The 72089-nt window shown below is 38.2% G+C and overlaps 4 protein-coding genes across 11 annotated transcripts in view; 2 read left to right on the top strand and 2 right to left on the bottom strand.

Moving 5' to 3' along the window:
* Positions 1–1433, top strand: part of prelid3b (PRELI domain containing 3) — a 6871-nt gene extending 5438 nt beyond the window's left edge. Inside the window, exon 6 of the mRNA XM_079377416.1 lies at positions 1–1433. This exon is cut by the window's left edge and continues 143 nt beyond it. The gene's annotated coding sequence lies outside the window, so the exon portion shown is untranslated.
* Positions 1434–1785: 352 nt separating this feature from the next.
* On the top strand, positions 1786–8931 carry aurka (aurora kinase A). 3 transcript variants are annotated; one of them, XR_013781920.1, is made up of 10 exons: positions 1800–1991; positions 2303–2368; positions 3094–3379; positions 3465–3498; positions 4475–4666; positions 5427–5565; positions 5650–5798; positions 7477–7651; positions 8288–8494; positions 8628–8881. XR_013781920.1 is itself a non-coding variant. In XM_079376623.1 (9 exons), exons 2-9 carry the CDS (start codon positions 2303–2305, stop codon positions 8441–8443), a joined length of 1197 nt encoding a protein of 398 aa, XP_079232749.1. In that variant the 5' UTR covers positions 1786–1991; the 3' UTR covers positions 8444–8923. The 3 variants fall into 3 exon arrangements, 1 of the variants encoding a protein (XP_079232749.1); XR_013781919.1 differs by having other exon boundaries at positions 1821–1991; positions 8583–8931; XM_079376623.1 differs by having other exon boundaries at positions 1786–1991; positions 8288–8923.
* A 1503-nt stretch (positions 8932–10434) lies between these two features.
* LOC306845035 (vesicular inhibitory amino acid transporter) lies at positions 10435–14937 on the bottom strand. Its single transcript, XM_079377550.1, has 2 exons — positions 14038–14937; positions 10435–13001 (listed from the first exon to the last, which is right to left on the bottom strand). Exons 1-2 carry the CDS (start codon positions 14443–14445, stop codon positions 11814–11816), a joined length of 1596 nt encoding a protein of 531 aa, XP_079233676.1. The 5' UTR covers positions 14446–14937; the 3' UTR covers positions 10435–11813.
* A 22399-nt stretch (positions 14938–37336) lies between these two features.
* LOC306845033 (rho GTPase-activating protein 40-like) lies at positions 37337–63519 on the bottom strand. Of its 6 annotated transcripts, none has more exons than XM_079377547.1 (15): positions 63357–63519; positions 53313–53482; positions 51596–51816; positions 49677–49755; positions 48839–48990; positions 47297–47462; positions 47120–47211; positions 46237–46314; positions 45688–45847; positions 44842–44924; positions 41897–42106; positions 41040–41183; positions 39489–39634; positions 39356–39411; positions 37337–38726 (listed from the first exon to the last, which is right to left on the bottom strand). In XM_079377547.1, the coding sequence occupies exons 2-15, from the start codon at positions 53461–53463 to the stop codon at positions 38623–38625; spliced, it is 1842 nt and encodes a 613-aa protein (XP_079233673.1). In that variant the 5' UTR covers positions 53464–53482; positions 63357–63519; the 3' UTR covers positions 37337–38622. The 6 variants fall into 6 exon arrangements, with proteins under 6 accessions (XP_079233673.1, XP_079233674.1, XP_079233669.1 ...); XM_079377548.1 differs by having other exon boundaries at positions 39489–39631; positions 63357–63486; XM_079377543.1 differs by lacking the exon at positions 63357–63519 and adding an exon at positions 60317–60481 and having other exon boundaries at positions 39489–39631.
* Positions 63520–72089: the final 8570 nt, after the last annotated feature.

Here is a 72089-nt window from a genome sequence, read left to right as displayed (position 1 = left end):
TCTGTCGCCGCTCTTCTCTACGCACCTTTCTCCAACGGTGGAAGTTCATTCTCAGCGTCCCGCGGATTCAAGCGTCTACATTAGAGGCTGACGGGGACGTCCGGCGGCGGAGAGACGGTCGTGGAGCGCTGATGACGCACAACAAACACTCAAACCTAGTTTTAATAAATCAGTATAATGATGCAATGATGGAAGAGGAACGTATGCCAAACCATTCAGCTCTGTTACACACGACTCTTACGGTCAGAGAGCGCAGATGTTGGACGCTTCACCAGCACTTATACACTTGAAAACTGTTAGGAATATTATAACTTTTTTTGTTATTACTACTATTATACTAGTAACACTTAAATCCAAGCATCAAGGAAGGGAACAAACTAATCCAGGCTAGATTTAGAGGACCATCGCAGATGTTAACTGGATTCTTCAGAAAACCAATCAGACGCTGAGCACTGAAGAGATGATGGTGTTTGAAACGACAGAAGGAATCATCATCATCATCGAGAATGTTCTATATAATGTTAATATCTCCTTCCCTTAGTAGTGACCATGCGTGCACTTGCTGTGACTGTACGTGGGGTGTTGGATCCAGACGTGAAATGTGTGTGATGATGGGAAACATCAGAAGAGGGTGAAATACATTCTATTTATTTATTTATGTTTTGTAGGTTTGTTATTTCATGCTTCCATAAATCACACATTAATTATTTTCATCGTCAGCGATGGGGGGAAACGGTACCATGAATGAATATCAATCGGATGTATTTATTGAATGTGACGGTGGTGCTTCTGTTCTGTTTGTGGATGTGTTATTGCTTCAGCTCAGAAACCAGAAATGCTTGTTTTTCCTTCTCCGTTGAAATGGCATTGAAGGCTGTATGTATGTTTGGTTTACTTCACTTTAAATATGACCAACTAAAATAAAGCGACTGCATTAGAACTACTTATTTATACTGAATATAAATGTTTGTTACTGGCATATTTAGTATTAAGTGAAATAAAGCAACTTTGTGCGAAGGTTGAAATAATTTAGGACTGAATTAAATGTCTAGTGTTTTAGGTTTGCTTGGCACTGACGTAACCAGACCGACATCTCCTCTTCATTTGTTCTTCGAACGCAGCCAAAGCCGGTTACAAATAAACTAACATTCATACTAAACAATGGCTCGTGTTGCTTGGGTTATAATGGTCATAGTTTCTTATTTTAAAGATGGTTTACCAAGATTGAGATGAAGTATGAGATGTGTGAGAAGCTGAGAGCAAATATTAGTTATGAATAGACTTTTATTATGTATTGCTTCTGGTTAAACTAATTTAGTCATGTTTTATTTACTATTTAGGAGGACTAGATAGCAGAAAAAAACAGGTGGAGTTGAGAGAGATTTGTGGGTGTAGAATTGATTTAATAAATAAAATCATATCCTTGATGACACAATAAAACATGCCGTTTCTTTCTGCCGAGACGATCTAAATCTAATAAAAATCTTATTTTTTAATTTATAATTTTGTTTGAAAAATTTTTAGATTTATTTTTTAATTATTTTTTATTTGTTTTGCTCTCAGTCTAGTTTGACTCTTTATTCAGGCATTTCTGATCTGATGGTCGCTTAATAAAGACTTTTATGTGTGTGATGATCTTTCGCGCCACCTGCTGGTCACTTCCGCTCTACAACGACGCGTTTTCCCGGCTTCCCTTGCGGAGCACTCGCGTCACATGACGAATTCTCCAACAACCAATAGGATTCCAGTTAAGTTCTCCATCTGACCAATCAAACATCAGGTAACATTTAAAGGTATTTAAGAGTGGGATATTTGAAATTAAACCGCCAGAGTGTGAGCGGCTGAGGAGAGCAACAGAAGATATTTTAATGATTTTCTCCTAATTAAGTCCCGCACACGGCTGGTTTATCGAGTGGTAGCGGGTTATTAACACGGCGAGGGGGAATCATCGCGTTTCTGGAGGATTTGAGGAGGGTTTTTCGCTGAAGGAGGTAACGTTACGACGACAAAACGCTTCTGAATGTGTTTATTATTGACGGATTCTTTTCTTCAAAGGTTTTAATCTGAGAAAGTTGGTTGTTTTACATGATTTAAGTGATGAAGGTGTTTGATGGGAATGTTAGTTTGTAGTTCATCTGAACGGGTGCCGCCGTGTTAGGCCTCGATCTCCCCGTGCTTTAGTATCGCTATATCTTTCTTCAATCTTACTGTAATAATATAATAACTTCATCTCATTATGTGACTGAGGTAGTTTTGTGATGCATGTGTTGTATTTAATGAATAATGTCGTTGTTTAAATCAGATGGAAACCGCTTCAAGAGCCAAATCCAGCAGAGATCCGAGTATTCATCGACCTGAGAATGAGAAGGTGTTTCAGATTAACTTCTGTTTATTCTCTGCAAGGCTGCATACTGTCTTTATATCCTCTATCCACCAAAAATCATTTGACATATGATTTCCTGTCGCTTCAGAATTACAGTAGTTTTCTTCTGTTCTCTATATGCAGTTATTATTCAGATCTGTGCTTATTATACAGTAAAGACTGAGCTGTTATTTAGCAGATAGATTCATTTCAAGAGTTTATTTGCAAAAACAAAATTCCATCTTTTTACATTTTAAAAAATTGTTAGTTGGCTGTATTTAGTTTAAATTAATCAAAATAACCCAACTACAGTTTGATTGATAATTAGATTAATTGGAATGCACAATGAAGAAACGTGATTCTTTGAAAATGGTTAAAAACTGAGTTATCCATTTTTGCAAATGAACTCTTTATTTATTTACAAGGTAGTTTGAAAATGACAGAAAAGATGCAGATAAAACCGTGGAAATGGTTACATTTTTGATTCAGTGAAACTGTTTATGCAACGAATATGGTTTATATATATATATATATTTTTTTTTTTTTGCAATCAAAATCATTATTTGAATGTTTTTCCCTTTAATCAGTTGCTTTTTAGCTCAATTTTGTGTTCTCAAGAGTGGTCTTGTCCAGAGTTATTTATAGTATAATTATTACAATGACTAATTGTTCAGAAGCACTCGTGCATGAATCTGTTTTTGACTCCCGTGTGATGTGTTCATGTTGTGCAGGTTTCTGCCGGCGGACCCAAGAGGGTTCCGGTGACCCAGAGCGGTCAGAAGCCCGTGTCGACGCGTGTTCTCGGCACGACCCCGGGGCCACAGCGCATTCCACGCCCTGCAAATCAGCAGAAGCCCCTCGGACCCCCAGTTTCTGTCAAAACCATGTGTCCAGGAGATCAGAACATCAATCCAGATCAACTCAAAACAGCAACGCAGACCAAACCGCAGCCAAAGTCGCTTCCTGTAGCTGAGCCTACAAAAAGTGCTGAACCCAGCAAACAGGACAAACCTCCGCGTAAGCATGACTTCTGTGGATACATCTGATCTTATAACATTACGTCACATTGAAAACATTATAATCATTTTCTGTTGCTTTCCAGAAACTCCTTCCTCTGGAACATGCAATACTGCCAAGTAAGTCATTTACAGTTTGTTTTATTTTGTGACTACATTAAGTTTTTACACTTAAGTGCAGCTCAGCGGGAGAAAAATATGTCTCTACAGGCAAAAATGTTTTCTCATGTACTGATCAAGTTTGTGACTTTTGGTTTATTTTGCTTCCATAACATGCTGTTTTTCAGACTAGTGTAAAGAAAACACCAAAATACACCTAGGTGTGGTGTTATTTTGTTTTTAACAAAACTACCAATTTGCGTTCGTTGCAATTATGGTGCATATGTTTAAAGAGTTTTATTTGTTTTATTCCTCTCTATATTCTGAAGGTTTGTTTATATATCATTTACACTGATTTATACAACACTTTATTCCTAACATGAAGATGTTTTCTGTCTGTATGACGCAATCAAACTCTAATATGACGCAATCAAACCAGAATTATGAACCTGATTTATCCAATGTTCAGATCTATGTTCTGGAAATGTATGCAATGTATGCAAAAAAGTGCATATTTAATTAGATAAGGCCTCAGTTGCATATTTAAACATCTCAGAAAATGCAAACAAAAAATGCTATTTTTGTAATCAACTAGGTAAGCAGGATATCAACTAGTTAAAAAAAAGACAATTAAGAGTTTATTTGCAAAAACAGAACTCAATTTCTTATCAAATCTTTTTTTTTTTTTATTGTTTTTTATTATTAGTTGGCTGCTTTTTTTTTTTTTTTTTTCTCTCGGACCAAATCAAAGTAACCCAACTGCAGTTTGAGAGTAATTGGAGTGCACAATGAATGCTTGATTTCTGAGAATTGTTCAAAACGGGGTTATCTGTTTTTGCAAATGAACTCTTATGTTCCTGAGTGTTTTTCAAATGGCTCATGAACATAGTCTGTCTAATGATCTTTTGGAAAGACTTGTATTTTCTGTCCTTGTGTTTAATGCTGCAGTGCTCTCAAAATCAGTCAACGGTCATGACGGTCTGTGTCTGTTCTCTAGGAAAGCATGGAGTTTGGAGAATTTCGACATCGGCCGAGCTCTGGGCAAAGGCAAGTTTGGAAGTGTGTATCTGGCCAGGGAACGTCAGACCAAGTTCATCCTGGCGCTCAAAGTTCTGTTCAAAAAGCAGCTGGAGAAAGCTGGAGTGGAGCACCAGCTGCGGAGGGAGGTGGAGATACAGTCACATCTCAGGTAGAAGTTCTCACCGTCTGCCTGCTTTTATCACTCCGGAGTCGTTTCTCTGGGAGCATTTGCAGACTTCAGCGCTGAGTAGAGTTAGGTCTCGAGAACTGGTTCAAATGCACACACAATCGTCAAAATATCCTCGTAAACGGTCAGTTTTGTCTTAAGTGAATGTAAAGATTTAAGAAAGAAAACTCTCTTGTAACACTATTGTATCTGTGCATTCAGTATAATATTATATGACCGTAGCCTTATAAACCTGTTCCTGTTTGTGTCATTAAAGTTAGTCGAAGGTCTGAATTCATAACTTACTTTTAAAATGACTAATTAATAAATAAAACGGAGTAATTTGTGACTCCAAGGATTAATTTATTTTATAAAGAGAACTATGCAGTCTTTTACGTTTGATTAGATTTAAATTTCTATACCTGAAGTGTTTGGTTGTATTTTAATTCATTTTTGTTCTTATTTTATTACCAAATGTTTATTGTTTTTTTTTTTTATTATTTGAAGTCATTTATTTTTTACAAATATCAAAGCAAAAGTAACAGTTTTTTTAGGCGGTTGATTTGTTTATGGTATTCAGCTGCAACAATGTTTTACAAATGATAGAATAAATATTTCATGTCTAAATGTTTTATTTATTTTCTTCTACTTTATTGAAATCAAAAGAATCAGAATTGCTCAAACTGAAATGATCCACACCGTAGCACTGCAACCCATGCATTTGGAAATGAAGATGTTTTGTGAACTTACTGTCTCCTTTCAGACATCCCAATATCCTGCGTCTTTATGGTTATTTCCACGACACGGCGCGTGTTTATCTCATCCTGGAGTTCGCTCCTAAAGGAGAGCTGTATGGAGAGCTCCAGCGCTGTGGGACCTTTGATGACCAGAGAAGTGCCACGGTGAGAAACCACATCATGGCTCATGACTGATGTATGAAAGCTGATAACATCTCATAATAATGTGCATATATGGTCTGCTTGCAGTATATAATGGAGCTCGCAGACGCTCTGAGCTACTGTCACTCCAAGAACGTGATTCATAGAGACATTAAACCTGAAAATCTGCTTCTGGGGTCCAATGGTGAACTGAAGATCGCAGACTTTGGATGGTCTGTCCACACGCCCTCCTCCAGGTCAGCCTTCTGCTTGCATAAGCAGGTGTAATAACTTTGGTTTTGTGCATGTCGTCATGTTTCATTAATGTTTCATTAACTGTTAAAGTGCCATAGTGTTTGGCGATTATGCTTAATTTGCTAAATCCTAGCGTCAGCCTGTGAGAGCTGTGCTGGCAAAATGAGTGTGAATGTGCACGGACTAATTTTGAGCTACAGACAAAAGTGAAATGGCAATTTTGGTCATTTCAGGTTTTCACAAAAAGGAGTTCATTAAGCCCTCGTCTAGTGAGCCCAATACTGCAAATAGTAATTAAATGATTAACTTTTTTTTTTTTTTTTTTTTGAGAAATGCTATTCTCTGCTCTCTTGCGCTGCCGCTGACTGATAATGAATCGCACACACAGCGGTGCTTCCGACGGTGCACGATCCTGATAAATTAACAAATACTGTATACACAGAATTACAGTATTTAAGTAATGTTGTGAACATTTGGGGAAAACATCTGATGTGTTGCATTATATTAGATCCGTGCAGTACAGCAGGTCTTACCATATAGGCCGTCTAATCTAACAATAAGAGAAGATTGCTGCTCTTGATTGAACTGCTTTTGTATTTTTAATAATCAATTTATCTATCTGTAATGAAGTGATTTTGATTTTCTTTCTTGAATGCTTTTAGATGTAAAATGAAAAAAGAAATGCACTAGAACTATTTCTCATTCTGTTTTGTGCATCGGTTATTTTTAATAACAAAAGTCTATATTGTAATTAATATCAAGACAGGAAGTGGAGGAAACAATGCAGCGTTGCTCAGTGATTTTACTGTGGAACCTTCAGGAAACTATAGCTTGGTTTTTCTCAGAACTGAGTTTGCAGACTTCGACTTCAAACGGGTGTAGCTCAGTCTCCTTTTCTCTTTTTGATCTTTTCTTTTTGTCTGATTCCAACAACTCTTTATATCATTTTGAAGGACTTTTAATGGCGTGTGAAAATAAAGAACTCCTTTTTGAACATTTGCTCATTGTGACTCATTTTGCCAGCACAGGTCTCACATTATCGTGCTAATTTAATTATTTACTTGGTTTCATTGCTGGAAAGTGAACAAACTCCCACATAAGGCTAAAAGCAGCCTAATGTTTTTAACATGACTGAATTTGCATTTAATCATTTAATAGAAAAATTGTAAATTACTAAAGGCTTGCATTTCCTTGGTTATTCAAAAACGAGCAAAGAGCATTTACATTACCAAAGAACATCATTACTAATTTCAGTCTAGCGCCAGTTTAATCGGTGTATGATGAATGAATCTCTTATACTTGTATTGCAAGTACGTCTGCACTGTTGTTTGAGAGAATGAGTCAGAATTCACTGAACAAAACTCCTCTGAGTGCTTCTGATTGGCTATTGCTTTCATAAAGCTCAGCATAATCGTGTGTGATTGGTTATAACGCATAACACTGTGAAAACTTGGAAAAAGAAATATAATGCAACATAAGCCCTAACATTAATTGGATGGCAAGACCATTGATCTTATTAGGCTAGTAATACTATTGTCTCAGGCATCAGCCGCAGGTGATATCTCTATCACGATACTATCGTCTGTCAGCACAACCCTAAAGTGCAGCTCATGGTGGTCTTGATCTTCTGTGTTGGTTTAGTGTTATTGTGTTTATCGTGCGTCTGTTGCTGTCTGTCAGGAGGTCGACGCTGTGCGGTACGCTGGACTACCTTCCTCCAGAGATGATTGAGGGCAAGACGCACGATGAGAAGGTGGATCTGTGGAGTCTCGGAGTGCTCTGCTATGAGTTTCTGGTTGGCCGTCCACCGTTTGAAACAAAGAGCCATGAGGAAACGTACCGCAAGATTTCTAGAGTAAGTGAAATATTCAGAAACTCCTAGTGATCAGCAATGAAAAGAGAGAATCTTTCTCCTCTTGTTGCACATACTGCTAATTTCTGTTTAAGACACTGAAAATGGTAATCTGTTAATTTATTGGTTTTGGGTGCTCTTCAGGTTAGAATTGAACATTGAACGTATTATAAAAAAAACATACATGGTAACAATTAAATTGTTAAAGTTAACATTAATCTAGGTTAGTAAATGCTCAAATTAATCGTGATAAATGGAACCTTACTGTAAACTATAAAAAATGATGAAACCTAGCAGTGTTACTATGTAGAAATGAACATTAAACTAGGTTAGTATATTAAAGTATTAACTCATGCCTAATGTGATAAATTAAAGCGTTACTAATGTAATTTAATACCGTCACTGATGAACAGGGCTGAGTGAGCAGAGGCTCTTGTTGATTGATTTCATAAACTCATAATTCTCCTGTGTTCTTTATTAATATGAATGTTCTGCTTTTGTGCTGTTTAGATCAGCTGACTCTTTAGACTGAGATACCTGCAAGTGTCTTGCAAAATCACTTTGAACCTCTGTTTTATGTAGATCTTATTTGTATATTATGTCTTCTATATTTTACCATCTCTCTCTGGTTCTCTCCAGGTTGAGTTTACATATCCTGCTCATGTGAGCGAGGGCAGCAGAGACCTGATAAACCGATTGCTCAAACACAACCCCATGCACCGTCTCCCTATCCAGGGTGTCATGCTGCACCAGTGGGTGCTGGAGAACTCCTCCAAGAACACAACCAACAGCTAGAACCCAGTGCTGGAGAACTCCTCCAAGAACACAACCAACAGCTAGAACCCAGTGCTGGAGGACTCCAAGAACACAACCAACAGCTAGAACCCAGTGCTGGAGAACTCCTCTAAGAACACAACCAACAACTAGAACCCAGTGCTGGAGAACTCCTCTAAGAACACAACCAACAGCTAGAACCCAGTCCATTCTTCAGACCTCAACTTGCAGAACAAAACAGACCGTGTCAGTAATTCATCTTACTGATCTCTTGTTGTTTTTACGTGTTGTGGTGTTCATATGCTACAATTTACATGCATTTGTAAATATGTAATTAAGCCACATTGTAAAGTTTTAACAATTGATTAAAACAATAAATACTCTTTTAATATTACTTAAGGAGCTCAATAGGACTTTTAATGTATTTGTTTGTGTGTGGGAATAAATTCCTTAAAGATGAAACCATGTTGAATGACTTTTATATTAAAATGCTTGTGTTTGAAGATCTGTTTGCTGTTATCAGGTTCTCTCCTGGTGTTGCTAAATTGGTTTTATCTCAGTGTTACTGCAAGGCCCCGTCTATATCTGACCCATGAACTGGTTTGAAACCGAACCACTAGTTAATAATGAAGTAAGCGGGTGTTTAATTGTTTATTTCGATCACATCTCGTTGGCGCTTTCGCATATTCAAATTTGGCGCCTCTCGCAGTGACGGTTGGTGTTCGTTAATGAGATGTATTAGAGTCTCTGTGAATAACTCGCAATTTGCTTTATTTTATAGTTATTTTTAATGTTTGATGGGTTTTGTTCAGTGGAAACCGCATTCAGGAGATTCTGCTGCTAATATCTGGCGACTGTGTGATTTGAGAACAGTTTTACGGGTTTAGAGCGACAAGAGGGTGAGTAAATACACTTCTGTCTTTGAAAACGGGTTTTAACTAAATATTATTCTAATCTCTGGCGAATTTAGCCTCCGTTTACAAACCATCACCACAGTTCATATACAAAAAGCGCTCCTGTGACAGTCTGAATGTTATGTGCAGCCAGCAGTGTTTAGCGTTTCTCTTTGTGAGCTCTGTTCAAGCAGACATCTTCAGTGTGGAGCCTGCTTCAGCTGCTGTGATGTGCTTTTATAATCCTGTCAAATGTGTTTATGTACAGCACAGTGTTTCATGAAGCCGCCAGACGGCGCTACAGTCTCGGGTTCTCGAGCTCGTGGTGCAGTAATGAGAAAATGGCTCCTCTGGTTGAACTCGATTTCCCACAATCCAACGCGACCGAGCTCTGACACAGTTCTTCACTGGCGTTTATTTAATATAGAAGCGCTCTCAAATCTCTTCTTTCAGCTGCTGTGACGCTGCAGGAGTGTAAAGCTAAACTACATTTTTTTAGTGAATCTTTTGAAATGTCTTATGTAGGTTTTTTTTTTACTATGTGTTCCTGTAGAATTTAAGTGTAGAACCATTTTGATGTTTTTATTTATTTTGGTCTTTTCGAATGCTGTGTTGAGGCGCGTGCAGCCATGCGCGATCTGTGTGTGTATTCTTGCTCATCTGATCGTCAGTAAGTGGGAAACAGTGCAGATGTGTGGCATGTGTTACCTGCGGAATCAGAGCCCAGAGAGAAAATCTGTCGCTTTTTCTGCACGACTTCACTTCATTCTGTTGCGCTTTATGAAGCAGTTGCGTTTATCATTTGCATTGCGATTTATGTAAACGCTCAGTCCATTTGACGACTGAAATAATTCATATAAATCCATAGGATAATATGTAATGCATTTATCAGCTGCGGTCATTATTTCTCACATTGCAAAACTAAATTAAAGCTGGCTGTTTTTGCAATTGTGATGAGCAATATGTGCAATAATGCATCAAATAAGGCTTTTATTTCTCTGTTCCGTGAATTCAGGACTGATCAGAAAACGCGTTTGCTGTGCTGTATGTGAAGCCATCAGATGCAGATGTGCAGTCTTTACATGCAGCTGGGAATAAATCTCTGAGAGGGACTCCACTGATTTATTTCGTAGATTTATTCTGTTTTGAAGGGAAAAGATGCACGTGTTTCATTTTTCCATATCACACAAAACCAAAAAACAGTTGTACAATATAATTTCACGCGTTTCTTTATTCTTCAGTATATTCATTTTCACGATATATGATAACGATTTAGTGATATACATTCCATCTTTTAAACCACAAGAACACAACACATACGGTTTTATAACATTTCCACAGCACCCATTGGATTGCACAAAATGAATAAATGTCTTATGCAAGTCCCTTGATTTCGATCCATCGACTCTATAATAAATCTCACCGAGGGGAACACGAACATTATTAATTGTTTTAAATTACGACATTTGATATCCGATAAACAACGCAATGCTCCAAATCTAAATTTAGCGATTTGATTTGATGGGATGTTTTAATATCTGTGTGATATTCGTTTTCCTCTTCATTATCTTCATCTTCAGCGACTCTTTCTTGTTCGTTATTCGATGTTTTGTAAAAATACGAGTCTCTTTGTATGATTTCTGTCAGAGAGTGTGAATAAAACCCTCGTTTCTTCTGAATATCTCTAATACTGCATGGACATCATACGATCAAAATGCATAGTTAAAGTACTTCTATTCACCGTCCAGTATGCTGTCTTTATTATTATTTTCTATCTTGTCCTCTCAGATTTGGTTCAGTAAATGCAAACGATAATAATTAAGACTTAGGCTATACGTGTCCTCAGATCGAATTGAGGAGAATCCAATCAATTTATTTTAAACATACTCTGTGTTTATTGCAGTCCCTTGTTATTAATTGGTTAGTTTTTTGTTCTCAGTCGTGTATATTGCAGGAGATTTGCCCTCTCACAGCATTGCTTTGCTCAGCTGAATGTCTTGCACTCAAATGAAATGATTCCCGTGGAGCCGGGCCAAATCAAAGCTGAAATAAATTCCCTTTAAACTACTTTCTCGCTTAACAACAAAAATATAGGTTTGCTCTGGTATCTATTTGTGTAGCGCGCGGCTGTCCAAGGCATTTCTCATGTGGATGCGTAAAGAATCGCGGATTTATTGTGTGTTCAGGTCAGATTTGAATGAATCTGCACTCTTAAAAATAAAAGTTCTTTATTGGCATCGATGGTTCTATGAAGAACCTTGAACATCCATGGAACCAGGTTCTTTATAGCTGGAAAAAAATGGTTCTTTTTGGAACTGTTCACTGAAAGCTTCTTTTGGGAACCAAAAACAGTTCTTCTGCAAAAACACCCTTTTGGAACCTTTATTTTTAAGAGCGGCATGGGTTAAAAGCTTTTTATTTATTTATTTTTGTGGGGGAAACTTATGTGGGATGTGTAACACTTATCACCAAACTACCACCGCTCATCGTTTTCCAGACTAATCGGACAGGTTGTATTTGTACGCCTCGATGAGGCCCTCGACGGAATGGATGAAGCCAGAAATACTGCATATACCCCCGATCACGAATATGGCGACGTCGAAGAAGACCTGATGCCACAAGAGCTTTCTCCACAACAACTTGAGATGAAATAAGCTGGGGAGGAGAAAGCACAAACCCGCGCCCGTCAAGCTTCCCGTTAGGCCCATGAGGAGCGCAAAGTGCGGCACGTAAATAGCCATAAGCATAGTGAACACAACTAGTGCGCAGCGGAGCGAAAGACCCCACGATTTGAGACGCCCGTCGCCCCCGTAGCAATCCGGAAAAAACGCACGCCCTCCTTCTTGGAAGAAAGACTTTTCCAGGACATCCACGGCGGCGAAGAACGGCAGCGGGTATGAAAGCAGCGCCTTGGCCACCAAGAAGAGGTTAACGACGGCTCTGATGCTAGACGGCAGGTTGTCGGTGATCACCTCCTTGGTTTCGTCGGCCCACGTCAAATAAGCCACCAAGGCAAACAGGCCTTTGAGGATGCAGGCAGCGATGTGAGTCCAGTTCATCATGCAGTGGAACTCGCTGGGCTTCTGCATGTTCCCCTCCAGCGAAGGCAGGAAGATCTGCGAGGTGTAGCTGAAGACGATGATGCCGATGGAGATGGGGAACTTCTTGACGTCGATGTAGAACTTCACCTTGTCCCAGGCCCAGTCTCGCGCCCTGGAAAGACAGTATGCGATCACTAGGATGTTGATGATGAAGTGCGCGATAGTGCAGAGCAAGCTGAACTTGGACACGGCTTTGAGGTTCTTGAGGAAGGCGCAAGGCAGAAGAGCGACGGTGGCGATGATGGACCAAGACCTCTGGGACACGGGGAGGGTGGGGAAGCTGTTGTACATCAGGTTTCCGCTCACCACCACGTATAAAATGCAGGTCATCACTAGCTCGATGATTTGGGCTACGTTGACGACGTGGCCTCCCAGCGTGGGGAAGCGCGGCACGCAGCATGCATTGGCAATATCCACATACGAGTCTCTCACTCGTACCAGCTGGCCATCTTCGTTTTCTTCGTAGAGGCAACAGATGAGGATTTTCCCGGTGTAGCAGCACACGACTGCAGCGAATATAATGAGGAACAGTCCGAGATATCCGCCGTGGAGAATGGCGTAGGGTAACCCGAGAACAAACATGCCCTGGGGAGATAAGCAGAGGATGGCTTTACACAACAGAACGCTGCTTGTTTTTTTATGTTCACATTATAATTCGCTATGAAGTGCCCCATGCATTCTGTTCTATTCCATTGTATTTCTGAGCACAGTGCAGTTATACCCACACTCTTAAAAATAAAAGGTCGCTTCACAGAGATGCCATAAAAGAACCATTTTTGGTTCCACAAAGAACCATCTCTTTATAATATTCTTTCACCACAAAGAACTTTTTGCAAAACAGAATGGTTATGGAACCATTTAGACAAAAAAAGGTTCTTCTATGGCATCGTGAAGCACCTTTATTTTTAAGAGTGCGCTTTGGTCTTGGTGTCACGTTTTTGTTTTTTCATGGATTTGGCAAGTTCTGCGCCATCATCAGCTTCTACATTCACTGCAGGTGTTGTGATGGAGCATTAGGAATGCAGCTAAATTCAGTCCGACATTTCATTTGCTGTGAGCAAAGTCACGCTCACCTCATTGTGTCGTCATCATCAGGATGAATCGAATAGACAGGGAGTCACGTCACGGACGTCACTTTTGATATTAAGAGCTTGAACTGCGCACGATTAATTTTCATCGTCTGAATATGCATTTTTTGGCATTATCCAAAACTTATTTTTAAGTTTTTTTGTTTAAAAAAAAAAATGCATACATCTCGGAACGGATATTTTTAATCGTAACATGTAAAAGGCACATTGTGCTCTCCAGTTTTACGCACGTCGAAATAAGACGGAATTGCTCATGCAAACCCCACAAAATGCCAGTATAGAAATGCATTATGAATGGACTGCTTGAATACTGTTTTATAAAGCTCAACTCGTTGATGAACGTCCCCTAATATCAATCGGACCCCCCGTGACACGACATCAGCACAAGAAAAATTTATGAAACGTTTTGCTTCACAGAGGATATATATATATTGCAAACAGTTTTCACGAAATATTTCCATATTGATCAATGCTAAAAACTTTAGAATGTTATTTTTTGATATGCATCGCCATGACGCGTAATGCCTCCTCACCTGGATCGCATTGGTCACGTTCCATCCTGCCTCCCAAGCAGTAATTCTTGGCTTGTCCGCGCTGGCGATCTCGGAGCAAAATCCGCCGTCTTTGGACGCTGAGGGCGGCGGACCCGTTCCATCCCTCTGGTAATGGCTGTCCCCTTCGACGGTCCCCTCTCCCCCCGTTTCCCCGCCGCCCTCTCCACCACCCATTTCCTCGTTTTTAAGGATGTCCATTTGAAGCCCCTGCCTGTGGTCATAGTCCAGATCATCGCAGGCGGCGAAGCCCAAACCCTCTTCATCGGTGGCGGCCTGGAAGCCCAGTTTGGCGAACATCCCACTCACCTTCGCCTGCGACTTATTGGTGACCGTGGTGGCCGCGTTGGACAGCTTGTTAGAGATCTTGCTTCTAATTAACGTGGCCATGATTGCTCTCCTAAATGAGACTGGTGTTAAAATTCCTCTTCAGATGTTTTTCTAGCTATATCGAATTTATTGTGCGACCGGAGCTCTTTGTCTGCGCATCGACGGAGCGAGAAGATCGTGGTGACGCGTGTTGGTTATCTCCAGCTCTGCCTGGTGTTTTTGCTAATTCCGTGGTTCATGTCACTCTCAGACGTAGATGATGCCTGGCACCTGCATCCTGTTCGCCCGCTCCTCTCTCTTTTTTTCTAGCCGGACTCTGATGCGCGCTTTTGTCCGGTGCGTAAAGGAGAACGCTCGCGGTTTTGCGCGGCTTTTCCGTTCTCTGTATTTGTGGCACAGCGTCGACTCCTGCGTTTCGGTGGCCGTCGCTGATGCCAATGCGGTACACGGGAGCTCGGGGGTGTTGAGAGAGAGGCACGTGTCACCGTCAGCCTGCCAATGCTAAGAGTCTCGCGCGTCTCCGGTTCCCAGTGCGCGCGCTACTCCGCACTCACAAAAAAAAAAACGAGGTAAAGATTTGCTGCATTTCTAGGGGAGGTGCTTGCAGGACCCCGTCCTCCTCGCCACTCTCATTATGCCCAATATGCTTGGTCACAACACCCAATGGCATCCGGGGTCTCATAGTGTTGCATAACTTTACGTATATATATAAACGTCTCCACGCATCGTACTAGGTCTTACATGGACACTAAAAGTGTTCTTGAAGTATTCTTCTTGTCGCATTTTGAACTCTACAGTTTTGCATTGCTTCAGATGAAGGTTTAGAACTCATTTTCAACAAGAGGAACCGTGCCACCCTCGAGTTGGTGTTGGAATACTCTTCTGAACGGATTTAAAACCTGCTTCAGTTCCACAAGGGAAGAAATACGGCGCTGATTTGAATTAGATTTCACTGATTTAGGTTTTCGGTCGACTTTACAGCTATTAAGTTATCTTAAATTTTGCGTTTCGATTTGTAAGAAAAAAATTACAAGGATGTTTCTCATGGATTATTTGTCACGGTGCAGAAATTTTGCGCATTGGGCTGTTAATCTGCATCATGTTCTCAGACTCTTTTTAAAGTGAATGAAGATGATTTTGAAAAGTTAGGCCTATGAAACGATAGAAAAAAATATATTTTTTCTCTGATGGAATTTCCCTTTCATCTGCTGTCGCATGTATTCATATTCATGTGTACTTTATGAAAGCGCAGTTCTGATCGATCTGTGTGGATTCCTATAAACAAGCGGACGCTTTATTAAATCATTTAGGCCTATGAGCACATTACAGTCGTGTTGGATCGAATTATTATGTGTGGATCGAATTATTCATTATAAAATATTGTGACATATCATAAAATCCTCGGTTCTTTAAAATATGCGCTGTATTAACGTTTCGTGTTTTCATTCTTGAAAGAAATTAATTCTAAATCAGTATCAAGACAATGATACTCGTGAGTTAAAGAAACAAACCAGTTATTATTATTTTTTAAATTAAAGTTGGTCTGATTACATAGGCCTATATATATTAGATGTCATGTCATGCTAAAATGTAAACGAATAATTAAAACTTTATTATATTTTCTTCAAAAAATAATATTTCCGTTGAAATAAATAAATTCTACAAAACGATTTTATAGAATATTATGAAACTTTATCCGGTTAACAGTTATGTTAAAATTATGTAAATGTGTAATTATTTAGAACGTTGGCTGTGAAAAAGAAACACTTTGACAAATTCGGAAAACGGACAGTTTTACTAAATCTAAATGTTTTATTAATAGGATATTACTGTAGGTAAAATATAATTTAATTCCGTGAATGTGATGCTAATTTTGGTCAGGGGTTTCCAATGAACGTCGTTTCACTATAAAAGTATTTATTTTATGCTTCATGTAGGCTACATACTATATATAGAATTGGCGTTGCCCTGTATTCGCCGTATCTAATCTCTCCTATCAGTGATTGTCTTTCCCCCGGAGATGTTCTTCATCCCGCAGGCTGTGCTCGGCCTCGGTTTCCCGGTGGGAGCGGAAGGGTTAATCGGAGCGGCGTTATCAGGCGATTCACAGCTGCGACAATACAATCAGGACAAGAACAGACGCACACGGGCTATATTCAGCGCGTTTGAGATCAATTCCGCTGAAAAAATAAAATATATATAGGCTATATATGAAGAGTTCAGATGCAAAAGCCTCTAAGTGCCATCTCAAATGTTCTTCTGAAATGAGCATTTTTCTTAGGCTCTCATCATGTGTAGGTTCAGTAATTAAATTTGAATGGCGATGAATGTATTCAGTGAAATAACTGAACATAAATATAGGAGCTTGACAAAAATGCTCATTTAAAAAGAAAATTCCAGATGGCACTTAGAGGCTTTTGCATCTGAACTCTTCATATAAAAAAAATATAAAAATAAATTATAGGGAGAAACAAACAATAAGAGTGACGATGAGACTTTGTAGCAACATGGTGATGACTTAATCTGGTCAAATGTATATTTTGCAATAAAAATGGTAATATAATGAAATATAATATATACCTTCATTCACATGTAACTGGACATCTCTTTTTGGCTTTCTGAGCATTATGAAGAAATCTAAGGCTAGATTTACTAATCTAGGGTGCGTTTTCCAAAAGCAACTATGGTCGCAAGTTCCATCGTTACCAGTGGAGTTTAATGGAGCTAATGACTATAGTTAGCCAACGATGGTTTTGTAAAACGCACCCCTGAGTAATTATGTTGTCAACATTCTTTGCAAGGAGCCCGTGTGTTGTAGAGCTTCTCAGGATCTGTTAAGTCACTGTTCTCCAGTGTGAAAAGCATCAGATTGATTTTCCTCACCTCTACAGCCACTATTATCTGGTGCCATGTTTCCCATCATTCCCATTCTGCTCTGCTCTTGCTTTCACTGTGGCTCATTTATGTGTGTTAAAATTCAAAGACAAGGCATGTGATTCTCAGGAGCTAATTTCATCTGTATTTTGGCATAGTGAATATGATGGCACGTCATTTTGATGTCCTCTCCACTTCTCATGCAGTTTATTACCCTTCAGAAAAATCATAGAGGGCAATAAGAGGTCAGGGTGCTTCTCCCAGGAGTCTCTCCTCACATAATCCTCAATCTGTCCCCCGGGACACTGATCCAGGATCAGTCAGGTGTGTCGCACTGCTGTCTTTGTCAATGATTCAATGCTATCTCCCTCCGCAAGGTGATCTCAAGCTATTGTTGAAGAGCAGCAGTGTCATGATTCTGTCTGTCTTTTTGTGTTGTTACGGTGCATCCCGGAGTCTGAAACAAAAGGATTTGGCCAGACAAATGATCAGTCCGGTCCTTTGTCCCTGTGGCTGCTTCATTCGGGTCTGTCCTTTTTCTCATTACACACTTCACTGAGCTGAGCTAGTGTAGCGGAGCAATTCCCTCTTCTTCTGCTGCTATATAGAGACAGATCATTAATTATCCTCACACTGAAGACTATAGGATGCAGAGTAATGGGGCTTATCGTTCACTGCAGACAAACTCACATCTGCAAGCATGAGCTCAAGCAATGTCATATGAAAAAGTCTATATCTGATGATTTTCCAAAAGGTTTAAGAATGCGTACTTCAAGCCAAGGGCTGCATTTGGATCCAAAACACACATTCTGCATTATAGTGTTGTTTAGTATTGTTGCCCACAGCACTAAACAACATATTTGGTTCCTTGAAATACCTTTCAGTGTTTAGTTCTTTAAAAATTTTTTTTAGAAAATTTTCATTATCTATGGGAACTTTTCTACCTTTCTACTTTTGTGCAATGGAAAGATTCCATGGATCTTAAAGGTTCTTCATGGAACCGTCAATTCCAGTAACGAACCTTTAATTTTAAGTGTGTATGGTTTTCTGTTTTTAGGTTTCTTCTTCACTGCATCTTAAAGGACCAGCACTCTTAAAAATAAATGTTCCAAAAGGGCGTTTTACTGTGAAAGGTTCTTTACTGCCATTGATGGTTCCATGAAGAACCTTTAACATCCATGGATCCTTTCCATTGCTCAAAATCGTTTTTATAGTCAAAAAGGTTCTTTAGATTTTTAAAATGGCCCTTACACTAAGAAAAAATTGTTCGAGCGGATCACTGAAAGGTTCTTTGAGGAACCAAAAATGGTTCTTCTGTGGCATCACTGCAAAAAACCTCTTTCGGAAATTTTATTTTTAAGAGTGCATAGAAGAATCATCTTTGGTTCCTCAAAGAACCTTTCAGTGAACAGTTCTTAAAAGAACCATTTTTTCCTAGTGTGAAGAACATTTTAAAAATCTTAAGAACCTCTTCCACTATAAATAACCTTTTGTCCAATAGAAAGGTTCCATTGATGTTAAAGGTTCTTCATGGAACCATAGATGCCAATAAATAACCTTTATTTTTAAGAGTGAGTGTATGCTTTGCATTGCATTTCAGCTGAGAGCAAAAGCTATTTTATCATTATGCTTCAGACACGGTATGAAACCGTCAGCCGACCCCACTGGCAGCCTCTTCCGCGGCTCAGCGAGGCAGAAAATAACACATAACACACTTCAATTAGAGAGCCAAACTGAAAAGACACGTGTGTCTCTGGGGGCCGCGGCGCAGCGAAATTAGCCAATCGCGTGCATTGGCCCCTCTCCGAATCCATTACTATTAGCATCACAATCCCAAGTACATTATTGTGCTGATTAGCCGCTATCAGAACAGATATGTGCTGCTTTTATAAGTGGAGTGACTAGTAGAGTGGAGTGCTGCGTTCCCAAAAACACTTTCAGCAGTGGTTCATATGCCATTGTCACGTCTGTGACGGCCCCTTGATTTTTTGTTTATATTAGATTTTCAAATTAACATTTAGAACAAAAATTTGCCATAGTTCACCCACACAGGTTTACCTAAACATATTTTAGACTCTGATTGCTTTTAAATAAAGCTAATTATAATACCCCAGCTAACAAAATTAAGGTCTACGAATGTTTTGCTGACAGTAGGTTTATGAAATGTTATTTCTGAATGTTCAAAACATCCAGTTTTTTAATTTGAATGCAAACATTAAGGAAACATTTCATTTGATAATTTTCCAAATATGGAAAGTAAACGTTACTTTTGAATGTTCTATGAACATTCTGAAACAAGTTGTAACATTTAAAAAATGTTGGATGAAGATCCAGCTAAAATATTTCAGAAATAAAACATTCCATGAATGATATAAATAAGGTTTTTGTGAATATTATTGAGAATATTATTAAGGACCAGATAATAACTCAGAACAAATGACTAGAAAATGTTTTTTCATTTGTTTATTCATTTAAAAAAACAAAACATTTAGTTAAATTCATTATTTATTATCTGTTTATCTATCTGTGTAAATAAATATATATTGGTCAAAATGTGCATTTCTATGTGTATATACATTATATCTATATCTATCTCTCTCTCTCTCTCTCTCTCTCTCTCTCTCTATATATATATATATATATATATATATATATATGTGATATTTGTGCCATCTAACAATCTGAAATAAACATGCAGATGATGGTATTAATTCACTGAGGCAGAGACATGTTGAGAGTCTAAGAACAAAAACAGAAAAATCACATCCCATAACTCTAATAAATTCCCTTTTAGCCATAAACACACACATATGAGAGTGAAATCCAGGTGGTCTTGTGGTAACCACTTAAAAGCCTTTTCATTTATCCTAATGCGCCTGTTTAATGGCCTATTATGAGATCCCAGGAGAGATGTGGGTTATATTAACCCTGCTAGAGCAGAGAATGAACACAGCTCTCTCTCTCTCTCTCGCACACACACACACACACACGTCAATCTCTCTCTCTTTACATGTCAGATACGAGAGCAGCCTATCTTTTCTCAAGTGACCTGCATATATTCATACGTGTGTCTTTCCTTGTTGATTGCTGCCGTTGTGTTTTCCTCTGGCGGTCCAGACGGCAGTATTTCTAGCGGTCCTGACTCACTCCATCACCTTGTGGATTTTCTCTCCTTGTTCCCCCCCGCCAGGACACATTAACATTGTAATTGCCTTTTAGCCCTCTCCTTTGAACACCCTGTAAACTGCAGTGCTCCTCTGGGATGGAGAGCCTGAGGCCTACACAATCAACACAGCAATCTGTTTCCATTATATGCTTCTTACAGCCACGGCTACCAGCCATTATGGACTGATACATAGACTGCGTGTGTGTGTGTGTGTGTGCTCATGGTAAATACAATGATTTCAATATATATTGAAGTAGATTATATTGCGATAAGGTTTTGTGCATAAAAATGAGCTGAAATATGAGTTTTAGTTTAGACTGCAGATCATGGCTTTATAGTAACGCTAATGTCATGGGTTCCATTCCTGGGGAATGCATGTATAAAAGCATTGATTAAAAGCATCTGCCAAATGCATAACTGTAAATATAAATGAAATGTAATTCATAAGAGCGAAAGAATAAAATGTCACGAGTGTAACAGAATAAAGAGCATTGAACGCTTCAGTCTCTGGATTCATGAATAAATGAAGAGAAACAACTCTGTTTTCCACTTGGGACAGTTTTGTCCTGTTAAACAAAACAACACACCTGTACAAATCAATGCTACAGCAGTTCTGAAGCTGTCGACTTCATCTGAGCAAATGGAATTGAGATCAAATCGACTATTTAAACAGGAACGACCGGTTTTGTCTTATTTTTCTTTTTGGACTAAAACCCAAACTGTCCGTGAGGGAAGGTCCTATTGAAACAGCAATAATTACAGTCATTACAGCACAAATGCAAGCACTCGTTGAGATGCAGACCACCTGCTTTTAATAACAGTCCGCTCATTCAAATGAGATGTAAATGTGTTTTCTTCCATAACTACTGAGCTGCGATGGTCCCAACTTTGAAATGGTTGCATTAATAAAATCTCACGAAATATGAAAGATATGAGCAACGATCGCTGAGAGCCTCATGAATATTCAGAGCTCGACAGCGCGTCGTGACGTCACTGGACACGCTTTCTTTGATTTTAATTGGACCAAGCAGGAGTAAAAAGAGCTCCGTTGATTGCCAATTTATAGAAGCGGGCAGACACACGGGAAACCCTCGAGCACTTGAATAGAGTCTGTGTTCATTAATGCAGTCTCAACTCATGATTCAACATCACCGCTATTGATCTATACAGAAATAAAAGGCATGCTTTCTCCAGACCTTCTGTGTGAATGAAAAAAAACATTATTTAAACATTTATTTAAGTGAAAACCCTTAAACACTTGCAGAAATGCAAGAAATTATTAAACAACAAAGACAAAAAATGTTAATGTTAATTATTTTTACTTAAAATATAGGCTAAATGTAGGCTTTTATGGTGTGAGTTACACATCTTCCAACTGCAATAAAATATAAAGGTGGTTTTAAATACAGGGTTTTGCAAGTCTTAATAAGCCTTAATTCATCCTGCCACCAATTAAGACCTTAAAAGATCTTAAATCTGAGCAGAATGCCTGACATTTAATGTTACATGCACTGCTAAAAATTAATATCTTCTTTAGTATGTTTGTCTTGTTTTTCAGTACAAATATCTAAACATCCTTAAATCAAGATACAGTTACTCGAAATGCAAAATGAAGATGTTACACTATTTTTTGAGAAACTGAAAAAGAAAATTAAAGTGAATTTAAAATACTAACAAATGTTAGTCAATGGGGAATGCAAACTTATTTTCCCTTTGAATTAAGTTAATTCTTCCGAGCCCAGTGGCAGATATTTGTTCTTGTTTTAATCATAAACTCACTTCAGTTTGATCAATTTTTCAGAAAGCAAACATCTTAAATCATGTTGCTTCAGTAAATGCATCTTCATTTCAGAATCTTCAGATATTCTCACTGGAAAACAGTACCACGCAATTGCAGATGCAATTTCTATAATATATATCTTGTCAAATGAATTCAAAAGTAATAGATATCTGTTAGATGTTGTAATTTCAAACTTTGAATTTCTGCTAATTCAACTCATTTTGCTCCCTATAGACATACTTTTAGAGAACATATTGATGTCAGTTTATGCCTGGATGGTTAAAATGGTTTTTAAAGATTTATCTATCATGCATCAGAAGATTAAAATACAATCTCTCTGTCATTGGCTATATAATGTGCATTGCTAATAGAAGTCCCAATTTTCTTTTTCATATCACTATATTATAATTCCAGTACAACCTTTGAATTCAAACAATAAGTGTTAAGGAAAGTCATATCAACCTAGTCTTGCATTTGAACATGAACAGATGAACAGCATGGCTTTCTCAGGGGTCTTCTTCTTTAACTGACTGGTGCTGGACTCATCGAGAGGGTCAAAGACGAAGTGGGTCAGACCCGAGGGCATCAGTAAACGTGTCCCTGCTCAATCCATCAATAAACAGCACACATGTGTTTGATCAGAGTCAAGCCCTGAGGCGGCAGTCGCTGTGAGCTTTTCTTTCCTATTGACTCAAAGACAAATGTGTGAACAAAACACTTCAGACCAATAATAGCTGTAATAGCGTTTTGGATGGTGTATCTTGTGCTGTTTAATAGCTCTATCAGAAATGTGTGAAAATGTCATCCGTACGATGTCAGAAAGTTGCAAAACACTTTAGTTTCAGTGAAGGCTCTTGTGCTTGTGAACAGAACGCTTCTGAAGTGGCATTTCTATGCAGAGGTGGCATAAATGCATTTACACAGCAAATACAACTGTATGCTTTGATATTAGGGGCTGAGGTGGGTCAGAGCAGGCATAATTTAGCTTGGATTTTATGTGGCATTGGGTCTTTAGGGCCCTATGATTTCTGCGATGGGGAAAAAATGGACGGAATTGCAGAATCCAGTCATAAAAATGGAATTTACCTACTGTATAATGCGGAATGTCACGGAATTTGCCAAATTTTGGATGAATAAATCAAAAGTAGGTCAGTATATTTAAATCAAAATGCAATATGGACTAGTGTCTGTGAATATTAAACTGCAAAAGGACTATTTAAATATGACCCCTGCATGTTCTGCGTGTCTCTGTGTGAATGAATGGCGCAGACGCGTGGTTTTGTTTACACATACTGAAGTGTGTTTTCTTCCTCTGCCGCCTCAATATATGACTACATAATCTCTAGAACTGCTCTGAAAGTCACTTCATGAGAATTTTACTGTTTCTTTAAAAAAAAATCTATTATCGTATCACATACAAACAGAAACTTAAAGGACTTCACAGCAACCCGTCAAAATAAAAGTTCAGTTTAACTTGAAGAAACTGTGAAAGAAATATATTACTTAATGTAATGGTGGTACTACTACTTCTAATACAATGATTATAAAAACATAATTTTTTTTAGGAATATTTACCAGAAAAATTATTTACCAGAATTTATTTACCAGAAAAAGGTAAACACACAACACAGAAGAAATAAATAAAATAATAATATATATATATTTTTTTTGTAAAATCAATTAATTAGATACACTTTTGATTATTAACATTTTATGAAACCACTAAAATGGAATCCAGAAAATGTATGGAAAATGCAGAATTTGGTAAAAATAAAATTATGTTTTATTAACAAGGTTCGGAAGGAGCATTTAAATTTATTTATAAATAATGTAATAATTTTGGCCACCACTGTATATATATATATATATAAATGTGTGTCCCTGGAGCACAAAAGCAGTCATGAGTAACACAGGTATATTTGTAGCAATAGCCAACAATACATTGTATGGATCAAAATTATACATTTCTCTTTTATGCCAAAAATCATAAGGATATTAAGATCATGTTCCATGAAGATATTTTGTAAATTTCCTACTGTAAATATATCAAAACTTCATTTCTGATTAGTAATATGCATTGCTAAGAACTTAATTTGAACAACTTTAAAGGAGATTTTCTCAATATTTAGATTTTTTTGCTCCCTCAGATTCCAGATTTTCTAATAGTTGTATCTCAGACAAATATTGTCCTATCATAACAAACCTTACATCAATGGAAAGATTATTTATTCAGCTTTCAGATGCATGTATAAATCTCAATTTCGAAAAATGTACACTTAAGACTGGTTTTGTGGTCCAGGGTCACATATATATATATATATATACAGCCAACTTACCTCTGTTCACTAATTTCCGGCATCCCTCCTCCAACCCAACTCCTCACTCTTAAACTATTCTTTCTCATCCCATATTAGGGATAGGGTGAGTTATCTGGGTTCAAGCTATATTAATGGAATTTGGGAAAAAAAAGAATTGATTTCATTGGGCCCTAGGCCTTTAAACTGAATTTTTGAGCAGGCACAGAGCAGCCTTAACTTAGTTGTGTAAAGATTCCTTTGCACTGAAGGGGAATTTTGTGTTCTGAAAGCTGCACTATAAAAAATTACACTGCAAAAGTGGCACAGAGATGCTTCTGAAGTGGCATTTGGTGTCTTTACACAGATTGTCAAATGCTGCTCATATGTGGCATTAGGGGTGGGCGATATGGCAAAAATATCATATCACAACTTTTTTTTAGAAATATCATTGATTCACGATTTTATCACGATTCTTTGTCATGTTGGTTTTTCTATTTTGCAAGTTGTTTGAGCATTACAGCCAAAAAAAATCTAAATATTGAGAAAATCACCTTTAAAGTTGTTCAAATGAAGTTCTTAGCAATGCATATTACTAATCAGAAATTAAGTTTTGATATATTTACGGTAGGACATTTACAAAATATCTTCATGGAACATGATCTTAATATCCTAATGATTTTTGTCATAAAAGAGAAATGTATAATTTTGATCCATACAATGTATTGTTGTCTATTGCTACAGATATACCTGTGTTACTCATGACTGCTTTTGTGCTGCAGGGACACAATTTAGTCCGGCTTTTATGTGGCATCATATCTTAACACTGAATTTTAAGCAGGCACAGAGCAGCCTTAACTCTGCTGTGTAAAGATGCTTTATGTTTAATACCTCAAAAGTTGAAGCAAACTGAGAACACTCATGATCAGAGCTCTTTCTGGCGTCTCGTGTATAGCGTCGCAGCAGGTGGTGCATCTCTGTTGGCAGCGGTTCATCGGGGCTCCACCCTGCAGTCCCTCTGCCCTTTAAAACACCCGCTTTCTTTCATGGGTCTCGCTCCGGGGTCAAGTGTGTGTCGCGTGCGTCAGCTCTTCACGACCGCAGCCGTCTACAGCAGAGTTTGGAGGGTTTATGTTTCTGGCAGCTGTGCTTTGAGTATGATGAGGTCAATATGAACGATCTCGCTTTTTTCTGTCCACTTTCTTTCTTCAGATGTAAAAGCCGAATGCTGTCATTCCCATATTCTTCATCACAAAGCATGCAGTCTAATACAATGTCGTGTGCCTTCAACTGTAACATGACAAATGCACATCACTGTAGAAAAGCAAACACAGAGCTATACATTTCCTTTAGGGTTGCCTATTAGTTTAGTATGTTCCATTATCTCGTCTCCTCACAGGGAGGCTGCGAAATCAAAGACTATTCATTCTGTTTGCTGTGGAAATAGTCCATTTGTCTTTTCCCATTATCTGACATTGTGGACGGGCCCCTCAATCATGTGCTCGGTTACATGAAAACAATATATATGTGAATAATACGCTTCTGAAATGTGTTCATAAGAATGCCTCTGCTATTTATGTGTTTTGGATGGATGTTTTAATGGAAAAAATCTAGCTTTTTTTGTACCAGTTCCATTACAGGTTACATTTGATACACACCACCAGTTAAGAAAGAAGTGCTCACTGCATTTATTGGATCAAAAATACAGTAAAAATTGTGAAATATTATTGCTATTTAAAATAGCTGTCTTCTATGTGAATATCTGTAAAAATGCAATTTATTTCTGTGATCTGCAGCTGTATTTTCAGCATCATTACTCCAGTCTTCAGTGTCACATGATCTTCAGAAATCATAATAATATACTGATTTACTGCTCAACAAACATTTCTGATTATTATCAATGTTGAACACAGTTGTGCTGCACAATATTTTTTGTGGAAACTGTCATACACTACCATTAAATTGATCAAAAGTGACTGTAAAGATGTTACAAAAGATTTCTATTTCAAATAAATCCTGAAAAATAAAATGTATCGCAGCATCACAAGAGTAAATTACATTTTACAATATATTCACATAGAAAACAGTTATTTTAAATTGTAATAATATTTCACAAGTAGGGTTGCAAAGTGCTGCACAACAGAGGTATTCTAAGTTAAAACATGGACAAACATGATATTCCTCAAAAATAATGTTTAAATAAATGAATTATTATAAAGAATATTATTATTGTTGTCATAACTTTTAAGCATGTTGTACAATGCTAATTTATTTCTGTCAGAACTTCAAGTTAAATTGAACGTTTATTTTGACGGGTTGTAGCAGATCTTTGAGTTTAGTGTATTTGATGGTTTTTCTCAAATAAAGCTGGTTTTCTCTCAGAGCAGCTCTGCTGATGTTCATGTTTCTGTAGACGCTGAGAACACCATTAGTGTCATGCATGCATACTTCAGTATGTAGCAGATAAAACGGTGCCACTCATATCTACTTTTGATTCCATCCATCAGATTGCGTGTTTTAACTGACAACCTCGTTAACGTTATTCTGTAAATCCCATGTTCACGACTGCTCCGGGATTCCCTCTGCATCACGGAAATTATACGGCCTTATAACTTGTTATAAATGCGACATACCTTTATCTGCACGGAGGGATGATGTCTGTGAATATGAGCAACATGTTGGATGTATTGCCTGCTTTTGCAGCCACTTTGCGTCCACAGTTTTTGCAAATTGGATTCGTCCTCAAGAACAACCCCACGTTTGTGTTTTTTTGTTTTATATCCAAAGTATTCCCTTACTGCAAATTGTAACTTTTTTTCGGCGGGGGATGGAGATTAGAGACGATCTCTGTCATTTCAGCAGAGTGAAGCAGCCGAAATAAATTGCATATGCGCAGGTGAGATTATTATATATATATTTTTTCATTCATTTTTTTTTAAACTGTAGATATGCAAATGTTTATGGTATGATAACCATGTATGTTCAAACCCGGTATATCGTTACAACCCTATTCACAATATTACTGTTTTTACTGTATTTTTAATTAAAAAAATTCAGCCTTGGTGAGCAGAAGAGATTATGGTGTTTTTACTTCATATATTTGTCATTTGACTGTTCAAAGGATTTTTTTTTGTCCAAAAATGAAACATCTGTCTTCATCATGATGACATGAGGGAGAGTAAATGATTTTCATTCTTGATCTGTTCTTCTCTTGTGTTCTTTTTGTCTGTCTTACGGTCTGTGTTGTGCTGTAGCAGTAATGGAGGGATAATTGCGACTTGCCTTGGTTTCACTCTGAGTGTCAGGAAGGCACACACACACACGCGCACACTCTTGAGTGTCAGGAAGGCACACACGCACACACACACACACACACACTCTTGAGTGTCAGGAAGGCACACACACACACACACACACACACACACACACACACACACACACACACTCTGTTATCATGTCTCTACTCACACCTGATCACAGATAATCACTCTTGAAAGGTGCCATTTTTATCTGCTGCTACAGCTGCAACTCAGGCAAAGAAGCAGCATAAATAGCTTTGCTGTCTGTCTGCATTTCTGTCTGTCTGTCTGTCTGCCTGTCTGTCTGCGTGTCTGTCTGTGTTCTGTCTGCCTGTGAGGTGAGAACAGCTCTTGGCTCTGTTAACAGCTGTAAATCGTGACCCGCCGTCCTCTCATCACAAACACACTTTAATCCTGTTCTCTGTGAAATATTTGACCCATTATGATTTCTGATTAATTAGATTTGTATTCGGCTTTAGTCTTGTTTGAATGGGAGTTTTCTCACTGAGGCGGATTAGATATTGATTTGTATAATGACCTGTATCTCTGAACAGTGTCAGAGAGGAAGACGAACCTCTGGAGTCAGTCTGTGATCGCTAGTGAAGGGCTTCAGGTTAACTGTAGGTAAATGACAGACCGCTTAAACAAACACGATGAGCTCTGGTGTGTCCATGAGGATGAGCATAAAACCAGCTTGAAGAGGCAGTGTGTGTGTTGTGTGTGTGACCAAATATCCCCACAAGGATAGTAAAACCTGAAATCTTTTACATTGTGGTGACCGGCCTGAGGCCCCCAGTATTAAAAATAGTAAATTATGTTTATCTGAAAGCATAATAATGTAAACAGGTTGTACAAAATATTGTTTGGTCAGTATAAAAGTAAAAGAAGTCTATGGAAAGTCCCCACAATTCACAGAAACAAACATTTGTGTGTGTGTTTGTGTGTGGCACATCAGAATCAGCGTCTGGTTCAGATTTCACCCCCTAAAGAGAGACTTTTTGGTTGAATTCTGCAGCACAGCTGAAATAAACTGCTCAGTGTGCCGCCAAATCAAGCAGAAGAGCAGAACGAGTGTGTGAGACACACACACACACACACACACACACAAAGACACACATCAAAACAAAAAACCTTTGAGTGACTGTGGAAAAATCTGTAAATGTTCAGAATAACATTTGATCAGTAACTCCAGCTGTCTCACTCTCCAATGAAACACAGAAAGACAGAAACCCTGAGAGAGAGACAGAGAGAGAGAGAGAGAGAGAGAGAGAGAGAGAGAGAGAGAGAGAGTCAGCGGGCGGCGGATTGTTCAGTCTGAGCATGAAAAGGCAAAACACAGATAATTTCAGTGCCTCTAACACACACTATTATTGATATTACTGCAAATTGGTTGCCATGGTTATCTATTTACCTTTGGACGTGAATGGAGAGTGACTTCTGTGCGCTGGTTTAGAGGAGCGTCTGTGGGCCGTTTTCCAAGATAGTTGCCATGGTCACGGTAATTGGGTGGCAGGAATAAGGGCAGGAGACGACAGAAATCCACAGAAAGAGACAAACTGAAAACTGAAAACACCAGAGGAAACCCGTCTGTCTTCTGGACATCCAGGACCAGGAATTTTAGACAAACTATTTGGAGAAAAAGAATCAAACAAACATCAGTATTTCAGCTCTGCTTTACGGCATTACATGAAGAGAGCAGAGAAACCTCATCTAAATATGATTATAATGAGAAAATTCCATTTGTGTCTAGTTCTAATCATTTCAAAAATATTTAAAATAATTAAAAAATATTTAGACATTTATTTAGACGAATAATAATATAATAACATGCAAAATGTATTCTTTTTTTTAGAATTCTAAATTGTAAAAAAATATTGCTTTAAATATGATCTAAAGTCATTCAAATATGATGTGTAATATTATGTAATTTTATACTTAATAATAACTGTTTTATTTCTAAACCGCCTTTCAAAAACTCAAGGTTTGGCAAATAACACAAATAATAAACATATACAAACAGAGAACAACAAAGTAAATATATATAAAATACATTTAAATCTAAATATTTATTTGTTTTTTAAATGATAGCCTGGTATACAGCATTAGATGAAGAAAACAGAGAATCCTCATGAAAAGGATCAAGTAAATGTGAAAAATGTAAAATAATACAAAAATGTAATATTTAAAACAATAATAAAATTATGCAATTTTTTATTGCTTTACAGATAATAGTTAAAAATATATATAAAAATATGATTTGTATTATTATGTTTCATATTTAAATATAACATGAAGAAAACAGATGAAGGTTCATCAACGGTTCATCAAATGTATATTATTCTAAAAATATAAAACATATTAAAATGAACAAGAAAATCCATAAAATGGATTTGCATCTAATTTGATTAATGTAAACAAAATAAAATAAAATAAAATAAAATAAAATAAAAAGATTAATGTGAAAAATAAAACAAAATGTAAAAAACAAATACAATATGTAAAAAAACAACAACAGATAATGCAGTTAAACAACAAACTAGGCAGTATTGCTTTACAGTTAATATTGCAGAATATATTTATATTTATATTTAATTTATATTTAAATATGACATGTAATAGAGCATAAATCTGAATATAGCTGAGCTGTTTTGGTTGCATCAGTGCTCAGAGAGAAACTAGTTGTGAGGCCTTCTGGGTCACAGTGACATCTACAATCATATCAGTCCATTCACTCTGAACCTGCAGGCACTCTGTGTGTGTGTGAGTGTGTGTGTGAGTGTGTGTGTGAGTGTGTGTGTGTGTGTGTGTGTGTATCTGCGCGTGTGAGTGCGTGTGTGTGTGTGTGAGTGTGTGTGTGTGTCTGCCTGTGTGTGTGTGTGTGAGTGTGTGTGTGTGTGAGTGTGTGTGAGTGTGTGAGTGTGAGTGTGTGTGTGCGACGAGAACAAAGGCAGAGGAAGGAGGTCTGCGCAGACTCCTGGCCGAGCTCGTGACGGCCTGCGGCTGACTGCAGAGCCATAAATATACGGCAGGAATTCTGGGACGTTCCTCTCATTTACCCAGAATTCAGCTGTCGTGCCAGAGCTGATCGGGCTAATCAGATGCGAGTTTGATGAAGGGAGGTTTCCACAGACTGATGATGTGTTGATGATGGAGCGTTCATGCTGAGTTTGAATGTTTTTAAAAGCTCAGATAGAAATGTCTTTCATCAGACGCACTGATGGGTAATGTATTCATGGGACAGGTGTACTTGAGTTGTGCAAACATCGCATCTGATTGGCCAGCGGAGAATCAAAGCAAGCGTGAGCCGCTCTTTAATGCGCCTGTTTTTCAATGGCCTCACAAAAGACTGAATGAGAGGCTTTCCTCTGCCAATCTCACGCTTGTTTCCAAACATTCATTCACCATACACCTTTACTGCTTGTTTTTATATCTGTCAATCTTTAATTTAGTTCTGTTTAACTAAATGATATGGGGAATTTTTTTATAAATGATTATATTAATGCTTCCTATTTGCATGTGGAAAGGAGCACCGAGGCTTTTTATTTTAATCAGACTCGTTTCCTCCGCTGGATTAAACTGTGATTTGAATATCTTTGAAGGTCTTCGACGGGATCGGTGCGTTTCTGCTCCTGCTGCATGTGAGATAGCGTTCTGGCTCTTACCATCATTAATTTAAATGCTAATTGATTCTCTATGAGGCCTTTTAGAGAGTGTCCGGCTCATCCTCACATCTGTGTGTGTGTGTGTGTGTGTGTTTGTGTGTGTGTTTGTGGTTCAGGTATTCCCTATATTATGGGGACAAAATGTCCAATATCCAAAGTCCTTGTCAAGTACATTTTGGAAACAAGCTTATAAATCACACAGAATGAAGTGTTTTGAGAATGTAAATAATGCCTGTAGTTTAGGGTAAGAGGATAGAAAATACAGTTTGTACAGTAGAAAAACCATTATGCCTATAGAATGAACCCATAAAACATGGAAACCCAGCAAGTGTGTGTGTGTGCGTGTGTGTGTGTCTGTGAGTGTGTGTGTGTGTGTGTGTGTGTGTCTGTGAGTGTGTGTGTGTGTGTGTGTGTGTGTGTGTGTGTCTGTGAGTGTGTGTGTGTGTGTGTGTGTGTGTCTGTGAGTGTGTGTGTGTGTGTCTGTGAGTGTGTGTGTGTGTGGAATGGAGGCTATTGCTGATTTCAAATATTGCTTTATTGATTATGAATACATGTTCTATTTATAAAATTATATGTTTATAAAAATATGCAATTAATATTATAAAATTATTTGTTTATATTTATTTTAGGACCATTTTTATTATTAATATAGTACTACATAGTAATGTTGAGTGCAATATTTTAGCACCAAAAATCTAACCACCATTGATAAAAAAAAAGAAAAAAGAAAAAGAAAAAAAGAATAAATAAGATAAAATTGAATAAAATGAAATAAAAATGTTTAGACAAATTACACTAATGCAAATTTGGACAAAATGTGCTTAAATGACATGACAATAATGTCTTAATGATCTTAATGGTCCTAAAAATTTAATTAATTTATTTCGTGCAAAATATGGATATATTTTGATAAATAGATATAGGTAAAAAAGGAGAAAAAATGGATTTAATGAGAAAGATTTAGTCATTTAGAATGAACACAGGTAGAAATCAAAATCATAGTGACATGTTCACACACACACACACACACACACACACACAGATAGATTTTCAAAACACTTCATTCTGTGTGATTTATGAGCTTGTTTCCTCATGGGGACCTAAAATGTCTCTACAAGGTCAAAATATAGCTACTGGTATTACTATCATTTGGTCCTAATGTAGGGAATACCAGGTACACACTCTCTCTATCTCTCTCTCTCTCTCGCTCTCTCACACACATTTAAACAATTTATTTAGATCCACTTAAAAGAAATACACACACATACACACACACACACACACACACACAAATGATCCATGACATGTTGCTAAGCAACACTGGGTCTGGATTGTGCTGATAAGCGTCAGTGGTTGACTCTTGTGTGCGTCTGTGATGAAGCTCAGGAGGAGCTGCAGGACGTCTTTCTGAAGTCATGGTGTCTGTCTATCTGTCTCACAGCTGTCTCTGTCTCTCTCTCTCTGTCTCACTCCATCTCCAGTGATCCTACACACACACACACACACACACACACACACACACGCGTCAGTCAGTTCAGCGTCTCCTACCAAACACTGCATTTGAGCTTTTTCCAGCAGTAGTTTGAGCACAGGACTCGCGTCTGTCTGGTCGTGTGAATCGCGTGCGATCAGCGGGAGTTAGCAGCACACAAAGGGAAGGTCATTTCCAATGCAGCACGTGCAGAAAAATAATAGCAGAAGTGGAAAAGTGGCCCTCAAACGGGGTCAGTGTGAGCTCTCTCTGTGATTGGTGGAGGCGCCGTGCTGCACAAAGACTCTGATTGCTAATCACCCACAATTACACTTATTCACATAATGATACCAGAATCAAAAGCCAGTAATAGCCGTCCGTTTTCATCCATTCACATCTCACTGCCTGCTGTCACTCATCCCTCCTCCATCCATTCTGCAGCCCATTACACACACACACACGCACGCTCAGACACACATACACACACACACACACACACACACACACACACTCAGACACACACACACACACACACACACACACACACACACTCACACACACACACACACACACACACACACACACACACACACACACACACACACACACAGCGTTTCACTGCTGACATCTCAGAATTATGACAGGAGTTTTGTGTTTTTAATTCTCTCTCACTGCAGATGGTCATTTGTTCTGCTCAGGTTCCTCTTTATCATGATATGTTATCAAGAACCGTGATGTAGCCGGAAACAGCGACAGGATGAAGAGCCAGTTACAGTTTTTTACAATAATTTTTGCACTAATAACAGAATCTTCATGTCATTTTTCAAAACTCTAGACACATAGTTCACAACTGAAGATTCAAAACACTTAACACTTTTTCCAAATGCTTGGATACAATACACATGAGCCGAAGATCTTTTGTTCATTGAGCTAAAATCACTGGTTCAAAATAACACAACTTAACATAAAAAAAAAATCTATATCATTGTTATCAGTATTTGTTTTTTCTACAGTAAATGTCTTTTTAGACTTAGAGGGTGATAGAGCTGGAAGCTGATGAAAACCACTCATATTTTTGGATGAGGCGGGCTTTAACCAGCCTAAGAGATAGAGGTTGAGAGTCCAGCACCAGAACAATGTTCTCTGTGGGGCCCGACCACCTCCCACTGAATGTGATTTTGAGGGGCCCCCATAGCAAAATCAGTGCAGTGGGCCCAGAATTCCTAGCAATCATGGTTTCAGGCCCATCCACAGTTTATCACCTTGTATTTACCCCCATACTCCTCTGTCCTTACTGTAACCCGACTGAGGAGTTTTTCTCCACATGGAGGTGGAAGGTTCACAATAGGCTCCTCACAAACAAGTCCCTCTTCTCCAGGCCATAGATAATGCCTGCAATGACATCACAGGAGACCGATGTCAGGCCTGTATTTGCCATCCCAGAAGATCTTTAGCTAATGAAAACATCCATAATGATGTGGATGAGAACCTGTGGCCAAATCCACAAGACAGGGTTGATAAAAACATAGTGCAGTGAGGGACACTCCAGCTGACATTTCACTGTAGGCCTACTGTAGTTTTCTTTTTTTTTCTTATCTAAAGTTTTTTTGTTTTGTTTTTTAAACCTGTTGCGAGTTGATTATTTCATCAATAATTTTCAAATTTAGTTTAATGATTCCAGTGTCTGTACTTTTCTCTCTAGTCTATTACAATGATGCATGAATGTGTAGAGCCATAATGAAAGCTGCATCATGTGTTTTGAACAACTATATTTAATGATTATCCTAAAAACTAAACAATGAAACTATGGGTATCTTGTGTGTGGGTGATCTAAAGTAATGTTCCTATGATATTTCATAATAAATTAGTATTTTGAACCAATGCTTCTGCAAATGCAAGGCTTCTTTAAAGATATGAAGGCAATATGCAAAGTTTTGAACATCGGACAGCCTGTGATACAAATAATGACTGTTTTGAGTTTTATGTCTAGAGTTTTGAAAAATGACATGAAGGTTCTGTTATTAGTGCAAAAATGATTGTAAAAACTGTAGTATTTAATATAATAATAAAAATGTGCATAAAAAGTTTAAACATTCTAATAATTAGAATTCTAAATAAAAAAATATAATTTTAATGTCCATATATTCTATTTGCATCTATTTCTATTATTTTCAAAAATAAGTGCATTAAAGTTTAAACATAATGATTCTAATATTTAAAAATATTAAAATGATGCATAAAAAGTTTACAATTCTGAAAAAAGTCCTCATCAAAACCTAATCAAAAATGTTAGAACATAAAAATGAACAAGTAAATCCATTACTTCTATTTGCATCTAATTCTATTAATGTAAAAAAAATTAAAATATTTAAAATAATACAATTATAATAATACAAAATAATTATGCATAAAAGTTTAAACATTCCAATTCTAATATTTAAAATAATAATACAATTATGCATAAACTCATTCTTATATTTAAAAATAATAAAACTATGCATACAAGCACATTCTAACTCTAGAATTTCAAATCCCCCCAAAAATCCTCATCAAATATATATAAAATATTATAAAATGAAAATGAACAAGAAAATCCATAAATTGTATTTCCATCTAATTCTATTAATAAGAAAATAAAACAAATATTTAAAATAATAAAAATATTTAAATAAATAAAATAAAATTACAAAAATACATTAACATGCATACTTTACAGATAATAATGCAAAATCATTCAAATATGCTATTTATTCCATATTTAAATATATGTAATATTTCAAATATTAGAATACAGAAAAGCATAAATCTGAACATAGCTGAGGTGTTTAGCATCGGCGCTCAGAGAGAAACTAGTTGTGAGGCCTTCTGGGTCACATCTACAATCATATCAGTCCATTCACTCTGAACCTGCTTTATCAGTAACAGAATGACATGTACCTTCACTAAATGCAGGTGAGAAATGCAGTAAAAGTAGCTGTAAATGCTAATTCAGTGATTTATCAAGACGAGCGAAAGATACAGATCAATACAGGAATCACGCCTGTGTGTCGCTGATAGCATTGAGCTGCTGTTGTCAAAATCCACCGTTCACACACACATCAGAACTCACACTGAATTCAGATCATTCAAAGTCATTTATTACATCATGAATACAAATCTGTTTACAAAAACCATCTTCACATTCACAAGCATTTAATGCAATATCCTTCACATTACAGGAGCTGCTCGCTGCAAACGTGACCTTCCTCCTCGCTATTCCTGTCTTGTTTTCCAGCACAATTATCTAAACGTTCTCAAATCAAGATGCATTTACTGGAGATGCACATCTGAGAAACTGATCTAAAATGAAGTGAGTTCATGATTAAAACAAGAACAAGTATCTGCAAATGGAGTCAGAAAAATAAACCTAATTCAAAAGGACAAAAGTTCATTTTTCTGACATCATTGGAGGAAAACTCACTTAAAGACTTCTTATCTTCTGTCTTTTTGCATCTCCAGTAAATGTATCTTGATTTTAAATTAATCTGTACTGGAAAACAAGACAAAAATCCTGAGGAAGAACATCATTTTAGCAGTGCAGTAAAAGACAGATTATTAAACATCGTCCATTCAGAGAATGCTAAAACACTGCTCGTGTCATTTGCATTTATTCAGATGACTGACAAACAGTAAAATTCACAAAGAGAGAGTGTGTGTTTGTGTGTCATGAGGATGAACATTTGTGAGTGTTTGTGTGTTCATGGGAAGTCGTGCATGTGTTGGCCGCGGGCGTCAGTGTTGACCTACATCTGATTATTACTGCTGACAGAACATCCTTCTTCAGTCTTTGTCCCTGACCAACCAACTGTGACACACAGACACTGAAGAACACGCCAGCGTCACACAGCTCTAATAGTCCAGATCAGATGAGGAAGAACGCCTGTGTTTGGTGTCGAAACCTGGTACATATGTGACCCTGGACCACAAAACCAGTCATAAGGGTCAATTTTAAAAATCAAAAAAGCTGAATAAATAATCTTTCCATTGATGTATGGTTTGTTATGATAGGACAATATTTGTCTGAGATACAACTATTTGAAAATCTGGAATCTGAGGGAGCAAAAAAATCTAAATATTGAGAAAATCCCCTTTAAAGTTGTTCAAATGAAGTTCTTAGCAATGCATATTACTAATCAAAATCCAGCACGAGGAGTGCTGCTTACTCTGGGGTTTCCTAGTGTTAGTTAAGTCAGTCATCACTAGTGCTCCTAGTCAAGTGATCCAGCAGGAATGATTCCTCAGATCATGTGTTGTTGAGGAAAGTGAGCTGGTTCTTTACTAGTGATTAGGGTTGGGAATCGAAAATCAATTCCAGTCAAGAATCGGATACTTGTTGTAAAACATTCGTTAACATTCTCAGATCATTCTGGCAAGGTTCTCTTCTGTAATGTTAATAGAACATTCAAAGTTGTGTGGATACAAAAACATTAAATACATTGTTCATGGAACATTTTAGTTGGATGTTTTTTTTAAATGTAACGACCTGTTTCAGAACGTTCAGAGAACAAAGTAACGTTCCCATAATGTTTGCAAAATGATACAATGGAATGTTCCTTTAACATACGCATAACCAAGAAAAAACGTTTGTAAAACATTAAAAAACTGGATGTTTTGAGCGTTCAGAGAACGTGATGTTTTCTAACATAATGGGAACATTAGTGAAATGTTCTTAGAACATTATTTTGGCATACATGTTAGTTTCTTCCTGTCTGGAGTCCTGCATCTTTAGGAAATGCAAAACTCTTGTTTGTAGATTGCTTTGTTCAGAACAATAATTAATCATCAGACTAGAAATATTTCTGAAGTGCGCAGAGAGACGCCATGTGGCTTTAATGTGAGTTTCACATCATCTTCATTATGACACTGTCAGATGAACATTAGCAAAACGACTCAAACAATGTTCTCAAAGCTGACGATAAACTCTCTGTGTGTGTGTATGTCTGTGTGTGTGTGTGTGTGTCTGTATGAGTGTGTGTGTGTGTAGCAGGATGAGACTGACAGTGTGTGATGGATGTTATACACTATTACACAGCATGATCTCACTAACACTCGCACAACTCTGGCACGACTATATGAGCTGCTGGAATGACAAATGAGTGTGTGTGTGTGTGTGTGTGTGATGCACAATACTATCTGAATGTGTCTTAAACATTAAGTTAGAGTCAAAGAAATACAAACTCTATCAGAGACAAACTGATGTCAAAAGGCTTGGAAGTGCTTCAGTATTGTACAATAACATATTTAAAAGTAGTACTGAAGGTAATAATTTGGATCAAACGACAGAAGAGAGAGAGAGCGTGTTTATCTGAGTGTCCAGTGACGCTCCAGACTCACACGGAGTCATGTGTTTAATACTGCGAGGCACCAGATCTGTACAACACAACACCTCGGACATTCATTCACCACATCCACAAACACAGCGATGCTCTGCCGCTTAATAAATAATCCAACAATCTCAAGCGGCCTCAGCATCAAACCAGCACAACACAACATCAAAAGAGTCCAAACGCAATGCAGAAGTCCAGCTTCATAACATCATTGATGGCGCGGTGTCAGACGAATCTCAGTGTTCAGACCAGTGCTTTAACTCCTTCACAGATGCTCTGGCTCTCCTCAGGGGTCAAAGGTCTCCTGTGGAGATCTGGTGTGTCTCTACTGCCCCCTGCTGGACGATCTCAGTTTGATGAACCACTCGCCGCCGGGGTTGTTGTTGTACAGGTCGAACAAATGAGTCTCTGGATCCAAACAATGTTCACCTGAGCCAGAAAACAAGATTTAGGCAATCAAAATATCACATTTACATGTAACACGTATAATATAGATTATAATCTAAATATGTAGGATTGCTTTCTTGTTGATAGTGTAAATGCTGTTCTATTTGGAAACTGTTTGGCGATCAGATGAAACTAAACAACTTAAATAAACAGAGGGATTTATTCCTCATCCATATGCAAGTCTTTTCATTTCATATATTTATGTTGCTATATATGTTCTACTGATTTCTGATATGGAAGTTTACATCAGTGTTATTTTAGTATCAATGAGTTTTTTTGAATTAGTTTTTATTTTTGTATTTTTCGTTTTCATTTTAAAGTTTTAGTTGTTTTTTTGTAAAAATATGTCTATATAGTTCTTAATTTCTATTTGAGTTAGTTATTTTAGTACATCAAATTTCTTTGGCATCTTTTTTATTTCAGTTAACATTTGTTTTATTTCAAGTAATGGATTTTTAAAAATGGTTTTAGTTAACTATAATCACCATTGTTTGTATCTTGCTTTGTCTCATTTGTGAATAAAAAAATACACACACACACACACACACACACACACACACACACACACACACACACACACACATATATATATATATAAATAAATATCTTACCAATATTTCCACCCACTTCATAGATGGCACAGTCCGGGTAGGTTGTTGAACCATTTCTGTGTGAGTGGGAAAATAATAATCATCAAATGATTTTTTCATTATAGGTATTGTATTTGTGTGTGTGTGTTCATACCGTTTCAGGAGTCCCCTGCTGTTGTCAGAGGCGTGTAGTTCTTTATAAAACTGTGACATCAGGTCTGATGCACGAGAATTAATAGTGAGACGAAACTCCATCGAGAAACTCACGTCACCCAGCTGGATCTTTACAGTACGACACTGCTGATCACACACACACACACACACACACACACACACACACACACACACACACACACAAAATAGAGAAGAAAATAATTTATCAATAAATGATAAATTTATTGATAAATAAATTTCACACATTTATGATGTGTGAAAATGTGTGAAATTCAAGCCACATTTCACCTCAAAATTAAACAAAAAATAAACAAGAAAATGAATATATTCTTATTATATACTGTGATTATAGATATATTTAATTAAAAAATATTATATTATAAAATAAGTAAATGAAGCTTATTTTAGGAGAATGAGAATTTGTGATGTAACTGCCATGAAAATGTTACAGAGTAAGTTTGTTACATTTTCTTTAAAAAAAATTAAATTTGAATTAAAATGGGTTTAAAAAAAAATTCTTAACGCAAAACGTCTTCAGGTTCCTGTCCACCATTAGTGTCTGACTTAGACAATGATTTTGTTTCTAGATTCATTAGAGATATTATGGACATTACGGTCTCTAGTTGTGTGTGTGTGTGTGTGTGTGTGTCTCTGTGTGTGTGTGTGTGTGTGTGTGTGTGGGTTGAGTAGTTGAGTATGAGCTTTTGTGCACTTGGTGTGTTCTGTCAGGTCCTGTAAGCGTGTCTCGTGATCTCTGTTCCTGAGACTAAAGCCTCTAAAGGGATCATCTCCTTATCCTCTCATGCTCGTGATCTGTCGTCCATCTCTCTTTCCTTCCTAATTCCATCTTCATTAGCATTTACTCATTTAACGATTTTTTACGATTGCTAGGACACATTTCTCAATCCTGAAGTCACTTTTTCAGAACTCTTCTGACAGCGAGCACAACATCAGTGTCTGTGGCTGAACTGACTCAGTTTTCAATTTCATAAAACACTTTTTGCAAAACACAACACAATTCTCTCTGAAGCACACAAATCTATCAGGAATTAATATCATGGCAAAGGTGTTTGCAGAAGTTTGCTTGTGAGATGTGTTTGTGATATTCTGAATGCAGCGCTTCATTTTGCAAGAGATGTGAGGCATTTTGGATTTTGTGTGCAATTCTTGAAAAAAAAAAGGCAAAGTTTTGAAAATGTGTGTAAGCAGTTGAAAAAGATTGCAATGTTTTTAGGTTGTTGTGTTATGAGTGATAAAGTGTGTTTGTTTGCTGAAAACCTTTGCTAGTGTTATGGAAGAATGACATGATTTGAGACGTTAGTGTTTTGGTAGTTTTAGTGAAGTCTGAATGTGAAATGAACTGCTGATTTAAGATGAAAGACGGTTAGGAGAACTGTGTGAAGACGAGAGTTTTGAAAAAGTGACTTTAGTATTGAGAAATGTGTCCTAGCAATTATAAAAAACTAATCTAAAGAGACAGACAGTTTGGACGGAACTCAACGCTCTGCATCATCTGGAGCTTCTCGCTCACCTCGCTGGAGTTCTTGTCTGGTTTGTCTCTGCTGTCCGTGTGGATCTTCCTGAGCAGGTGCTTGATGCGTTTGTCGTAGAACTGATAACGACGGCTGTTGTTCTCGTTAAGCTTCCTCACCTGACTCAACAGGAAGTTAGGAACCTGGGGGCGTATTACAGAAAGATCCTTACTTTAAAATCTGTTTGGGAACCATGGTAATTCACATTTAGGACAAAAGCTATTACAAAACAGCATTTCCTAAGTGCGTTATCTTATCTTAACCACAGATAGGAAGGTATTACAGAAACCTCCTAAAAAAATGCTTAAATCTTACATTTAAATCAGCAGATATGCTGATTACATTGTTTACGCTTTGATCTGAATGTAAACAACATATCCGCGTACATATGTTGCATACGTTGTTTATGGATGTGATACTGTCCAAAAATGGCACTATAGGGTGACGCGGAGGAGACGAATTGTTGAATAAAGTCGTTATTTTAATTTTCTCTGCGCACAAAAAGTATTCTCTTATCTTTGTAAAATTACGGTTGAACCACTGATGTCACATGGATTATTTTAACGATGTCCTTACTACGTTTCTGAGCCTTGATCGTGTCAGGATCCTTGCTGTCTATGGAGGACCAGAGAGCTCTCGGACTTCAAAAATATCTTCCGAAGATGAACGAAGGTCTTACAGATTTGGAACGTCATGAGGGCAAGTAATTAATGACAGAATTTTAATTTGTTTGGGTGAACTATCCTTTAAAGTTAAGACCTAAGATAAGAAACTTTCTGTATTACGCCCCCTGCAGAAGAGCAGATCAGACACTCTTGAACACTTTGGGATGAAGCGAGTTTCTTCAGATCTTTACCGTCCACAGCAGGTCCTGGTAGCGGATGAGGAGTCTCATGATGTCGGCCGCCCGCTCCGCCTGACCCTTCTCTGGACCGTCCACTGCTAGTTTACTGGGAACAGCTTTGTGCAGGAAGAGGTTTGGAGCCATGATGGTGGAGACGGCCCACAGGTTCATGCGGTTACGTCGCTCACTCAAGACCACCTTACTGAGGAACTCCAGCAGCGCCTGGAGAAACATGCATTCACACTTCAACACAGTGGCTGGGTTTCCTGGAATATCACATAAAACATTTGCGAATAAGCACCGTTTCCATTCAATGAGTCGGAGAGAACAAAATGGTCACTTCCTGATAAACTGGCACTAAATAGTCAAGTCAGCGTTATTTATACAGCACTGTTTACAATGCAGACTGTGTCCAAGCAGCTTTACAGTATTAAACAGGGAAACAGTGCGCTGTTCTCCTCCGGCCAGACCAAAACAGCAGTTTAATTCTAGGTTGCAACAAAGTCGGATTGTGCAGAGGACTCATTATGAAATATCACTAAGAAAAGTAGCAGAAGCCACTGAATATAATAATTCTAAAATATAATAAAGTTACTTGCGCTTTGATTGAGCAGACGAAACACAACAAATGCAGTCTTGCTTTCAGAGGTGAATGTCAGCTGTTTGGTAACAGGTGTGCTAGACTGCTCCGGGAGGCAATTATACAGAAATACTTTGACGACAGACTTTGCTTGGACACTTCAGAATGACCATAACAACATTTCAGATGCTGTGAAACAAAATCAGTCTGCTGGTTAGTCAGCTTATGCCGTCCTATAGTGCAAAGTCACATGACTTTTTTTGAACGCTCATGCGGAATTTATTTGCAAAATGCATTTCCATCTCCCATTATTCGCATTAAGCCTTTTTCACCCAAGTCAAATTTGGCATTTTCCGTCACTCGTTTCTGATATGATACTTCAAAATGCGCATAAAAAGAGGGTGATGGAAACATAGCTATTGTTTGGTTTTAATCTCGCCTTGATTTTAGGCAGTGCTTGAAGTGGAAAAAAGAAGTCCCCCATTTATTTATTTATTAAATAAACAAGTACTTTTTAATAATTCACAATCTATGTATAGTGCCAATCAATATTTAAATCAAAGTTTTCAATACAAATTAGCACAAGTAAAGCTGCGATACCAAACAGGACCACAGGGTGACACCAAAGACCACTAAACCTCCTGCCTTGACCTGACTGGATATGGATATATTCAGAATCACTAAACCTAAACGCCTTCAGTCATTCATTATAAAACACTCTTGCTTTTAAGCCAAATACACGCTGAAAATAATAATTTACTGACATCTGGACGCAAGTCACTGTTCTCTCCGCAATCTCTGATGAAATCAGCCGTGTTTTCTCTGCATTAGCCTTGTTTTTAACTTACAGTTTGAACTCTCTCACCAGATCCGTGGAATTTCCAGGAGTTTACAGGTTTAAAATAATGTGATCAAAAAAGCCTGCTTCTTTTCCATTTTAAGGTATTGTTTTCGTTATAAAATACTGATTCAAATTAGTAATCAATGATTAATTATTATTCTACCTCCCCTGAGGTAGAGCGACTCCGCTTGCATTCATTCACGTGATTGGTCGAGATGATCACACTTCACTCAAGCATAGTATATAAGTACTACCACTCAAGGGGTCAGTGTTGCCAACTTAGCATTTAGTTAGTTAGTTTACTTAGTTTTTTGTAAAAGCACCTAGCAACAAATTGAGCTATATTTTTTATATGTATTTGTGACTCAAACGATAAAAAGGCACACATTTTCTATATAAGTTATTAAAAAAAAGGAAACCAAAGATGCCTAGCATAACACATCTCATGAATTAAGTTAGCAGCTATTTGCAATTGTTCAATTTAACAATAATAATTGAATAATTTTTCATCTTGCTAGTAGCTTGTTCCTGCGATTGATAATCAGTTAGTACACTGTATGAAAAATATCTAGAAAAATGGAAAAGATGCTAGTAATTTTCCCAGGACATTATCCGTTGTAACCCTGTAACCTGAACACAAAATACAATGCGTAATTTAAAATGCAGGTAAAAAAATCTGTGAAAGATCTGAAAATTTCCTTTTTAGTCTGGACCAAAAGAACCAAGAGAACCGTACTACAAACGTAAACACTGAACTCATCCAATGCTCTGAACTCAAAATATCACTGTATAACTCACTAGAAATCACATTATTCCCCCCAAAACTTTTTCTTCATAATGCAATCAACTCCTCACAGATTAGATCTGATTCTCTTCTTGTTTCATTCATAAACACTTTCTTTCTTCTGTGCAACACAAAAGAGGATATTTTGAGAAATGTCTCCGTGTTTGTTGTTGGCACAGTGGAGGTCAATGTTTGGTTCCCAGCGTTCTTCAAAATATCTCCTTCCGTGTTCCACAGAAGAGAGTGACGTGAGGGTGAGTAAATGATGACAGAATGATGATCTCTGGCTGAATAATCCCTTGAAGTGAATTGGGTTGTAAAGAGCGTTTCATGTGACTTTTAACATTCATCAAAAGCAGCACTTCAACACAGAGACACGGTTATATAAACGGCTGACTGTTAGTTGCGTTATGCTTGAGTGAAACTCAAGACCTTCAGCTACACACACTCACTCACTCACTCACACACATACTAACACACACACACACGCACATACATACACTCACTCACACACACACACACACACACACGCACACACACACACACATACGCACCCATACACACACCCACACACACGCACACCCACACACAGTCACACACATACTCACACGCACACACACTCACACACATACAGCAAATGTTCAGTGTGTTAATTAATTTCTCTTATGTAACGCTGCTGATGAGTCACGTCTATGACACATGTAGGCAGGCATATATGTGTATGTGTGTGTGTGTGTGTGTGTGGTTTATACCTTCAGTGTGTTTCTGTTGGGTTCTGGCAGCAGCAGCACAAGAAGATTCAACATGTGCAGCTTTTGTTTCAGGTCTGCAATATCTGTACAAAACAATTTAAACATGATTCTTCCTCAAAAAGACTCTTCAGTCTATAAGAAACCAATGACACAAAATACAACATTATCATACAGTACCAAGATCATATACACTGCTGGCCAAAATAATTAGAACATTAGTATTTTCAGCAGCTAAAAATGGTTTTAAGTCCGTTAGTTCTATCTGTTGCTGTAGTGTGTCAGTAGAAAATATCAGTTTACATTTCCAAACATTCAATTGGCCATTAATTCTAAATAATACAGATTTTTGTTTCAAGAAAGCTACCTGCAAAGCTACAGTACTCTTAAAAGTTTTAGGCACTTGTGTAAAAATGCTGTAAAATGAGGATGCTGTCAAAAATAATATCATAAATAGATTTTCTTTATCAAGTAACTTCTATTAACTAAATTAAATCAACATTTGCTGTGAGCATCCTTTGTGTTTAAAGCAGCTTTTGCCCTTTTTGCACAGGTTTCTTGAAACAAAAATCTGTATTATTTAGAATGAATGGCCAAATGAATGTTTGGAAATGTAAACTGATATTTCCTACTGACACACTCCAGCAAAAGATAGAAATAACTGACTTAAAAACATTTTTTAGCTGCTGGAAATACTTGTGTTCTAATCATTTTGCCAGCAGTGTATAAGATCAGAGACCAAATCAAGTGAGTATTCTGGTGAAGCTACTGTGATGTAGATTCACAACACTTCTACACACTATACGACATACAGGACCTCAGTGAGACCTGCTGTTGTGCCTCACACACCTCTGACGGCGCTGAAGGTGTTGAGGTGTTCTGCGGTCAGCAGCGGTGCCGGGAGTTCACGGATGAACTTCTTGAGCAGAGCGGCGGCGTCATTAGGACTGACCTCGTCCCAGCTGAACGAACCGCTGTAAAACGAGTTCTCCAGCTTCTGCTGCAGCACCTACGACCAACACAGCGTCCGTGAGCCGAAACACACTCACACAGCGCTTATTCATATGTGATGCATAAAAATACTGTGGTGGTACCATGGTACAGTAAGCGTGCATTCGTACAGAACACGTTTCTCCACAGCTCTACTTTTCTGTTGTTTTTCTATGTAAACAAGTGCTGGACAGGCGTGTTTCACTGTTGCATTTGAGTCTTTTATAGTGTCTCACGCATGAAACAGTGTTCTAAAAACATGAAATAAGTGCTACTTTAAATATGTCTCCAGACCTTGCATTGTTCCACATTAAATCAGCCCTTATGGTGTCAGATGCTACTTTAATGGATATCATGGTACTACCAAAGCACTTTTAGTAGTTATTTGATTATAATGTTTTATGTTACTTTGATTCTGGACTGAGACCCTGGAACCCGCAGAATTCCTTCAGAATCGAGACCCTTCTTCTCCAGAAACGACAGAAGCTGAAACAGAAACAAAAAAACAATCATGTACAAAACACCCAAGAGTTTAGTTTGAGTTGATGAAACGGAAACAAATCTTTTCTTCTGTATTGTGACGTACATCCAAAACGGATTATCAAAAAGGAAAAAATGTAGGGCGGGGCTTGGTTCTGTGCATCAGTTGTTGATTGGATGTTGAAGTGTGGGCGTGGCTCTAAAAAAGGAGGCGGATCTGAATGTGAGCTTGCAGGGGCGGAGTTTAAAATCACCAAATGTTTGGAAAGTCCTTTTCACTGGAAGATCCAGTTATGACATTTTGGTTAAACGTGCCGTCAAAATGTATAAAATAAAAATGAAACAAATGTACGGATGAATTGCTTACAATTAGATCAAATAAATAAAGTAAATTGACATTGGTAACACTTTACTGAAAGCCTTTATGTATAGTGCATTATAAAGCAATTAGTAATGTTAGTTGTAATGCAATATATCTTCCATAAATAGTTGGTTAAAATGCATTATAATACTTGAAGGTTGGTTTGTCATGTGATTTGATGCATTGTATTACGTAAAGGTGTAATAATAAACTATACGAGTATTATAATGTATTATAACTGTGGTTACAATTATTAATGAGATAGTACAATGCATTATAACCAGCATTACAAAGTATAATTGATGCATTAAAACTACATTTGTAATGCATTAGATACAAAGGCTTTAAGTGAAGTGTTACCTTTACATTTCATGCTGACTTCAAAGTAGTATTATAATAACAGGTTGGACGTAATACATTGGTGCAAAAGGAAATGATGTCATGACGTACTGTTTGGAGGAAGAGTGGGATCTGAGTGTTGGGTTTGATCTTCTGATCGCTCTCCACCAATGAGGCGAGAGGAACGCCAAACAAACAGCTCTCTGACAAACAGGAAGACATTTGACAGGATTCTTATTATTGGTCACACAGATCTGAATGAGTGTGGTCACATGACTGGAACCTCACCAGGGATTTTCCGTTTGCAGGTTTTGTGTCGTTTGACCTCGAGCCCCAGCAGGTCGCAGAGGGCCGTCATGTCAATCAGAGCCAGCTGACGAACCTTCTTCAGGTCCTGCTGGGAAAGATCCAGCACCCGCGTCACTCCCAGCCGGCACTGCGGACAGATGACCCGCTACAGACGGAGAGAGCGAGGCGGGAAAAGAAGGAGGTGAGACGGCATACACACACCTCTCTGTTCACTGGTTTGATTTTATTATCATTATTATTATTTAGCCATACTGAGATTATGAGCATCTGCCAATAACTGCAAAAAGACAACTAGGCAGACAGCGAGTTTTGTTATGCGGTTGCTATATTTTTTTAGTGTGTTGCTATGGTGTGTAACTGTACACAGACGGACAGCGAGTGTTGTTATGCGGTTGCTATGTTTTTTTAGTGTGTTGCTATGGTGTGTAACTGTACACAGACGGACAGCGAGTGTTGTTATGCGGTTGCTATGTTTTTTTAGTGTGTTGCTTTGGTGTGTAACTGTACACAGACGGACAGCGAGTGTTGTTATGCGGTTGCTATGTTTTTTTAGTGTGTTGCTTTGGTGTGTAACTGTACACAGACGGACAGCGAGTGTTGTTATGCGGTTGCTATGGTTTTTTAGTGTGTTGCTATGGTGTGTAACTGTACACAGACGGACAGCGAGTGTTGTTATGCGGTTGCTATGTTTTTTTAGTGTGTTGCTTTGGTGTGTAACTGTACACAGACGGACAGCGAGTGTTGTTATGCGGTTGCTATATTTTTTTAGTGTGTTGCTATGGTGTGTAACTGTACACAGACGGACAGCGAGTGTTGTTATGCGGTTGCTATGTTTTTTTAGTGTGTTGCTTTGGTGTGTAACTGTACACAGACGGACAGCGAGTGTTGTTATGCGGTTGCTATGTTTTTTTAGTGTGTTGCTTTGGTGTGTAACTGTAGACAGACGGACAGCGAGTGTTGTTATGCGGTTGCTATATTTTTTTAGTGTGTTGCTATGGTGTGTAACTGTACACAGACGGACAGCGAGTGTTGTTATGCGGTTGCTATGTTTTTTTAGTGTGTTGCTTTGGTGTGTAACTGTAGACAGACGGACAGCGAGTGTTGTTATGCGGTTGCTATGTTTTTTTAGTGTGTTGCTTTGGTGTGTAACTGTAGACAGACGGACAGCGAGTGTTGTTATGCGGTTGCTATATTTTTTTAGTGTGTTGCTATGGTGTGTAACTGTACACAGACGGACAGCGAGTGTTGTTATGCGGTTGCTATGTTTTTTTAGTGTGTTGCTTTGGTGTGTAACTGTACACAGACGGACAGCGAGTGTTGTTATGCGGTTGCTATGTTTTTTTAGTGTGTTGCTTTGGTGTGTAACTGTACACAGACGGACAGCGAGTGTTGTTATGCGGTTGCTATGTTTTTTTAGTGTGTTGCTATGGTGTGTAACTGTAGACAGACGGACAGTGCGTTTTGTTATGGGGTTGCTATGGTGTTTTTAGTGTGTTGCTATGATTTGACAGTGCATCTCACCGGCAGTGCTCCGTCGTCTCTCCTGCAATGGCTGCTGTTGTTCTGTGGTAGTTTGGCTTGTTTCAGTAAGATGGCCGCTTGTTCACAATATGCCACGTCTGTGATAAAGATCTCGTCCATCTGCAGCCCTTGAGTCTCCGGACCACTGACAGCTACACATGCACACACACACACATAGTGGCTGTTTCCGGGAAGCGTTTGCTATCTGATCCATTTGAATACGATTTCCATGTGAAAAGGCAGGAAATTGCATCTTGTGTTCAAAGGGCACGTGCTGCATTCATGAGCGCTGAGTTCATGTATAATCACTGCTCATCTCTCTGAATCTGAAGCATTTGAATGTTATTAAACACACATATGCTCTTATATTAATAGATGTGACAGGTGAAGATCTGCAGCTGAAAATATCACTGAATAATAAACAGAATAATGAACCGTTAGGATGACGATGCTGTAGTGCATTGGTTCCCAATCCTGATCAAGGAGAACCCCTAACACTGTACATTTTAGATGTCTCCCTAATCAAACACACCTGATTTAACTCATCAGCTAGTAAAGACTCCAAAACCTCAATCATGTTTGTCAGATAAGAGAAACATCAAAAACATGCAGTGTTGGGGGTTCTGCAGGACCAGGATTGGGAACCACTGCTGTAGTGTTTCATGCCAACATTACATCTTACATTGGGTTTCCTTCTAATGAGATCCTCAAAAATAATCAAAGTGTCTCTGCAAAACAGCTGGAGTGTTGTGGTTGGTTACCAGGGTTCTTATTATCTCATTAGATAATCCTATTAGCTTCTCAGTCAATAGAAACGAGACAGTGTGTGTGTTTGTACCTGATCGTTGTGTCTTTGTCACACTCTCCATGTTTCTGTGTGCATCAGGTTCGCTGTTGTGTGTCTCAGGAACTGCTGACTGAATAGAAAACAGTTAGTTAGACACACACACACACGTTGGTTTTTGTGGTTTATGGGGACTCTCCATAGGTGTAATGGTTTTTATACTGAACAAACTGTGTGTGCTATTGCCCTACACCAACCCTACACCTAAACTTAGCCCTCACAGGAGACTGTGCATCTCTGCTTTCCCCCCAAAAAACCTCACTCTGTATGATTTATAAGCGTTTTGAAAAGTGGGGACATGGGGCAATGTCCTGAAAAGTCACCTTCACCTTGTAATACCTGTGCCATTATACAAATGTATGTCCTCATGTGTTACAAAAATGCGCACACACACACATTCAGGAGATGTGTTATCTGTGTTTGTGATGAACAGAAGTCAAGCCTTTATTCAGATGCACTGATATGATCTGACATGATGCGAGTGTGTATTGTGTGCTGTGGAGCACGAGCACATACAGGCCTTTACAAATGCCACGACTGACTGTTCCTCCACTCACATGCTGTCCTTCTGTCATTATACAACCAGAAACACCGTACAAATTATATTGTCAAGGCACAGAAAAGTATTAAAAACATAGTCAAAATAGTCCATCTGCCATCAGTGGTTCAATATGAATTTTATGAAGCGATGAGAATACTTTTTGTACGCAAAGAAAATAAAAATAATGACATTTATTCAACAATTCGTCTCCTCTCTGTTCAAATCAGTGTAAATAAATGTACAATATGTATCCATGCGTTACTGATGACAGAGAATAGTGTATGCACTTTGTGTTCATCGGATGCTCTCCAAAATGGCGCTACGCTGACACAGAGAGACAGAGAGGAGACGAATTGTTGAATAAATGTCATTATTTTTATTTTCTTTGCGTACAAAAAGTATTCTCATCGCTTCATAAAATTCAGATTGAACCACTGATGGCAGATGGACTATTTTGACGATGTTTTTAATACTTTTCTGTGCCTTGACAATATAATTTACTTGGCAGTCAATGGGACAGTCACAAGCCTCCTGGTCTTCATCCAAAATATCTTAAATTGTGTTCCGAGGACGAACAAAGCTTTTACAGGTTTGGAACAACATGGGAGTGATTAATGACAAAATTTTCATTTTGGGGTGGCGTATCCCTTTAAGATGCTAAAAACAGGGACCATTCACACAGAACACATTTTTGTGTTTAAAAACATGGGATGTGCATTATGCAGGTTCTGTGGAATGATAATAAACAAAACCATGAGACACGTTTTTAAAAGTTGAAAAACTGCAACTCAGTGTTGTTAGAATGGCATATAATGTGTGAGACGCTGTGAAAGACAAGACATGAGCACGGTGGTCTCAGATTTCCATCAAGTGCATGTAATACAATGAAATGCAAAAATGCATTATGTATGAACGGCCCCTAAAATGTAATTTTATTGATGTGAACATGTTTTCAAAATATAATGAAGATGACATTGGAAAATCAGATTCCTTATGATATTCTAATTAATATGATTTTAGTCCTGTTCAAATACAAATGCAACTTGAAAGTCACAGCTGTTATAAAGGCTCAAATGATGCAAAACAGAATGGTGTTTTTGCATTGGAAAATGCGACATTTGGTCAGCGGAATTGGGAAAAAAGTGCCTCATTTGTGAATGCTGTATCATGTGCAAGACACTGCAAGACATACGTCTCAAGCACAATGGTCAAACACATCTGTCTAGCACGTTTACATAGAAATACAATGGAAAACCATGATTTGGAATGGAAAAACATGTTCTGTGTGAACGGCCCCTTAATGTGTTGGTGGATCCAAAATCAAATATCATTATGAACACACACACACACACACACACAGGGGTGCTGTTACCTGAGCAATGGGGGAAGCGAAGACGTCTCTGACGTGTCGCGGTGGCGTTTTGTTCCTCTTGCGCAGCGAGGACGTATACGAGTCGATGCGTCTTTGAACCGCAGCTGCTTGAGTCTTAGTGAGAGTCGACAATAGAACGGCTTTATCGACGTCCTCTTCTTCACCTGTTACCAGCGGAGACAAACCAGCATCCTGCAGCCAGAGCTCCTCCTGCTCGCCGTCTGACACACACACACAGGAACATAAACATTACAGATGTCCTTGTAAATTTTGGATTTTATGTGGATTTAAATAAATTGAGACGGTGTGATGCTCACGCTTATTTTGGTCAATATTGTAATCATGATTATTTAATGCAATTATGAGTGGGCCATGACCAAAACTTTAATTTAAAGATAGTGATATATATCAAATACATATTTTACGTAAATGAGGTTGCTATGACATCTACATTTTAGAGACCCATTTTAGAGAATTACTAAGCACTGCATTTTGACACATTTTTGCATGTATTTGACCATTTAGGAGCTAAAAGTTGACTTTATAGTACGCTTTTAAAAACATGAAAAAAATCAAATAAATTTTAATAAATCAAGCACGTCCCATTTTGCAAAACTCACATGATTTTACTGATTTGCATGTGAAATTGTTTTTTTTTGGAGGAGCAGTGCACCGCTGGAAAGGGTAGCTATAATCGTTCTCTCTCGATTATTGTATTTTTATAATCGTCGGAGGCCGAAATCCAAATTAGGGATGGGTGATATCTTATAGTTTGCGATATACCAGTAAAAATTCTCCCCATGATAAGAATTAGTCTTCCCGTGATAATAACGATAAAGTCTAGTTGTTGACATATTTCAATGTGCGACAGTGCGGAGCGACATCGCAGAAGGTGGATGTGAAATTGAGGAGGAGTTTATCGCTAAACAAGCAGCTCCTTCTACAATCTGGAACTGGTTTGGTCGGGGCTGTACAGTGCACAAAAATGGGTCTGAATAAATATATACGACAGTAGCACATGTGCAATACAGTTTTGCATGTGTATGAGCCTGTTTACGAACCTGTTGTCCAACGAAGATATCATTTATTGACATGCTTTTTCTCCAAATTAACTTAACATTGTTGAGTGTTTGAAATAACTTTTTGTGACCAGACGTGGTTTCGTATTACAGAATGATAGTATTATATACAGTGATAAAGGCTATGTCGATTAGCATTGCATTATAAACATACTTTCCTTATAAAAAATACCCAAGATTGTTTGAAGAACACAGATAAACCATATATTTTGTGCAATCGTATGTTTATTGTCTTCAAGTTTCCTCAGTTAAAATTTCTCTATTTCCGTTGTGCATTTTATTCAGCGATACCTTTGCCCATATTAGGGATTTCATGAAGCGTCATCAGTGCTATTACTTCTGCAATGCATATGTGGAGATTCTGTGCAAGAGCGCCCTCCGACTTCCAGTATCAATTAAACAGTCATTACATTACGTGTGTACTCCGTAATACTCACAACACACTATTTAAGGTTAAAAATAGGAAAGATAATAGTTTTCTCTAAAGAAACAGGATACACTGAATTATCGTCATTGATATCGTTATCACAATAAATACCAGAAATTATCGTGATATATTTTTAAGCCCATATTGCCCATCCCTAATCTAAATTGAAACTGTATTTTGATTAATTGCACAGGCCTGGTCTCGGCCTCACCTTCGGACTGTCGGGAATCTCGTCTGCTGCTGTCTGGCTCCGAGTTGCTCCGTATGGTCTCCACTTCACTCCAGAAGGACTCCAGGCACAACCTGTCGGGCTGCTGCGGGGTCGGGAGGTCAGGTGAGTCCGCCCAGGACTCAACATTCATCGCGATGAGGCTGCAGTCCCTGAAACGCACAGGACGAGGAAGAAGATGAGGATGATGGAAGAAGCATCAGTCTGGAGGTTCATACTGGATGAAGGCTGAGCGTCAGGGGTCAGTTGTTCAAAAGTAATCTGATCGGATTTTGGCCATCGGATTGGATAAAATCTTGAAAATGGGTTGTTCAAAAGAAAAAAGGATTCTGAATTCGTATTAAGGTCCTTGCACACTGAGTACAAAATTTTCATATCAATTTTTTTTGTATTCGTCATCCTTTCCTATCAAAATGCTTGCTACGGATATGAAAATTGCACCCGATCAGAATTTTTTACGACGGACAAATGTTTCGGAGGCAATAGCTACGTTTACATGGACACTTTTTGCTTCGATCGGAATGAATTCATTCTGATTGACGAATCCGAATGTAGTGTTTACATGAGCGCTAAATAAAGTGATCGGGTTTATATGTCACAAGCTTCTGATCGGATTGAATCTTTTGAGATGCTCACACTGCATGAATATACAGAGTTTACCGCTGTTGCTGCATATTATTTTAAAAAGCACACTTGATATTTATCTACTTTAGAAAGCAGTAAATATGCCCCTTCCCAGACGCGGAGTGAAAGTGGACACTCATTTATGGCACTTTATTCACCAGGAAGAGCAGCTCGTTCCGCACGTCATAACGCTATTTTTACGTCACTGCACATGCGTAGTTCCTTCTAGTTTCGGTTTTCAATCCGATCTAGTGTTTACATGTCCTCTCGTTCGGATTACAAAAGGAACAAACCACCCCTTACAATCCGATCAATATTAATCAGATCTGGCCAATTCAATCCGATTGACGTGTTTACATGTGACTTTTTTATTCCGATTGTGCTTCTAGTCCTATTACGATCGGATTATTAGGGTCCATGTAAATGCACCTGATTGACAACGTGAGGTCGTATTTATTTTTTAACGTGAAAACTTCAGACTCAAATTTTGAACTGTGCAAAGACCTTTAGACAGAGCCGGCGGGGGTGTGGAAAGGAAGATCGGACGATCTGTGTCTCTGTGTCTCAACCGGGGGGGGGGTGGGTTTGGTGGCACTAGTGAAGTGAAGTGACATTCAGCCAAGTATAGTGACCCATACTCGGAATTCGTGCTCTGCATTTAACCCATCCAACGTGCACACACACACACAGCAGTGAACACACACACACCGTGAACACACACACACACAGCAGTGAACACACACACACCGTGAACACACACACGGAGCAGTGGGCAGCATTTATGCTGCGGCGCCCGGGGAGCAGTTGGGGGTTCGGTGTCTTGCTCAAGGGCACCTCAGTCGTGGTATTGAGGGTGGAGAGAGCGCTGGACATTCACTCCCCCCACCTACAATCCCCGCCGGCCCGAGACTCGAACCCACCACCTTTGGATTACGAGTCCATGACTTCCCAGTTCCCACTACATCCCACTATGTTATGTGCGCTGTTTTATCGGTACTTTCGCTTTCAAAATCGATCGCGTTCAGCAAAGAGGAGGCAGGATGGAAAGTGGTGGGGCACAGTAACGCGTTTGGGGGAGGGCACGGCCCGCAAGTGTAATTTCTGTGACATGCTAATGAGTTTCTGGAGACAGCTACTAAGTGGACATCAGTGAAGGGCGGCTGGTAAAACCGGTTTCTGTTGAACTGCGCTGATTAAATCAATACTGAAACTGGCTGTCGATTCCAGCAGCGTCAAACTCTCATCATGCTGAACTAATGTCAGATATACAAAACAACATCTGTAGAAGCAAATCTGATGTTCTTTAAGTCATCTACCGACTGATGTGATTTAGGCCATTCAGCCAAAGATAATCCGTATCACAACTGAGAACAGCCACTTCTGTTAACAGGCTAATTAGCAGAAGCTGAAATCAGATTACTGGCTAATTAATCGTCTTGTTTTCCAGTACTAACATCTAAACATTCTTAAATCAAGATACATTTACTGGAGATGCAAAATGACAGAAGATAAAGAAGTGTTTCTGAGAAATGTATCAAAATTGATGTTTATTAACAAACAGATGCCAATAGATTGCAAGGGATCGTGGAATTTTCAACTTTAAATACTGTTTAATGGAGTTTTTGCGTAATGGAAGTTATTTTCAGAAAGACGTTCCATCAGTATGTGTTAAACATCCATTAAACACACTGTACTTCAGTCCTGACTGAGGTGTATATGGAGTCATAAAAATCTACTTAATTCAAGGGGAAAACAAGTTTGTTTTCTGACTCCATTGGCAGATATTTACACTGGAAAACAAAGACACTGAAGAAAAGCATCACATTTTTGTAGCATGATGTTTTGATCTGAGAGGAGTTGTGCAGAGATATTATTAAAATCATCGGTTACAGTCTCTTTCAGCTCAGATCTATCACACATATGAGAATATTCACAGTAAACCGTGTTCTCGGTCTCAGAGGCGGTTTAGTCAGGACTGTACCTGGTAATCGTCTGAGTTTTGGTTTGTGTTTGTCTGGTTGAGTGTTGTTGGAGAAGGAAGCGTCTCGGTCGACACAGACTCCTGTGCAGGACGGGTTTAGATCGAACCAAATGCGGTTTTATGTCCATACAATACATTCTCCCTTACAGTCCTGCTGCTTAATCAATGCAGATGAATAATACTCCTCTTCTGTTTGAATATTGACATTATTCCTTTGATACATATTTGCTCGTCACATCTTTCTCCAACAGATTTTCTTTTCCAGTTCTGAGTGTAAAAATGTCCATCAAACGGAAGATGCACATGGATGTGTCTTCAGATCACTTCTTCTCATCTGTTGCTCACTGCTCTGCTGCAGTACTTGTATCTGAGAGTACGTGCCTATGCGTGTGTGTGTGTATGTGTGTGTGTGTGTGTGTGTGTGCGTGCCTGAGGGAAAAAACCAGCAACACCACATCACTAACACCTGACCCTGCCCATCTAGGGCACACCCTGCTGCTCATTAACACACTCTACATGCCATTCATAACCTGACACATAAACAAAACCATAAATAGATGAGATGAAAATAATCTTTAACCTATAACCTACATGTGACTCGTCAAAACAAAGGCCTTAAAGAGATAAAGGCATTATAATTGTTTTCTCTGCGCACAAAACGTATTCTCTTTTCTTCATAAAATTACGGTTGAACCACTGATGTCACATGGATTATTTTAACGATGTCCTTGCTACGTTTCTGAGCCTTGATCGTGTCAGGATCCTTGCTGTCTATGGAGGACCAGAGAGCTCTCGGAGTTCATCAAAAATATCTTAATGTGTGTTCTGAAGATGAACGGAGGTCTTACGGGTTTGGAACGACATGAGGGTGAGAAATTAATGATAGTATTTTCATTTTTGGGTGAACTATCCCTTTAATAATAAAGATCAGGCAGCATGAAGAGCATCAGCAGCTCAAGACGTTCAGGGTCAGAACAGGTGAAGATCTGCTGTCAGATCAAGCAGGTGTTTGGATCTCAGATCATTTCACTCCTTTCTCCAAGCACACTGCTTTAACAGCATTTATTTGCCAACAACCAGTTGCATTTTCTAACACTTAACATTTTTATTGTACAGATTTCTAAAGATTTAAATGTATGGAAATCTGCAAATTGAAATGATTTAAAAGTGTTCAACAGAGCTGAGAACACTACAGTCATATAAGCAGAAAAACATCATCATATTAGCCAAGATATATCATAAACTGACACAGAATGAGCAGAATGTGTAGACATTTCTGAATGAAACCGATAAGTAACATACTGAAATCTCTGATATACAATCTAAAACTGTATTTATAATTCTTTTATAACTGCTATTCATGCATTATTTGGGAGCTGATATAAACTGAGTGATGCAATATTTACCATTAAAAAAATTTTAATTCACCAAACAGTGCAGTGCCAAAAAATAAACACTTTTTTACTCATGCATAAACACATACAGCATTACTATCACGGGGCTGGCAACACCAGGGTAATGGGTTCGATTCCCAGGGAAAGCAGGATCTGATAAAATGTGCATTTTGAATGCAATGCAAGCCACTTTGGCTAAAAACATCTGCATAAATGTAAATCAGAAATACTGATGAACAAAAGATGCAAATCATTAGTCCATTCCTGTCCTCTGACCTCTACACTTTGACAATATTTACGAATGTACTCAGATCTCATGAAGTTCTGCTTGTTGTCATCATCGTTAACATCTTCCTTATATTTGCACAGGCATACTTGTGTCTTTAATGCGGACGCAGGTCTGTCATCACTCATTAAATCTATCAATAGAGCGCTTAAAGAATCTCCTGGCTAACGCTAACAGGAAACTGAATGACGCAGATACACATTTCATTGTTCTGTTCAATCTCAGCTGCTAGTTCTCGCTCCACAGTGATTAAATGAGCATTAAAACTAGAGAAATGCTACAAACACATCAGACATTGAATACACACACAACACAGTTTGAGTAATCTAGATCAAGCTCTCTGCTCTTCTGCTGATGGAACGAAGACATTCAGGCTTGCTTTTTGCTTCAGGTCCTGATGCCGGAAGAACGGTCAGCTTATTTTTAACCCTGAACCCCCCCCACAGACACACACACCTCCACATGTTGAGATTCATTGTTGTTCATACGACACAAACTACAATAAGCTGACTTTTATAGAGCAAGAGAACAAAAGCACAGAATGAACGCTAAAGGTTACACTACCATTATATACAAACTACTCCGAACAATTAAACTACAGTCAAGATAAAGGCAGTCGGCTCCAATACAACCTAATCTAAAACATTTCTATTGCTACTTCATGCATTATAGACATTATGTTCTTAATCATATTTATTTTTACAATCACAGCACAAAAAATACCATCTGGACTACAGTCACACTATAAAACCGAACAGTGAAATGAATTAAAAGAATTGAGTTAATTTCACTCAAATAATGAAATTTCATTGGACTTGATTGAAATAAGTTCTGTAAACTCAAAATGTTGTTGTAGTAAGGTGAACTTAAAATGATTGCGTTTTCTAGTTTCCAGCATGCTTTGCATCAGACAAGGAAAATAAATGTAGAAATTACATTATGCCCTACTTGTCATAAAAATGTTAAGCTCTACTAACTTGAGTTTGTTTCCTCAAATGTTTTGGGTATTCTTAACTTATCATGTTTTACAGTGCAACATTGCGGCTGATATATTTACACTAAACACAAAAGACTATATATAACACAATGACATACTAACACACTAAAATATTTTAGTACAAAGACAATGTGCAGCAAATGAATCTGTGAATCACCCAGTCAATTCATAAACCAATGCATTTATATGAAACATTAAATTCATTCAAATTATTCGGTCCACATAAAGACATTGCATGGCTTCGCACAGTGCTGGTTCTGATTATCTTAAAATATTAAGATGTTTTCAAATATAATTGTATTATTGCAACATGAGAAAAGCCACAAAATAGCTCTGTAACACGTTGTAAAAGTACAGTAGCTTGTGATTGGAAAAGCTGCACTATTTGGAAACATCTGAGCATCTAAAGCAGCATCATTATAGCTTTAGTTTCTCCTCAGCAGCACAAACACGTCTCTGTGTCTCGACAGACAGAGCGCCTCTAATCTGCTTCAGACTCACTGACAGCGTCTTGCTTTCAGTCATAATCCAGATTGCACTTGGAAAGCTTCTTATAGTTTAAAGAGTTCAACAGTTAAGTAATGTGAACCGTAAATCAGGTTTACTGGTTATGCAAGAAAATGAGTGAAGCAGCGTTTGATCCACAGTCTTACTATTCTTACATCATTTCTGTAGCGTTTGTTTCCAAAACCAAACTTGGAGATTAAGTTCAGATTTAGCCACATGTTAGTAACTTGACTTTAAGAACAGTGTGATAATCAGGTTAACTAGTGGACTGGTGTTTAGTTAGGGCTTTTTTTCAGATTTTACTGATTCATTTGAATGTAATGTTTTGTCACAATTTCATTTTTTTTTTTTTTAATCGAGGAATCACAGTTTTGAATAAAAATATTAGCAAATTTTAAAATTAGACACATTGTCAATACACCAATGATAATTCAATTAAAATTGCATGCTTGCATAACATTTTTACAAAGCATTTACTCTGAATAATAGACAACTGCTGTTTTTTGATTTTTGAGTTGACTTCTAAAACTGAATGTCTATATTTTATCAATGAAATATTTGTCTTATTTTACATTATTTCTGAACATAACATGTTTAAGACCTTCATATTTCATACATCTTTTCTGTAAAGATATATAACAAGTGAATTTGTTTTACATTTACATCCAAGTGCTGCACTTGGAACAGAACTTTCTTTAACCAGATGCTTAATAAAGAATCATATTGTTATGTTTTTCAGTCGACTAGTTCATTGTAAAAAAATCTAAATCGTAGTGTTTGCACAAAAGCAGTCATGAGTAGCACAGGTATATTTGTAGCAATAGCCAACAATACATTGTATGGATCAAAATTATACATTTCTCTTTTATGACAAACATCATTAGGATATTAAGATCATGTTCCATGAAGATATTTAGTACATTTCCTACCGTAAATATATCAAAACTTCATTTCTGATTAGTAATATGCATTGCTAAGAACTTCATTTGAACAACTTTAAAGGAGATTTTCTCAATATTTAGATTTTTTTGCTCCCTCAGATTCCAGATTTTCTAATAGTTGTATCTCAGACAAATATTGTCCTATCATAACAAACCATACATCAATGGAAAGATTATTTATTCAGCTTTTTATTTGTTTTTTTTGCTGTATCGCCCAGTCCTGCGTCCAGTGCCTCGTGTCGTCCGTCGCTCATACCTGACAGGAGCGTGTCCAGCCGTTTTGCCCAGCAGCCGCGACTGACCTGCGTTTCTTCCCCACGGCATCCTGCTCTGGTTCTTGCTGCCACTGGTCCTGCGGAGGGCAGGAATCCGCAGCTGACCGCGTCGAGCGCCTGTGAGCTCCTGAGCGTGTAAACACATCAGAGCCAGAACGCTTCGCACAGGAACATCAGCACAGCCCAGCATCCTGCGACAGGAAGAGCGGACCAATGCCACGACACGGGAAACAGAGGACGAGATGTGGGGGAATATCTCGCTTTTTAACTAGCTTGACTTCCCAAACTTCAACTAAGCACTGATGAACCTCAAGATAAACTGGTTTAGGCAATCAAAACTATCTGTTTCCAGCCTAAAACCAGTACTTTCAGAGTCAAACTAAACAGAAAAATCTCCAAAATCAACTATTGCTGCTGCTCCATGAACCTCCTCCAGCTCCAATGAGCTCAAACCGAGTCGCTCACAGCTCAGGATCATAATCGCTTGAAATTGCACAATCTTCAGGAAAACGGAGCTCTTTGTTTGAAGGAATAGTTTGCAGTGATTAATAGACTTGTGACACACTTCTACGTCAACTAATCAGACGAACTGTTTCTTCACTGTGTGACAAAAAATAGAATACGTAACCGACCAAAAGCACTAGAAATCCTGCGTTTCACACTGAAAATATTGTGCTGGTTTCTGTCGCTCGTCTCAGAAACACAATCATTCTGCGCAGCATGAAACTCACACTGATGAGTATCAAACACTACTGTTCAAAAGATTGGGGTCATTCAGTGAAATACTTTTATTCATCAAGGATGAAGACATTTATAATGTCCCAAAAGATTTCTATTTCAAATAAATGCTATTCTTTTGAACTTTCTATTCATCTGTGAATCATGAGAAATAAAATGTATCAGTTTCCACAAAAATACTGAACATTGATAATAATCAGAAATGTTTCTTGAGCAGTAAATGTTTTCTGATGGACACTGGAGTAATGATGCTGAAAATGCAGATTTGATTGCAGAAATGACATTTGAACAGATATTCACATAGAAGACAGCTATTTTCATTGTAATAATATTTCACAATTTCTAGTGTATTTTTGATCCAATAAATGCAGCCTTGTTGAGAAGAGACTCATTTCAAAAGCATTTCAAAATAATTTTGAATAGTAATGTATGTAAATATTTACTGCTTCTCTTTAATACTTTCATTTTTATTTTCCCTTTTCTGTACTGCAAATATTTTCTATTCATTTTACAAATATTCGAATCATGTTGTACATGATCTGAAGTTTGAGTATTTAACAGGAATTTGGTTCCTGTTTAAAAACATCTGTTACCCGCTGAAAGCACACTAAACTGCTTACAGTAAAGGTCATTGCACACCGAGTCAGACATTTTAGCATGTTAAAAAATAAATACGACCTCACGTTATGTCAATCCCGTTTACACACTGCCTCCGAAACTGTCATCCGTCATAAAAAAAAAATTCAGATCAGGTTTGATTTTCGGCGTTTTCGCATCTGTAGCATGCATTTTGATAGGAAAGGATGAGGAATACGGAAAAACGCATGTGAAAATTTCAGACTCTGTGTGCAATGACCTTAAAAGTGTAAAATCAAGACAGACAATAAAACCTCTGGGTCTTGCATATATTCACTGTATGCAGTTAACCAGACTAAGACAACCGCTTTCACCTGTGCAGACCTCTTTCCCTATTGTCTGAGTTTGTTAAGGTGAGCGAGCGTCTCATCCGTCTTACAGCAGTCTGAAGCCAATTATCAGCGTGGCACGTGAGACACACACACACACACACACATTGTGCTGATCTTCTGTTTGGCAGTTTCTCCAGATTCAGATTCTTGTGTGAAAGTCGCTTCAGAGAGACTGACGCCTGCTGCGACGGACAAACAGCCCACAGATGGCCAATAACTGACTAAACTACTCTACTGCAGCTAGTTAGTGACTCATCTGCTGCTCTCCACTGAATCTGAGAGGAAAATATGAGAGATGGACGCAAATACTGCCAAATGTGTCGAGCATTACACTCATATTAGTAGCTGAAAGTATTCATCAAATATTTAACAATTCAACAAACGAGCAAAGATGTATAGAAGTATGGAAATCCTGTAGATGCATCATAATTAAAAAATTTGCAATCAAAGAAAAAATACTTTAGTATAGAAGCAAATGTATATACAGTGTATGGTATTCTTGATCTATTCAGAGACTGATCTGCAGTGCTTTATTAATCAAAGCTTTTTCTGTGTTATTATGATCAAACTGGAGTATCTGTAGTGCCGTGAGTATGTGTTCATGTCTAGTTCAGAATAACTAGTTTCTCTGCAGCTCAGCAGGTTGTGTTTTAATTCTTCTCGTCTCATCGGTCATCTTCTCCTTCATTTCATCTCTGGGTTCACATCGGGCGCTTAAACCGATCCAGACTGACACACATCATGACAACATGAACACTGTTCCCTAACCAGCAGGATAATGTGGGATGATCCGGAGACATCTGGACTCTCACAGCTCACAAACTCTCTCAAACACACCTGACATTTCAGTTTTATTCTTTCATTCCTCAGAAATGGCTAGTGTTTTCTTGTTAAACACACTCAGTCTTTCACTCTGAGAAAAGCTGTCACTGGGATGGTATCCTTTCAAAAGGAACTATTATGTACCTTTAAGATGCTCAAATGCAGGGTTTAAGGGTAAATAAAATACAGAGATGTTCCTTTTGAAAGAGTACCGTCTCAGTGGCAGCCTTTGTCCATTTTTTATTTATTTACACCTTCAAAAATCTTTTTTCCAGTGTATGAAAGAGAAGGCCTTGAGCAGACTCGCATGCATCGCTGCATCATGCAGATTTTCATGTTTATTGTCTGCAGACAAAGACAACGCTGTATTGATAGCGCGCGCTCCATAGCAACAGGTCTCCTGCCCATAGCAACCGCCACCCGCAACGGCAAAAAGCGCTAGTATTACAAATACATGACATTTACGAAGCAGAAATAGTGACTGTGATCTGACCTGTGAGTCGAGTCCCGTGTCGCTCTGATGCGGTATTATCGTTAATATCGCTGGTGATGTCGCGGACACACAGAAGCACGAGCCGCTATTGTCTGACAGACAGATGGTGCTGAGGCCCTCATCATCGCGTGACGTCACGGCGTGTGTGCGTGCGCGTGTGTGTGTGTGTGTGTCACGCGCCAGGTAGTTTGACCGTGACCTCTGCAAGATCCTCACGAAGAAGCTCATTATTATCATTAAGTAATTTTTTTTAATTGTATGTAAATACCTCGACATTACAACAATCAGTAGTGTGTACACTGTGAAAATGTCAACCTGCAATTATTACCTTAAAAAAATATGTAACCCATAAAAAATGAATTTTGTTGTTATATATGAATGTCTTCAGGTTGATTCAGTGATGAGAGATAAATAATATTTGTTTAAATATGTGGCAGCTGGGAGGATGTTGATCTTTCTTCCTCATCTACTTGAACATCTTAAGGAGTTTCCCCTTCATTCAGCTTTGTGTTGCTCACTGCAATTCCATGTAAAACTGCTTTGAAACATACTGTAAATATAACTGTATATTTAATAACTTTTTCATCTGAATATTCTCTCTCGTATCTGTTTCAGTCCATCCGCACTCTTCTCTCATGCTCTGTGTTTATACTGTAACGTGTCTTTAGCCCTCAGTTCTCCTTTACAGATCAAATGCAACCTGACTTCCTGTTTTTGTTTGCTTTTTCACTTCAGCGACTTCAACTAAAGGCAGTGTGCTGTAACTGTGTGTGTGTGTGTGTGTGTGTGTGTGAGATTAACGGCCCGGCTGTTTCCTTCCATTGTTCCAGCTCAGACCTTGGTGAAGCTTTGAGGCCACACCCACTCACACCAGCACACACTGTTACTATGGCAACCTTGGGTACAGTTTACACGGTTACTAGAGTAACCTGCAGCATAGTGCACACACTGTTACTACAGTATGCAGCAGTATTGTACACACACTGTTACTATAGTATGCAGCAGTATAGTACACACACTGTTACTATAGTATGCGGCAGTATTGTACACACACTGTTACTATAGTATGCAGCAGTATAGTACACACTATTACTATAGTAAGCGGCAGTATTGTACACACACTGTTACTATAGTATGCAGCAGTATAGTACACACACTATTACTATAGTAAGCGGCAGTATTGTACACACACTGTTACTATAGTATGCAGCAGTATAGTACACACAAGTATAGTATGCAGCAGTATAGTACACACACTGTTACTATAGTATGCAGCAGTATAGTAGACACACTGTTACTATAGTATGCAGCAGTATTGTACACACACTGTTACTATAGTATGCAGCAGTATAGTACACACACTGTTACTATAGTATGCGGCAGTATTGTACACACACTGTTACTATAGTATGCAGCAGTATAGTACACACACTGTTACTATAGTATGCAGCAGTATAGTACACACACTGTTACTATAGTAAGCGGCAGTATTGTACACACACTGTTAGTATAGTATGCAGCAGTATAGTACACACACTGTTACTATAGTATGCAGCAGTATAGTACACACACTGTTACTATAGTATGCAGCAGTATAGTACACACACTGTTACTATAGTACGCAGCAGTATAGTACACACACTGTTACTATAGTACGCAGCAGTATAGTACACACACTGTTACTATAGTATGCAGCAGTATAGTACACACACTGTTAGTATAGTACGCAGCAGTATAGTACACACGCTGTTACTATAGTATGCAGCAGTATAGTACACACACACTGTTACTATAGTATGCAGCAGTATAGTACACACACTGTTACTATAGTACGCAGCAGTATAGTACACACACTGTTACTATAGTACGCAGCAGTATAGTACACACACTGTTACTATAGTATGCAGCAGTATAGTACACACACTGTTAGTATAGTATGCAGCAGTATAGTACACACACACTGTTACTATAGTATGCAGCAGTATAGTACACACACACTGTTACTATAGTATGCAGCAGTATAGTACACACACTGTTACTATAGTATGCAGCAGTATTGTACACACACTGTTACTATAGTATGCAGCAGTATAGTACACACACACTGTTACTATAGTATGCAGCAGTATAGTACACACACTGTTACTATAGTATGCAGCAGTATTGTACACACACTGTTACTATAGTATGCAGCAGTATAGTACACACACTGTTACTATAGTATGCGGCAGTATTGTACACACACTGTTACTATAGTATGCAGCAGTATAGTACACACTATTACTATAGTAAGCGGCAGTATTGTACACACACTGTTACTATAGTATGCAGCAGTATAGTACACACACTATTACTATAGTAAGCGGCAGTATTGTACACACACTGTTACTATAGTATGCAGCAGTATAGTACACACAAGTATAGTATGCAGCAGTATAGTACACACAAGTATAGTATGCAGCAGTATAGTACACACAAGTATAGTATGCAGCAGTATAGTACACACACACTGTTACTATAGTATGCAGCAGTATAGTACACACACTGTTACTATAGTATGCAGCAGTATTGTACACACACTGTTACTATAGTATGCAGCAGTATAGTACACACACACTGTTACTATAGTATGCAGCAGTATAGTACACACACTGTTACTATAGTATGCAGCAGTATTGTACACACACTGTTACTATAGTATGCAGCAGTATAGTACACACACTGTTACTATAGTATGCGGCAGTATTGTACACACACTGTTACTATAGTATGCAGCAGTATAGTACACACTATTACTATAGTAAGCGGCAGTATTGTACACACACTGTTACTATAGTATGCAGCAGTATAGTACACACACTATTACTATAGTAAGCGGCAGTATTGTACACACACTGTTACTATAGTATGCAGCAGTATAGTACACACAAGTATAGTATGCAGCAGTATAGTACACACAAGTATAGTATGCAGCAGTATAGTACACACAAGTATAGTATGCAGCAGTATAGTGCACACACTGTTACTATAGTATGCAGCAGTATAGTACACACACTGTTACTATAGTAAGCGGCAGTATAGTACACACACTGTTACTATAGTATGCAGCAGTATAGTACACACACTGTTACTATAGTAAGCGGCAGTATTGTACACACACTGTTAGTATAGTATGCAGCAGTATAGTACACACACTGTTACTATAGTATGCATCAGTATAGTACACACACTGTTACTATAGTACGCAGCAGTATAGTACACACACTGTTACTATAGTATGCAGCAGTATAGTACACACACTGTTAGTATAGTATGCAGCAGTATAGTACACACACACTGTTACTATAGTATGCAGCAGTATAGTACACACACACTGTTACTATAGTATGCAGCAGTATAGTACACACACTGTTACTATAGTATGCAGCAGTATTGTACACACACTGTTACTATAGTATGCAGCAGTATAGTACACACACACTGTTACTATAGTATGCAGCAGTATAGTACACACACTGTTACTATAGTATGCAGCAGTATTGTACACACACTGTTACTATAGTATGCAGCAGTACAGTACACACACTGTTACTATAGTATGCAGCAGTATAGTACACACTATTACTATAGTAAGCGGCAGTATTGTACACACACTGTTACTATAGTATGCAGCAGTATAGTACACACACTATTACTATAGTAAGCGGCAGTATTGTACACACACTGTTACTATAGTATGCAGCAGTATAGTACACACAAGTATAGTATGCAGCAGTATAGTACACACAAGTATAGTATGCAGCAGTATAGTACACACAAGTATAGTATGCAGCAGTATAGTGCACACACTGTTACTATAGTATGCAGCAGTATAGTACACACACTGTTACTATAGTAAGCGGCAGTATAGTACACACACTGTTACTATAGTATGCAGCAGTATAGTACACACACTGTTACTATAGTAAGCGGCAGTATTGTACACACACTGTTAGTATAGTATGCAGCAGTATAGTACACACTGTTACTATAGTATGCAGCAGTATAGTACACACACTGTTACTATAGTACGCAGCAGTATAGTACACACACTGTTACTATAGTACGCAGCAGTATAGTACACACACTGTTACTATAGTATGCAGCAGTATAGTACACACACTGTTACTATAGTATGCAGCAGTATAGTACACACACTGTTACTATAGTAAGCAGCAGTATAGTACACACACTGTTACTATAGTATGCAGCAGTATAGTACACACACTGTTACTATAGTATGCAGCAGTATAGTACACACACACTGTTACTATAGTACGCAGCAGTATAGTACACACACTGTTACTATAGTATGCAGCAGTATAGTACACACACACTGTTACTATAGTATGCAGCAGTATAGTACACACACACTGTTACTATAGTATGCAGCAGTATAGTACACACACACTGTTACTATAGTATGCAGCAGTATAGTACACACACTGTTACTATAGTATGCAGCAGTATAGTACACACACACTGTTACTATAGTACGCAGCAGTATAGTACACACACTGTTACTATAGTATGCAGCAGTATAGTACACATACACTGTTACTATAGTACGCAGCAGTATAGTACACACACACTGTTACTATAGTACGCAGCCGTACAATGGGATCCTGATGCTTTTGTGCAAGAACAGCTGTGTTCTGATGAAGACTGGAGTGTAATACTCTATATGTGATTAGTGTTTTATGTGGAGATTTCTCTGTATGAACAGAACAGCATGTCAGTTGTGATGTTTTGTAAGTGAGTTGCTGTGAGTTTGTGTTGGCTGCCGTGTGTGTATTAGTGTAAGCAGCACATGTAAGGGGATTCTCTGTGCTGCATCTGTCAGCTGTACTGCTGGCCGCGCTCCACGTCTGTCCTGCACGTGAGTGACTCTCAGTTCACCGGCCTGCTAGAGGATGAAAAAGTGCACACTCAATACATGCAGTAAACAGAGAGTATTTCTGCTCATTCCCCAGTGAGCATCCATCTGTGGAACTGAGGTGATTATGTATTTGCTCTACACTAGCAATATTTCATATTGTGGACAAAAGCACTTGCAGCTTCTGTTACATAAAGACCCACACAAAGGCCTCTGTTCAGACACGGCTATTTTTACCAAATCTCCGCTGGATTGCTTCAGTTTGAGATTCATACATGGATTAGCCTCATTCACCAGCGGCTGAGAGGAAATTATACAAAAGCTGATCACTGAAATACTGACCTGAAACCTGGTACCTTCAGATCTGATGACAGATTGTAGGCAAAAACATATTCATTAAACAGAGTTCCATTATTAAAACACCAGTATGTCCAACATTGTGTTTTCAGTTTCTGAAAAACTTTTAGGATAAAAATAAAGAACTGAGATCATACACACATTTTGTTTTAATCAAAAATCAAGTTATGTAGGTTAAAGAATACTTATTGATAGAAATGGAAATAAAACTAGATCTGAATTCAGCCAGCATCAAAACTGTTCTGTCACATTCTGTGTCTGTACAAATGCTGGACTGTGTCACAGAAACCTCTAATGCATGCTGAAGTTATTATAGAGTATGTCTAGTATGAATGAACATTAGAAACAGAAGTAAACACAAAGACAACAGCTGATCATTTCCTCCTGTCCTGCTTTTGTTCTTTTATGGAGAGCAAATGGTTTTACTGAATGAAAGAATAAAGTATGAAAAAATAAAATAAGATTGAAATCCATTACAAGACATTGATAAAGCACAACTAGATCTATTTCAGAAATATTACCATGCACTAGTTTGTATTTTGAAGCCAACACAGTATAAACCAGACTGGATTTCAGCTGCTGCAGGTCTGTATCTCTCTCTCTCTCTCACACACACACACACACACACACACACACAGAGAGAGAGAGAGAGAGAGAGAGAGAGAGAGAGAGAAACTTCGATTGTGTGTGTAGTTTGATATCCATTCCTGAAGGTGTCGCCCTTGTCCTAAAGTATCCACCATAGTTCAGTAAACTCATTTCTGTATGTAGGATTTATTATCTACAATGTGGAAATATTCTGCTACTGACTGATTATGCCAGCTAACATTAATTGTCATGTTATTATAAATGTATACACTATTTTAATGCATGAATCCAAATGCATTCATTAACTTTTTGTGAAGAACATAATTATTTAGCTATTTGTGAACAAAGAACACTAATATATATATATATATATATATATATATATATATATATATATAGTGTTCTTTATTCACACACACACACACACACACACACACACACACACATGTATATATATATATATATATATATATAGCTTCATCTGTTTAGAAACCTGCATGTGGTAGTAATAGTGCTGAAGCACTAGGTGGCGCTGTTGCTTTGGAAGTTCAGAGTGAAGCTGCATCAGGATGAGCTCAGGGAAGTGGAGCACATAGAACAAGACAGAAAATGAGATCACAAGAGATGTTTAAAAGGAATAACATTAACCCATGTTTCACTGCAGTATAATACTTCATGATTCAAAATGATGTGTGAATTTAGTTAAATTGCACTGTTTAGGGAATTTTTGTTTGCTAGTATACAGGCACTATATATTACAGTCACTAGTGTTCCACTCTTCTAGAACTTCAGACCACACATGACTGATTTACATTGACTCTGAACATCAATCATTCATCAGTATGTAAATGTTTTGAGCTGTTCCTATAATGAGGAGTCACTGATGAGTGTGTCTGACCGCAGGAACGGTCTGATTGGAATGAGTCGTGGAGATCTGAATGACATCAGTAACAATAGCTGTACTGTGCTGATTGTCTGAAGACTAATTAAAAACAGGAGACGGTTCTGATGATGATTGGCGAGAGGCGGCTCTGTCACATTTGTGTTGTGCTTCAAGGTGAACCCTGAAAGCCTACATTATAACACCAGATGCTGTTTCACACAGTCCCTGCAGATCAACACCGGTCACTGTGCTCTAACAGATGAATATCAGAGGCGGTTTGGTTTTATTATCTGCTCAATCAAAGCTGAAAACTCTTCATGAAGCTCAGTAAATAAAGTATGACTGAACACTTTCTGAACAAAACCTGCCGTATGATATTTACTTCACCGTAGCTTAGGTGTTCTGACGGGTTGCTATGGTGTTGTAAAAGAGTTCTGGGTTGTTGCTAGGCTGTTGCTAGGGAGTTCTGTGTTGTTGTTCAGGTGTTGCCAGGGAGTTTTGGGTTGTTGGTAGGAAGTTCTGGGTTGTTGCTAGGGAGTTTTGTAATGTTGCTTGGGTGTTCATTCCTGTAGGTCTTACAGCAGAGCATTAGAGATGAGGCATGGTGTTCGATGAGTTGCTAGGGAGTTTTGGGCCATTGCTTGGGTGTTGCCAGGGAGTTCTGAGTTGTTTCTAGGGAGTTTTGGGTGTTACTAGGGTGTTAATTTCTATACCTCAAACAATAGCGCTCTGGAGGTGAGGTGTGCTGATGAGTTGCTAGGGAGTTTTAGGTTGTTGCTAGGGCATTTCTAGGAGGTTCTATGTTGTTATTCAGGTGTTCCTAGGGAGTTCTGGGCTGTTGCTAGGGCGTTTCTAAGAAGTTCTGGGTTGTTGCTAGGGAGTTCTGGGCTGTTGCTAGGGTATTAATTCCTGTAGCTCAAACAGTAGAACACAGTTTTGATTCACAGGAAATGCATAAACTGATAAAATGTTTACTTTGAATGCAATGTGAATATCTTTGAATAAAAACATCATCTTAATTGCAAATGAAAATCTGTTTAGAGTAGTTGCTTAGGTCTTAGTAAACACGACCAACTATGCAGAGATGGTCACGGGTGTACAGTATCTGTCTGAAGAGAGCTGTTTGCTCGGATTATAAAATCTAACGTGCATTATGAGATTGTGGATTAGGTGTCCTGAATGAAGTCTACGGTTGAGTGTGTGTTGTGTTAATGCAGTGTGATTTATTCATGAGAATTTACCACTGCTGGCTTTGACTGCACAGCAGAAATAAAGAAACCAAAATCCAAACCTGCTCAGAGTTGCGTGAAGTCTGACAAACAGAAACCGAGAGCATCTCTGAGGAGCCCAGGACAGCTGGAGAGGAGACGTACAACTCATCTTTAACGATTCATATTCTCATCTGACCTGACAAAGAGCTTGTGTCAGAACCAAACCCAGTTCATGTCGTTGTAGCGCTCCGGTCCAGTCTTCATGTTCTGCTCTGAAAACACTTCAGTGAAATGAAGATATAAGAGAAAGATTACTGTGGTTAAAGCAGAATTTCAGGCCGAGATTATGATTGAGGAAGCTTTTAGTGTAGTTTATGATCAGTGCAGACATAACTCAATTTACTATCAGCACTAGTACAATACAAGCATGTGTATAATTGCGATCGATGCGGCTCTAATCGATTTGTAATGGATTGTCTGGAAGGGGCTTAAGCAGATGGACATGATTTAAGACATGCTGACATGCTGAAGATCTCGATGGGACGCTTTGATGAAGTGCCTGTTTGGACCCTCACGGGCCTGTTCAGCTGCAGAACCGATCGATACGCTGCAAAGCAACTTTTGAGACGCAGGTGACGGAATGAATAGCAGCGTTATGGAACATTTTACGCAGCACCATTCGTGCGTGTTTCTAGTTTCAGCATCAGGCTGAGATTTTATGAAATAATTCACTGTTAGCAGACAAACCGACTCTTTCAGGGATGATGCTGCAAACATTT

Source organism: Barbus barbus, assembly GCF_936440315.1.
Source record: "Barbus barbus genome assembly, chromosome: 25".
Taxonomy (NCBI): Eukaryota; Metazoa; Chordata; class Actinopteri; order Cypriniformes; family Cyprinidae; genus Barbus; species Barbus barbus.
This window is presented reverse-complemented; position numbering and strand designations above follow the sequence as displayed.

Excerpts from the sequence above, each read along its gene's own strand:
- LOC306845033 (XM_079377543.1), bottom strand. The coding sequence starts at position 60,480 with ATGTGTTTACACGCTCAGGAGCTCACAGGCGCTCGACGCGGTCAGCTG. Across the intron at positions 44,925-45,687 it reads CACCTTCAGCGCCGTCAGAG|ATATTGCAGACCTGAAACAA; the intron begins GTGTGTGAGGCA and ends TGTTTTGTACAG. Across the intron at positions 41,184-41,896 it reads ACCAGGACCTGCTGTGGACG|GTTCCTAACTTCCTGTTGAG; the intron begins GTAAAGATCTGA and ends ATACGCCCCCAG.
- LOC306845035 (XM_079377550.1), bottom strand. The coding sequence starts at position 14,445 with ATGGCCACGTTAATTAGAAGCAAGATCTCTAACAAGCTGTCCAACGCG. Across the intron at positions 13,002-14,037 it reads ACGTGACCAATGCGATCCAG|GGCATGTTTGTTCTCGGGTT; the intron begins GTGAGGAGGCAT and ends TTATCTCCCCAG.
- aurka (XM_079376623.1), top strand. The coding sequence starts at position 2,303 with ATGGAAACCGCTTCAAGAGCCAAATCCAGCAGAGATCCGAGTATTCAT. Across the intron at positions 2,369-3,093 it reads ATCGACCTGAGAATGAGAAG|GTTTCTGCCGGCGGACCCAA; the intron begins GTGTTTCAGATT and ends CATGTTGTGCAG. Across the intron at positions 4,667-5,426 it reads GAGATACAGTCACATCTCAG|ACATCCCAATATCCTGCGTC; the intron begins GTAGAAGTTCTC and ends GTCTCCTTTCAG.